General features: G+C 50.6%; 4 protein-coding genes, 1 long non-coding RNA gene and 1 other non-coding gene across 9 annotated transcripts in view; 1 reads left to right on the top strand and 5 right to left on the bottom strand.

Annotated features, from left to right (window-relative positions):
* LOC111519949 overlaps positions 1-4592 on the bottom strand; it is a 7197-nt gene extending 2605 nt beyond the window's left edge. Inside the window, exons 1-2 of the long non-coding RNA XR_002724530.2 lie at positions 4496-4592; positions 1439-1479 (exon numbers count right to left, since the gene is read on the bottom strand). This is a non-coding gene — a long non-coding RNA (uncharacterized LOC111519949). The remainder of the gene's footprint in view (positions 1-1438; positions 1480-4495) is intronic.
* LOC111520189 lies at positions 1550-1640 on the bottom strand. Its single transcript, XR_002724587.1, has one exon. It is a non-coding gene; the product is annotated as a small nucleolar RNA SNORD88 (small nucleolar RNA).
* A 3614-nt stretch (positions 4593-8206) lies between the features above and the next one.
* KLK1 (kallikrein 1) lies at positions 8207-12785 on the bottom strand. The gene is made up of 5 exons (XM_023182289.1): positions 12707-12785; positions 10735-10885; positions 9216-9502; positions 8961-9097; positions 8207-8410 (listed from the first exon to the last, which is right to left on the bottom strand). The coding sequence occupies exons 1-5, from the start codon at positions 12750-12752 to the stop codon at positions 8255-8257; spliced, it is 777 nt and encodes a 258-aa protein (XP_023038057.1). The 5' UTR covers positions 12753-12785; the 3' UTR covers positions 8207-8254.
* Positions 12786-14311: 1526 nt separating this feature from the next.
* On the bottom strand, positions 14312-20822 carry KLK15 (kallikrein related peptidase 15). Of its 3 annotated transcripts, none has more exons than XM_023182291.1 (5): positions 20755-20822; positions 16639-16792; positions 15902-16185; positions 15645-15781; positions 14312-14970 (listed from the first exon to the last, which is right to left on the bottom strand). In XM_023182291.1, exons 1-5 carry the CDS (start codon positions 20795-20797, stop codon positions 14818-14820), a joined length of 771 nt encoding a protein of 256 aa, XP_023038059.1. In that variant the 5' UTR covers positions 20798-20822; the 3' UTR covers positions 14312-14817. The 3 variants fall into 3 exon arrangements, with proteins under 3 accessions (XP_023038059.1, XP_023038060.1, XP_023038061.1); XM_023182292.1 differs by having other exon boundaries at positions 16639-16789; XM_023182293.1 differs by lacking the exon at positions 15645-15781 and having other exon boundaries at positions 16639-16789.
* An 18830-nt stretch (positions 20823-39652) lies between these two features.
* KLK3 (kallikrein related peptidase 3) lies at positions 39653-45573 on the top strand. Of its 2 annotated transcripts, XM_023182290.1 has the most exons (5): positions 39653-39729; positions 40980-41139; positions 42769-43055; positions 43201-43337; positions 44715-45573. In XM_023182290.1, the coding sequence occupies exons 1-5, from the start codon at positions 39684-39686 to the stop codon at positions 44868-44870; spliced, it is 786 nt and encodes a 261-aa protein (XP_023038058.1). In that variant the 5' UTR covers positions 39653-39683; the 3' UTR covers positions 44871-45573. The 2 variants fall into 2 exon arrangements, with proteins under 2 accessions (XP_023038058.1, XP_031790605.1); XM_031934745.1 differs by lacking the exon at positions 40980-41139 and having other exon boundaries at positions 39690-39729; positions 44271-44749.
* An 18532-nt stretch (positions 45574-64105) lies between these two features.
* Positions 64106-68014, bottom strand: part of KLK4 (kallikrein related peptidase 4) — a 4156-nt gene continuing 247 nt past the window's right edge. Inside the window, exons 2-5 of the mRNA XM_023182630.1 lie at positions 66810-66972; positions 66128-66378; positions 65909-66045; positions 64106-64343 (exon numbers count right to left, since the gene is read on the bottom strand). Of these exons, the coding sequence (XP_023038398.1) occupies positions 64191-64343; positions 65909-66045; positions 66128-66378; positions 66810-66972 (704 nt within the window). The 3' untranslated portion in view covers positions 64106-64190. The remainder of the gene's footprint in view (positions 64344-65908; positions 66046-66127; positions 66379-66809; positions 66973-68014) is intronic.

Genomic DNA, 68014 nt, shown 5'->3' with positions numbered 1-68014 from the left:
TCCCGAGCCAGCCATGACGAACGCTCAGCTCCATTCACTCCCCACAGAGGCTCTTGGATTAAGAGCACAGGACCCTTGGCCGGGCGCGGTGGCTCAAGCCTGTAATCCCAGCACTTTGGGAGGCCGAGGCGGGCGGATCACGTGGTCAGGAGATCGAGACCATTCTGGCTAACCCGGTGAAACTCCGTCTCTACTAAAAAAATACAAAAAACTAGCTGGGCGAGGTGGCGGGCGCCTGTAGTCCCAGCTACTCGGGAGGCTGAGGCAGGAGAATGGCGTAAACCCGGGAGGCGGAGCCAGCAGTGAGCTGAGATCCGGCCACTGCACTCCAGCCTGGGCGACAGAGCAAGACTCCGTCTCAAAAAAATAAAAATAAAAAATAAAAAGAGCACAGGACCCTCAAAAGATACTCAGGGGAGCTGCAGTCCCAGCCAGCCCTCCCCAGAAGCCAGCTTCCTTGCCAGCAACAGCTGAAACCTCCAAGAACCTAGAGAACACACTGTCAGTTCTATTTCACTGCAGCCACCGTTCCAGCCCCTGACATCTAAGGAACAAATGAAAACCCTCCCAGAACTGAGAACACCTGTCTCTTTTCTGATAACACTCACGCTTGTCTCATGATTTTGCTCTTTGAAAGAATTCTCCTGATAAAGCCTGTTATTTTTATTGTGAAAATAGGGATTCCTTGAATTGTATCAGTTTATATATAAATGGTTCACTGGAGGCTAAGCTGTGCTTAAAGACACATTGCATTCGGCCTACAAAACCCATGAAGTAACGTGACAGGATCACTTGGGAGTCACTGTTTCTTTTCCACTGCTGAGTTTTGACATGTTTGATTAGTTCTTTCCCCTGAAACACAAATGCTTGTTCTCTCCAGGCCACACATTCCTCTTATTCAAGCCCTACCTTTGGACAGCAGGAAGCGCTACTGTCCTAGGCCATCTGCTCGGTGCCTGCTCCACAGACACAGCAGTGAGATGCATAAGAGCGACGGCCTGGTGAATGTCTCAAAGGCTGTAAACAGCAGAGCTGGGATTTGGACCCAGGCCTGCTGCGGAGTTTCACTCTTCTTGCCCAGGCTGCTTCCCGGGTTCAAGTGATTCTCCTGCCTCAGCTTCCTGAGTAGCTGGGATTACAGGCATGTCCCATCACACGTGGCTAATTTTTTGTATTTTTAGTAGAGACGGGGTTTCACCATGTTGGCCGGGTTGGTCTCAAACTCCAGACCTCCGGTAACCCACCACCCTCAGCCTCCCGAAGTGCTGGGATTACAGGCGTGAGCCACCACGCCTGGCCTGAGATGGTTGTTGTATGTCAACACTGAGTACAATGGTTGACACATAAATTAGTTGCCAGAGATACGGTATGAAGTCAACTTAGACAGTGAGATATTTTAAACCCAGGTGAGTCAAGGAGCAGGAGCAAGGGTTCTTACCTGGATGGGCATGGTGGGTGGTCCTAAGCTTGAAGCTGCACCTGTAACACAGAAAGACACAGTGAGGGTGGGGGAAGAAATAGTCTGCAAGTCCATGAGCCATTAACACTGGGGCCCCTCAGACTCCCAGGTGTCAAAGGTCCTGGGGTGCACTGTGTCCTCAGGGGTGATCGGAGCCCAGTGCTAGACATCATGGGAGCCCCAGCTCCTCTGCAACCAGGTCCTGAGGCCACTTACCTTTAGGAACAAAGGCCAAGCTAACAGATCTTAAAGAGTAGGAAACGTGGCCGGGCACAGTGCCTCATGCCTGTAACCCTAGCACTTTGGGAAGCCGAGGTGGGCGGATCACGAGGTTAGGAGTTCGAGACCAGCCTGACCAATATGATGATACCCCATCTGTACTAAATTAGCCAGGCTTAGTGGCGCATGCCTGTAATCTCAGCTACGCGGGAGGCTGAGGCAGAATTGCTTGAACCCAGGAGGTGGAGGTTGCAGTGAGCCGAGTCGTGCCACTGCACTCCAACCTGGGCGACAGAGCAAGACTCTGTCTCAAAAAAAAAAAAAAGGGGGGGGTGGGTAGGAAACTCAAAACCCATCCAGAAGGTAGGAATGACCAGTTTTGCTCATGGAAACACCAAAATGCCCCAACCTCCCCAGTGCCACAGGTCCTCGGCGGACTGTCCCCACGGGATGAGCAGGATACCAAATGCACTACATGAAGATGTCCCCGGTGTTCATCCCCAACCCTTTGCAGGTTTCTTTAGCACTGTCTACACCTGCTCATAAGCCATAAACAGAAAGCTGCCAAGACATAAATCCCCTGGAAGAACTTATTGAGAGAAGGGAGGAGGAAGAGGGCTATTCGAGGAAAAAACCAAGCCAACTTCTAAATAATAAGAAGTAATGAGCAGAGACCCTCGACTGAGTCAGGTTTGAACATATCAGCTGTAAAAGACATTTCGAAGGGCCAGACGCGGTGGCTCACGCCTGTAATCCCAGCACTTTGGGAGGCCGAGGCGGGTGGATCACGAGGTCAGGAGATCAAGACCATAGTGTCTAATACGGTGACACCCCGTCTCTACTAAAAATACAAAAAACTTAGCCGGGCGTGGTGGCGGGCGCCTGTAGTCCCAGCTACTTGGGAGGCTGAGGCAGGAGAATGGCGTGAACCCGGAAGGTGGAGCCTGCAGTGAGCCAAGATCCACTGCACTCCAGTCTGGGCGACAGAGTGAGACTCCGTCTCAAAAAAAAAAAAAACAAAACAAAAAAACCCCATTTCGAAGATGACTGAGGATCAGGCACAAAGTAGATTGTTAATTGCAGTATTAATGAATTAACGTCATTAAGGGTGACAATGTTAATAATATTAAGTAGAAAAATGTTACTTTAGATATACAAATACACTACTTCTTTCAGGGCAAAGAGTCTGTTCTGTTGCCCAGGCTGGAGTGCAGTGGCATGATCTTGGCTAAAGACAATCTCCGCCTCCTAGGCTTGGGCGATCCTCCCACTTCCTCCGTAAGTAGCTGGAACTACAAGCCCGCACTACCACGCCTGACTCACTTTCTATTTTTTGTAGAGATGGGGTTTTGCCATGTTGCTCAGGCGGGTCTCGAACTCCTAGGGTTAAGCTACCCACCCACCTCCCAAAGTGCTGGGATAACAGGCGTGAGCCACGGCGCCTGGCCATGAAACTTACTTTCAAAACACTAAGCCCAAAGTTCTTGAATATGGCAAGATGGTGCAAATGTTACTTTCCCATTTGTTAGTAGATTTTAATATTGCCAAAGGGGGCCGGGCGCGGCGGCTCAAGCCTGTAATCCCAGCACTTTGGGAGGCTGAGACGGGCGGATCACGAGGTCAGGAGATCGAGACCATCCTGGCTAACACGGTGAAACCCCGTCTCTACTAAAAAATACAAAAAACTAGCCGGGCGAGGTGGCGGGCGCCTGTAGTCCCAGCTACTCGGGAGGCTGAGGCAGGAGAATGGCGTAAACCTGGGAGACGGAGCTTGTAGTGAGCTGAGATCCGGCTACTGCACTCCAGCCTGGGCCACAGAGACTCCGTCTCAAAATAAAATAAAATAAAATAAAATAAAATAAAATAAAATAATATTGCCGAATGGAGGACGTGCCAATGATGAATGCATGAGAAAAATACTTTCACTTGTGACATGAACAAACTCAATGATTTTCTAGGTGGTTGCCTGAAGGAGCAAAGTCAAGTAGGTCGAGATCCTCGCAGGGTCGTGTTGGGGGAGATAGGAAATCGGCTAGCTGCTTCCAGGGTGAGCCTCCTCGGCAGGGACATGGGCCCCGCTCAAGTCAGGAAACCCATGTTCAAGACCTTAAAGGACCTAAGCCAAAAACTAACGTTAACAAAATCCTCTCACGTGGCATGTACGGTCAGAATGACTCCTGCAGGTAAGCAAAGGCCTCGTTTGCTTTCTTCTACATCCATTCCTACATGGTTCTCAAAAAACCCCAGCAATTCACCTAGAAACCTCACTCCCACTTCTTGGTAACTCGATACCCTGTCTCTGCCCCTATGGAACCCCCCGCAAAGTCCCCTCCTCTTCCGTCCCTGTCTTTGTTCTAGGTTGCACAAAAACGCCAGCCGTCCAGAATTGTGAAAACAAGAGCGAAATCCTAAGGAAGCATCTGAAACCCTCGGAAAGAACTCAATGTCGCCTCCCAACCCGCCCACCCCTCTCCAATAACCAAACGGACGAGATGGCGGAGGCCCGCGGCTTGCGGACAGCACAAGCGGCGAGCTCCGCCGCGGGGCAGACGGAGGAGGGTCCGCCCCGGCATTCCTGCTCGTGCCAGCTGTAGAAATCGCCACCTCTCAAGTGCTCCAAACAGCCACCACCATCCCCGCAGAAAACTCCCAGACTCGCCCCAGAGCGCGCCCTCTGGGTCCCTGCAAACGCCCTGACCCTGTCCACGCGACTACATGGCCGCTCCCGTTGCAACCTAGAGACCTTCAAGACACGTGCGTCCATCATCTCAAAGCCCCGCCACACAGCCAGGAAAAAGCCACAATTAAGAACCTTACCCCAGCATTTCTCTCCACAAGGCGGACGCGGGTTGCAGCACGTGCCGCTTTATAGTGCGCTCCGCTCGCAAGGCCGGGCCTCGGCGACAGCCTGCTCTCCGCCAGAGGCGTCCAATACACACGCCTGTTTGGGAAACCCCATTTCATGCTTAGGCAAAGGAATACTGCCTGTTTCCGCTAGAATCTTCCTGAACAAGAGAGGAGACGTTGTCTCTGGGGCTGACAAAAAAGGGCAAGGACATGATGGAAACGATTGTCTTGTCACCTGCGTCCGGCAACTCTGAAGACAGCACCAAAGATGGGCCGTGAAGTGAAAGGCCCCCAAGGGCGGCCCGACTCTTTCTTGTTGGGTGTTAGAGATGTGCAGTTTGCCAGAAACACATCAGACAAGGTCTTAGCCTATTTGGCTAAAACAATTTTGCACTGTTGAAAAGTAGAAAAGGGGCCAAAAGGAGGAGATGTAGCAGCTCAGAAACAGGTGAAACTCTCTTCTGCTGGAAATCTAAGTTGGATTAATGTCCACTGTAAACTGGAACTAAGCTTTTGGGCACATTGGTTTTAGACTATTTGACTTGAAAGTTTTTCTTGTGTGCAAATCTATGTGTGTTTTGTGGGGCCTCTGAGGTGTCAACAAGAGATGACATTAGGATGTCTGAGGAGGTTCTCGGCATGTGAATGGGGCCACTAGGGGACCTTGCGGGGAGACAAGCAGAGACTAGAGCAGAAGTAGGGTGACTCTGGAGATGACTGGGGTGACTGAGGTGTCTTGGATAACTTTGAGGGTGCTGTTGAGGGTGTCTGGGGAGTGATACTAAGGATTCTAACATGAGTTTTTTTGTTTTGTTTTGTTTTTGTTTTTGTTTTTGTTTTTTTTTTTTTGAGACGAAGTCTCCCTCTGTCGCCCAGACTGTAATGCAGTGGTGTGATCTCAGCTCACTGCAAGCTCCGCCTCCCGGGTTCACGCCATTCTCCTGCCTCAGCCTCCCAAGTAGCTGGGACTACAGGCGCCTGCCACCCTGCCCGGCTAATTTTTTTCTTTTTGTATTTTTAGCAGAGATGGGGTTTCACCATGTTAGCCAGGATGGTCTCCATCTCCTGACCTCTTGATCTGCCCGCCTCAGCCTCCCAAAGTGCTGGAATTACAGGCCTGAGCCACCATGCCCAGCCCTAACATGAGTTGTTATGAGACACCTTTTAGGAGTTCAAGTAGGGTGACCAGGGGTGTCTGTGGGGGTGACTCTAGAAATGATTGAGGCCAGGTGCAGTGGCTCACGCCTGTAATCCCAGCACTTTGGGAAGCCAGTCACCTGAGGTCAGGAGTTTGAGACCAGCCTGGCCAACACGGTGAAACCATGTCTCTACTAAAAATACAAAAATTAGCTGGGCGTGGCAGCAGGTACCTGTAGTATCAGCTAATCGGGAGGCTGGCACAGGAGCATTGCTTGAGCCCAGAGGCAGAGGTTAGAGTGAGCCGAGATCGTGCCACTGCACCCCAGCCTGGGCCACAGAGCGAGACTCTATCTCAAAAAAAAAAAAAGAAAGAAAGAAAGAAAGAAATGATTGAGATGATTCTGGGGGGCAACCTTGAGGGTGTGAGTGGGGTGACCTTTGGGGGGGTCATCTGTGGGGTGACCTTGGGGGGTGTGTGGGATGGTTAATGAGAGTGTCTGAGAATTGGGTTTGAGGTTAAGTAGGAGTGATTTGGGACAACTCTAAGGGTGTGACAGGGGGTTACTTTAGGGGTCCCTGGGGGTGACCTTGTGAGAGTGGAGTTACTTTGGGGTTTCTAGGGGGTGACTTTGGGGAGGTTAGTAGGGGTGATTTTGAGGATGTGCCAGACTTTGGAGGTGTCTGTTGGGCTGCTTGTGGGTATCAGCAGGGATGACTTTGGAGGGTGACCAAGAAGAGTGTCCGAGGATGACTCTGGGGACCCTGTCCCCCTCTCCCCAGTTCTCATCCATATGAGCGAGGGCTTCATGTTATGGTCTGTGGCCCTGTGCTGAGTCCTCCTCCCGGTCTGTGGTCAGCCACCTGAACATGGCTGACTTTGTCTTCAGTTTCCTCTGTGTCAGTATTGGTAGGTGTTGGCTCTGGGACGGGGGCCCTCCCTAACCCCAGCACTGCTCTCTGGCTTTCTGAGGTGTATTTAGACTTCTGTACTGCTGCCCTCGGGACCTCTGTCTTAGCATGTCTCTGGGGAGCTCTGACTCAGTTCTACTCCATCTGTGGGATGTCTCTCTCCCGCACCGTTTCCCTTTCTTTTTTTCCCCTCTCCAGGTATCTTTCTGTCTGTTGTGAGGGCGTGTGTGTGTGTGTGTGTGTGTGTGTGTGTGTGTGTGTGTCTGCTTGTCACGGAGGGTGGGAGAGGATGTCTCAGTCCTTCTTTTCTTACTGGGGGTCACAGGGCTCACTGTCCAGCCTTCTGTCTGTCTCTGGTCACACCCCATTGCAGGGCTCCTGATTTGTCTTCAGCCTGACGCTCTTTTCAGTTAACTGCAAGGCGGTGCACCCAAGCCGGGTGGTGTCCTCCCTGGTGACCTCCTACCTGTGCTGGGAAGCCAGTGACTTGATGCTGCGCCCCGGTGAGGGCGAGGCCTCGGGAGGAGGGCGGGGCCTCAGGAAGCGGGTGGGGCCTAGAGTGGGACTCGGAGTCCAGAGGCCCACCTGGCCATCTCCCAGGAGCTGTGTCCTACCTAAGCCCAGTGGGCATGTGGAGCAGAGGGCAGCCCGTGAATGTGCGGCGGCTGAGCTATCGCGGGTTGGCCTTGCAGCAGGGCACAGCAAGGCGGACATCCAAACAGCGGAACTCAGACAGAGACTCCGAGCACACCCTGGGCCCTCAAGGAGGAGACCCAAGCACCTCCCAGGAATAGCACCCGAGCTCTTCAGGACACTGACCGGTAGCAATGGCCATGCCAACCCCTTCAGCGTGGCCACGCCCCGGATATTAGACCTCCCCTCAGGCCCCACCCCCTTAGATCAGGCCACGCCCTCCGAGAGGACCGGTGGCAAACTCCAAACCTGGCTCTAGGGCCTGCCCTTTGCGGCTTTGTCCCTGCCCACTGGGTCCTCACAGTACCACCACCCCCGAAGTCCAACATCCCTTCCCGTTCTGCAGACATTTGTCCAGCGTCCCACTAAGCTCTCAGTGTGGCTAGTTTGTGTGGCCCTGCCCCTGGTGCCCAGCCTTCGCAGGCCACACCCTGAAGCCACTCTCCACCCCCTCAGCCAGGGTGGCCTGCATGCAACTTCTTTCCTGGAGTTCCAGCCTCAGCTCCGATGTCCACCCTTGTCCCCAGGTGGACACAGCACCGCTCAGCATTTGGTGCAAACTCCGCCCTTCTGCGGAACGGGCCCCTCCCTGGGAAGGCACAGCTTGCAATAACATCCCTTTGTACCTTTCCTGGCTTCCCCGCCACAATAAAACATGAGCACTTACTAACCTCTCAGCCTCGGACCCTCCACTGCCCCCCACCTCCCCACCAGGGCAGTGTCCATCCTAGCGTGAGTGAACTGGTCTGGCGTCCCTGACTTACCCTTTGGGATCTGAGCCTTTCCCTGACTGTCTGTCTGCACCTGTCACAGCCCCTTCCTTTCCCCACCTGCTGGTGACCTCAGACCTCCAGGCATAAGATTAACACAGCTGGGGTGGCCGCAGCCTCAGCCGAGTGGGTCCAGGTGCACCAAACCTGGAAAGACAGGTGACACGCATTTGATGCACATTCGATTTTACTGGGGGTAGGGGACAGGGCTGGGCGTTCAGGAGTTCTCCGCTATGGTGTCCTCAATCCACTTCACATATGACAGCACTCTGACGACGACAGCAGGCTTATTGGGGGTGCCACAAGGGATGTAGCCCCATGATGTGACACCTTGGAGCACACCATCACACGTCAGCGGGCCCCCTGAATCACCCTGGGAGCACAAGGTGGGAGGGGAGAGTGAGAAAGGTGGACGGGGCCCAAGTTCTGCCTGGGGAGCCCCAGCTCTCAGACAGGGCCTCCAGTGCCTACTCCCAGAGGAAGGCGGGCAGGGGTTCCCACAGAGGGGACTGGGCTGCAGTCCTGGCCAAGGGGGAAGGGACCTGAGGGTCCAGCTCCTGCACATGGACCAGGGTCCAGGAGGACAGCGCCTGCAGACAGGGCAGGGGGAGGAGGCGCACGACCATCTGCAGGATGCTGCCCCTGCGGGCGCATTGCAGAGGCCACCTCTCCAGGGAGCTTTCTCTGATAGTAACTACCCGTTGCCATTGCCGGGAGTAACGGTGAACTCTGGTGTGTGCGGTGAGATGCAGTTGTCCCCGGATGGGCGGGGAAAGGAGGGGGACCTGGGGCACTGACGGGGCAGCTGGCTACAACTAGCTGGGAAGCAGTGAAGCAGACGCCTGGTTAGCTCTCAGAAGCCAGTTCAGAGGCTGAGTCCCCTCCCCCAGCCCTTCCAGGCCCTGGGGGCAAGGCTGCCTCACCACACAAGTGTCTTTGCCACCTTCCAGGTGTCCGGCACACAGCATGAACTCTGTCACCTTCTGGGTGTGGGCTTTTGCGCACTCATCATTAGGCAGGATTTCGAGGTCCACACACTGGAGATCATCTGGAAATGAGACTACAAACGCGGGAGAAAAAGGGCTGCAGCCCGACCTCACCTGCTTCCCTGGCCCTTTCTCCCTCGGACGCAGGAGTCCCCATCCCCGCCTTGGGCTGCACAGCCTGCCCCCACGTACAATTCTCTGGTTCGATGCTGCCCCAGCCGGAGGCCAAACAGGTGCTCCCCACTTCGGGTTCCTCGGTGGGCAACTCCACCACCTGCACAGCGTCTGTGATCTGGGCAGGCTGCGTCAGGCGGAGCAGCATGAGGTCGTGGCTGTAGTCCTCGTCTGCTTGGCGGGTGTGGTTCTTCAGGAGGCTCATGTTGAAGCCAGGGTGTGGGAAGCTCTCACTGACAGGAACAAACTGGGCTGTGTCTTCGTCCTCAAACAAGTTGTGGCGACCCAGCCAGAGCTGGTAATTGCTGAGGAAAGATGGGAATGGAGGGATGAGAAGACGGGAAGGGGAAAGGAGGATGAGGCAGGGGAGCATGGGGGAGGGTCCCCAAAGAGGGAAAGGGAAAGAGAAAAACGTGGGTGGGTGGAGACAGAGGAAGAGAGATATAGTTATGGAGAAATGCAGACAGCGAATGGGAAGATGAAAGAGTTTGAAAGTGCAAAAGGTAAATGAAGAGACAGAGCAAAAAAGAGCTCAAAAGGACAGGGGTGAGAAAGGCGGAAGGGAGGGTAATGAGAAAAAGGATGAGGAAAAAAGAGGCCGGTGAGAAGGAGAAAAGACAGGGACAGCGAGAAACGGGCCCAGGGAAGAAGGAGGAAGAGGGAAGAGAACCCAGAAGGGAGCGAGAAGCAGATAAACGAAAAAGGACGGGAAGTCAGAGCGAGAACTAGAAACAGAGGCAGAGAGGAAGAAGGAGTGACCGAGTGTGGGAGAGAAAAGGGAGGGAGGCCCTGGGGAGGGTGGGGGCAGGTAGGGAGGAGGGGAGGCCTGAGAGCGGCTCAGCTGCAGCTGGGGCTGTGGTGCGGGCTCCCCAGGGGCAGGTGGCCTGGCCTGAAGTCCAAGGTCGAGGCCCCCTTCCCTCCCCAGCACCCTCCTCCGCATTTCTCGCCCCGCCTCCTTCCTCCTCCCTCAGTTGCCCCACCCATCTCCCGCTGAAACCAGCCCTTCCCTGTGTCTCTCCAGAGTGGAGGGATATCCTGTGGGGGGCTGGGCAGAGGGAGAGGCGCCCCCTCCCAAGCACACACATTGGGGATAAAGCCCTTCCTTTACTCTGGGGCCTCCCTTAGGCCCACCTGGGTGTGTTTTTAGTAGGGATGGGGGACGGTGAAGTAGAGACTCAGAGAGACAGATGGGTAGAGAGATGGAGGGTGAGACACACTGACAGAGACGCCACAGAGAGACCCAGAGACAGACAGAGATGGGGAGATGCAGATACAAGGAGACAGGGAAGAGATAGAAAGATAGAGACCCAAACACTGTCACACAGAGGCACAAGCAGAACCAGATCCCAAGAGACCCGGGGAGCCTTGGGGAGGGGTGTCCAGCCCAGCTCTGCCCTGCCATGCGACCTGCGCCAGAGCCTTCCTCTCTGCCTCAGCCCCCCAGTTTTGCTTGAGGTTATCCAAGGGGAATGCCACTGGCCTCTCAATCCTGTGGCAGCAGAGATGCCCTCCTCCCAGGCCCCAGGCCCCTACTCACTCGCTGATGCAATGGGCAGCTGTGAGCACCCACTGGGGATTCACCAGGATGCCCCCACACTGGAAAGTGCTGAAATGGTACAGAGCCGCCTGCCAGGGCTGGGAACACTCCCAGCCTCCCACAATCCGGGACTGAATCGGGGGCGCAGCACCTGCAGAGGCAGTGCTGGGTCAGGGAGGGCAGGGTTGGCAGGAGAGGCCAGGGACAAGGCTAGCAGAGGGAGCTGGGCTGTGGGTCTGAAGGGACACTGCGGGTAGAGGACCAAGGCTGGAGGTCTGGGGACATGGGCAAGGGGTGTTGGGAAGGGCTGGGACTCCAGACTGTTCCCTGGGCTTTTGGAGTGCTGGCTGGACCTGGTGGGGAGATTTCATGCTCTGACAGTAGAGCAGCCTCCAGGGATCAGGGTAGGAGACATGAGACAGTGTCTGGAGCAGACACTGCATCTGGGTGTCAGGTCATTTGGGGTCTGGGGCTGGGGGATGGGAGGTGGTGGGTTAGGAGAGTGGAAAGGGATTCCGGAAACCAGGGATCAAGGCGCCAAGGGTGAGACAGGATCAGAGGCTCACTAAGGAAGAATCTGGAGGGCTAAGGGGCTCCCAGGCTAGGGAAACAGGATTTGGGTTGGGCTTTGGGGGTTCAGGAGAGGATGCAGCTTTAGTGAACCAGGTCTGAGAGGTCAAGAAGAGCATCTGGACTGAGGAGTTTGGGGGTGACTTGGGGTCCCTACATTGGGGTTGGAAGGGGCCAGCTTGGCTGGGACACTTAGATTTCAGGGCTTCCTGGTTAAAGGGTAAAATAAAGGGCTATGGTAAAGGGTAGGGGTGGGCTTCCGAGAGGTTTTGGGGTCCTTCCTGTGAACTGGGAACGGCAATCTGAGGGGAGGTTGGGGCCCTGAGAACAGAGTTGGGGTCAGGACAGGGACGGGGCTCAGGAGGAGGGAGGCGTTGAGTGGCTGTTCTTCTCGGACAGGGTGAAGGATGGATCTTAGTTTCTCAAGGGGATGGGGTTCATGGTCTGAGGGAACTGGAGGAATGTGGGGCCCTCAATCCCAGGAAGAGGATTGGAGAAGTGGTCAAAACAGGCGCCAAGCAGGTGTGGGAATGCAATGCAGGACCCGCTCGATGTGAGGTTGTAGAATCACATACTGGTGGACCTGGGGGAGGCCAGGGCGGAAGGGCTGGCTGAGAAGGCATTCAGGATCCTTGGGGTGGGGTTCCAGAAAACCAGAGCTGTGCAGGAACAATTCAGGTGGAGAAGGGCTGGGGACTGCGGCGGGATGGAAATTTCCCAAGGAAAGGAGCATGTGGTGGGCGACTGTGGGTGTTTTTCCTGGGAGAGCCGGGGGTGCTGGGTGGGAAGGGACAGTTGCAGACCCCCCATACCAGATGGGGGTTCCCACATGCCAGTTTGGGAAGCAGGGTTGTCTGGTGAAATTTGGGGGACCCTGGAAGGATTGGGGAGACCAGATGTCAGGGTCTGGAAGACACAGTTGAGAGCGGACAGCTGGATGGAAAAAGTCACTGGAGTGTGGTGGGATTTGTAGACTCAGGAGCCAAATAGGTGGCCGCAGGGAACCTAGGGGGCAGGAGGGGATGTTCAGGGTCCTGTGGGGTTGGGGAAGCCTATGGGAGAGTTGGGTCCTCCAGAGAGAGACAGAGATGGCCCAGAATCTGCCCCTTTGGTAAGCGGTGGGACAGGGCGTTGGCTAGGGAAGAGAAGAAAGTACTGAGGCTTCCTGGGAGGAGCAGGGATCTGGTGTGGGAGTGAGGACTGTGACAACATGGAGGAGCTGGGGTGGAAGTTTAGGGTGGGGCCATGCAAGATAGATAAGAGCTGGGGCACCCCGGACCAGGATAGACTGTGGGCCGGAGGGACGAGGCTGGGGTGTTGGAGGGGAAGGGCTTATCGGCGGGGTGAGGGCAGCAAGAGAATCAGGGCCCGTTCCCCCTCCCACATCTCCCCACTGTCTCACCAGTCCCCCCCAGGGACAGGGCGAGGCACAGAACCAGGAACCACATGGTGACAGAGGTGTCCAGGGGCCGGCAGGTGGAGGAGCTGGGGAACCTCCCTGGGGAGCCTTTTAAAAGCTCTTATCCCCTCAGAGCCCCACCCCTGCCCTGCTGGCTCTCAGATGTTGGCCAAGGCCCTTCCCCTGTTGCTTGGGGGCTGAACAATCGCCCCCCCCCGCCCCCCGCCCATCCCCAGAGCTGTGGACGCGGAGGGAGAGCCAGCACCTGCTCTGCAGGCCCTGGATCACGCTGGACGCATTCCTGGGGTTGAAGCCAAATGGGGCAGGGCCTGTGGCTCTGGGGCTTTGCTCTGGGGAATAGCCAGTGAGGCAAGGGGGGACTGAGGGGAAGCAGAAACAGGAGGGCGGAGGAATCAGTGACCCCCAGTACAAAGCCCCATATACCTAAGTCCCAATTAAGGCCCTGCACCCCAAGACCTGGTGCCCTCAAATATCAGCAGTTAGGGCTCTGATTCCCTGCACCACTCAGAGCCAAGATACTAGCATCTCAGCTGCCAGTTCCCCCTGAAATATAAGCCTTGGCCTTCAGAATGCCCTGGTTCTTGCACTCCCAGACCCGGGACCTAGGTCCCCAAAGCTACTGTTCCTTTTATAATAAAATTTTGGGGTACACATCACCACATTCCTAGTGCCTCCAGATCCAGGAATGTGAAGTTTCAGGGGTCTCCCAGGGTAAGTTCTTCAGCATTACAAAATACAATGTCCCTCCCAAACAATGTTGGGGTCCCAATGAGCCTCCCACTTCTTACTCCCAGTTATGGGTGCCCAACGTCCTATCCTCCAAAGTCCTAGAGATCTGGACAGCTTTCCCTCACAGGTCAAGATCAGGCTAACCACAGATTCCAATGACCCTCCCCCCCACCCCCCTTCCATCAGTACAATATTTAGGTCTCACGAGCCAGGTTCATGTACTTCCAACGTTCAGCTACCTTGATCATCACATTTTGTAGTCTCCGAAGATAATTAGGAACTAGATTCCTGCAGCCTCAATGGTAAACCCATAGGCTTCCAACATGTTGTCTTGGCTTTTTGGTAAAATCAAAGCAGCTCAGAGTTTCAGCCTCTGCTGTTTATCAGGGACCTGGCTAAGAAAAGGACAGTATTTGCCTTTTTGCCATGGCTACCAGGAAGCCCAGAACCTAAATCTTTTTCTTTTTTTTTTTTTTTTTTTCTGAGATGGAGTCTTGCTCTATCACCAGGCTGGAGTGCAGTGGCGCAAACTCGGCTCACTGAAAATCCTGCCTCCTAAGTTCAAGTGATCCTCCCACATCACCCTCCCAAGTAGCTAGGATTACAGTCGTGTGCCACCATGCCCGGCTAAATTTTTTTGTATTTTTAATAGAGATGGGGTTTCACCATGTTGGCCAGGCCAGTCTTGAACTCCTGACCTCAAGTGTTCAAGGCCCGCCTTGGCCTCCCAACGTGCTGGGATTACAGGTGTGAGCCACCGTGCCCAGCCCAGAACTAAATCTTAAAGAAAAAGCCATTGTTGGTAATCTAGTGTCTGCTAGGTCCTATAAGTGGGATCCAGAGATAGAGGGTATTTACTCAGTGCCAGACACTATTTTAATCAGTTCAGAGGAATCATCTCATTTAACCCTCAAAATAGCCCTTTAAAGTCAGCAATAAGATGGTCTCATTTTACAGATGGGGAAACTAAGGCCAAGTGAGATTGGGCCTCTTGTTCAAGATCACAAGGGTGGTCATGTGTGTTGAATGAATGGAGCCCTGCTTCAAGCCGCTTCTCCTCACCTAGGGATCGGGGTGGTGGGTGAAGAGGAACAGTGTACAGTGTCTCTGGGTTTCCCTTTGACCCCAGAAAAAAGTCACAGAAATTCCTACAGAGAAACTTGGATCAGTGCTTTGTTATCTTGGCGTTAAACAGGTGACCTTGAGCGCCAGCTCCGTCCTCAGGTGGGACAATCCTTGGCTAACATCTGGGCCTTGGACAGGGTCTTGGGGGACGGCTCCATTCTGTTCCATGTCAGGTGGGGCTGCTGGCCAGCTGTGGGGGCCTCTGCTCAGTCAGGGGCACAGGTAAGAGGCCAGAATCGTCAGTTCCTCTTTATGGTTTCCCTGATCCACTTCAAGTAGTGGCAGACTTTGGTATAGACACCAGGCTTGGTGGTGTTGTCACAAGGGACGTCACCCCAGGACACAATGCCCTGCAGGATGCCCCCACAGACCAGGGGTCCCCCGGAGTCACCCTGTGGGGAAAAGATGGGGTCTCAGGTTGAGTGAAACCTCCTGGATTCAGTGCATTCATCCTCATCCTAATCACCATTTGCAATCTCACCCCAAACCCAATCCATCTCCATCCCAGGGAATCCCAACCCAACTCATTGGGATTGTCCCGGTTTATCCCAAATGAAGCCAAACCAACCCCAACCCCAGTTCAACACAGCTCAATACAACTCACCCAACCTATGTCCAATCTCACCCTCATGCAACCCCAGTGCAACTGAACTAAGTTAAATCCAACTTAGCCCACATCCTCACCATTCAAAATCAAACCAAACCCATGCCCATCTCAAAATCCAACCTCAATCTTCGTGTCTTCCGCATTCCATATAAAATCTACCTCATCCCAATTCAATCCTAACATATTTCCCACCCAAAATCAAACCAAACCATTCCCATTCTCAGCCCCAACCCATGTCATCTCAAACCAACTATCACATTATCCACCTCAGACAACGCAATCCCCACCTATAACCCCAACTCGAACCTCACCCCTGTTCTAACTTCTCTTCCCACGCCATCTCCAAGCCTAACCCTAGCATCTTCTCTGGCCCAAAGCAAAGAAAATACAACCCCATCCGGACTCCCACACCTGTCTCCATCCCTCTTTTTCCGCCTGAGGGCCCCTCTGGGCTCTGACCTCACAGGATTCTGCGCCTCTGCCCTCCGCGCCTGCACACACCATGGTGTTCGTCAGGCGCCCTGGGTAGCTCTTGTCACAAGACGTGTCCGAGATAATGCTGATGTTGGCACAATGCAACGTATCTGGGAGACTCACTGGGGAGGACAGTGGACTTGGAGCAGATCCATCAGTTCTGGCCCTTGTCCCCCCCGCCCAAGAGCCCTGGAGCATAGGATTCCTTGAGGCCTCGCATCCAGCTCCATCCTTTCACGCACCTTGTGACTGGGGGCTCCGGGTGGTCCCAGGCTCGATGTGGGACACCAGGCCCCAGCCAGACACCACACAGGCCTCCCCCGGGTGGGGGCAACGCGTGGGTAGCACCACGGGGCGCACCTGGGGGGTCAGGTGTGCGGGCCGGACTAGACGCAGCAACATGATGTCGTGGCGGTGGCTGCGCGCTTCGTAGCGCGGGTGTGGGATGACCCGAGACGCGGTCCGTAGTTGCTCTGGGCCATCGCGCTTGCGCAGGTTGTGCTCCCCCAGGCGTACTCTCATGAAGCTGTGCGGGTGAGTGGTTTTCCCGCCAGTGGTTACCCGCAAGTAGAGGACAGAAGGATCAAAGAGTGGGCAGCCCGAGGTCCCCCGACCCTTTAGGAATCTCGACATCGCATTACCTTTTCCCAAGACCCTGAAGCCAAAATGCTCTGAAGTCAGACACACTCCTAGAACTCTGTCCCCTCCAACTACTCCCAGCCCCCTGCTGGTCTCTCCCTGATTCCAGGATCTCACATCCCTAGAACCTGGGCTCAAAAGCAGGAACTAGTCTTCTCCTTACTCCTTCAGAGATCTAAGGCTTTGAAACGCACACTCCCCCATCACCCAGGGGCTTGACATCCAGCCTCCTCGTCTTTCAGAACCTAGGAGTTCTGGCGTCTGCCTCCGTCTTCCCCCAAACCTAGGAGCTCTTACCCGCCACCAGGCTCCCTCAGGACCCTAAGCCCTGCCTTCATACCGGGTTTGGCAGTGGGCCGCAGACAGCACCCAGTGTGGGGAGATGAGGGAAGCGCCACAGTTAAAGCGTCCACGCTCGTAGAGGGCCACTTGCCATGGCTGGGAGTGGGGTGCACACTCGTCACCTTCCAGCGACTTGTCACCATCCTGGGCTGCTGGGAGAAGGGGTAGAGGATGCCTGAGGACAGGGACCTTTGCATTGCCTCCTACACCTTCCTTGCACCCTACCCTAACTGCTATATGCCTATGCCTTTTCCATAACTTCTCAAGATACCTTGCTCTGGTTTTTGTTTTGTTTTGTTTTTAACGGAGTCTCACTCTTTTGCCCAGGCTGAAGTGCAGTGGCATGATTTCGGCTCACTGCAACTTCCCGCCTCCTGGGTTCAAGTGATTCTCCCGCCTCAGCCTCCCAAGAGTAGCTGAGGTGCCTGCCACCACACCTGGCTAATTTTGTATTTTCAGTAGAGACGAGGTCTCACCATGTCAGCCAGGGTGGTCTCAAACTTCTGACCTCAAATGCTCTGCCCGCCTCAGCATCCCAAAGCGCTGGGATTACAGGTGTGAGCCACCACGTCCCGCCTGCCCTGTTATTTACAACCGCTGCCTGTTTTCTCCAAAACTCTAGGCCCCACCCCATTTGCTGTAAGACTCTGGGAGAGACAGGAAGGGGAACAGACCAGAGGGCAAGAAGTCCTCTGTGGTTGGGGGTGGAGACAGGGGCACTGGATGCAGGTTCAGACAGTGGGTCACTTGAAACCAATCCTTCAAGTTCACCAAATTGTCACTGACATCAAACGGATGTGGCCGCTCAGTATGTGTGACACAGCCTTGGCCCCAGAGTCTAGACGTGTCAGCCAAGTTCAGTGTGCAGTGTGAGTCCCAGATGTGGCCACACAAGGTCACGGACATGCATACATGCACATCCAGCTTCCAAACTTAGGTACAGCTATGGACAGGACTGGAAGCTGAAATTCACTTGCAGGCACATGGGTTGCAGCTTCAAGAATCACAGCACAGGCTGGGCACGGTGGCTCATGCCTGTAATCCCAACACTTTGGGAGACCGAGGCAGGTGGATCGCCTGAGGTCAGGAGTTCGAGACCAGCCTGGCCAATATGGTGAAACCCCGTCTCTAATAAAAATACAAAAAATTAGCTGGCATGGTGACGGGTGCCTGTAATCCCAGCTACGCTGGAGGCTGAGGCAGGAAAATCGCTTGAACCCGGGAGGCGGAGGTTGCAGTGAGCCGAGGTTGCTCCATTGCGCTCCAGCCTGGGTGACAAGAGTGAAACTTCATTTCAAAAAAAAAGAAAAGAATCACAGCACAGATGTTCATATGTGTATATGAATGTGGATGGTTAAGACATGAATACACACACACACGCATGCACGAATACACACACACACGCATGCACAAACACACACACAACCGGATATGGTTCAGACCTAAATTCAACATATCTAGTGTGAGTCTTGGCATCCAGTGTCACAGACACTTGCATATAGGGTCTGGACAAAGAAGGGGTCCTTAAGCCTGGGTTCGAATGTACTAGCTGTGAAACTCTGAGTAAGTTATTTGACCTCTCTGTGCCTCTGTTTCCTCATCTGTAAAATGAGGATTGCTGTAAGGCTGAGGTAGGAATGTGTATGTGTGTGTGTGCTTGTGTGAATGTATGGTGAGTGATACCTGGCCCATTGTAGCTACTTAATAAATATTAGTTGTTTTTATGCCAGGTGCGGTGGCTCACGCCTGTAATCCCAGCACTATGGGAGGCCAAGACGGGCGGATCATGAAGTCAGGAGATCGAGACCATCCTGGCTAACATGGTGAAACCCCGTCTCTACTAAAAATACAAAAAATTAGCCGGGTGCAGTGGCAGGCGCCTGTAGTTCCAGCTACATGGGAGGCTGAGGCAGGAGAATGGCGTGAACCCAGGAGGCGGAGCTTGCAGTGAGCCGAGATTGCGCCACTGCACTCCAGCCTGGGTGACAGAGCGAGACTCCATCTCAGAAAAAAAAAAATAAAAATTAAAAAAAAAAATAAATAAATATTAGTTGTTTTTTACAAATGACACCTGGATTTAGTCATAGGGACATACACGTGAAAGTTCAGGTCCATCCTGAAGATGGCCAAAGTAAGTTAGACATCTGCACAGACCTACATATAATAAATAGTTAAGGTTGGCCAGGTGCGGTGGCTCACGCCTGTAATCTCAACTCTTTGGGAGGCCAAGGCCGAGGTGGGTGGATCACCTGAGGTCAGAAGTTTGAGATCAGCTCGGCTAACATTGTGGAAATCCCTGTCTCTACTAAAAAAAAAAAAAAATACAAAAATACAAAAATTAGCCGGGCGTGGTGGTGCGTGCTTGTAATCCCAGCTACTCGGGAGGCGGAGACAGAATTGCCTGAATCTGGGAGGAGGAGGTTGCAGTGAGCCGAGATTGCAGCACTGAACTCCAGCCTGGGAGACAGAGCGAGACTCTGTCTCCAAAAAAAAAAAAAAAAAAAAAGTCAAAGGGAAAACCCCGAGTCACCCACAAGCCGTTTTCTAGAGTCAGAGCTGCAGACACTAATCCAGAAGGCCAGCTCTCAGATGTTGACTTGCTGGTGTCTGGGGCAGCACCCAGACCTGGGGCTGGGCGTTCAAGGTCAAAGACATGCAGCCGCAGCCAGAGGCAGCCAGGACAGGACGTATTTATCCATCTCTGGATCAGCCCCCAAGCCAGATCTGTGGCGTTCAAGGTCACTGATTGGGTTTCACATATGGGGATCTGGTTCATGCATGTGGAGAGAATGTGAATATACAGGGCCTTGTATACCCACTGCGCACATGCATGTACACACACACACACACACACACACACACACAGAATGGCATTATGCTTAAGGACATAATTAGAGACATTCAAGGTCACAGGACCAGGACCCTCTCCACTGGTCAATGGGGTTGTGTCCCCTCGAGGTTGAGGCCATGCACACCCCCACCCACACAGGGGCAGGATTTGCACAGCCAGACCAAATGCCCACACTCTGCCCATCACAGTCAGGAACTGGGCCAAAGGCCCCCGTGAGACCAGGGGAATGCGGATGTGGTAGACAAAGGGCTTAACAAAGGAAGGGTGAGGTTGCCCTCCGAAGGGCGGAGGGTATGGACTGAACAGCTGGGCACCGAGGCTGCACCTGACCAGTCCAAGCCAGAGGAAGGTGGAGGCCCCAGGTGGGCGCAGCAGGCAGGCAGGAGACAGGTAGGTGAGTGCACAGAGACAGCCAGAGGGGAGGCTGGAGGGTGGGGGTCTGAGGGGCCCTCAGGAGTGAGGGTCATTTGTGGCAGAACGTTAATGAAAGTCTACCCCCCTCAATTTCTCCAGAGGAGAGGCATCAGGTTACAATTAATTTCTTGGTGTGTGGCAGCTGAGTTCAGTCTGGAGTTTGCCTGCCACCCAGGGTGACCTTGATGTGGCCATCCCTCTCTGAGCCAGAGCCCCTTCCCTTGTCCAGTGAGGTCGGTGGACGTTGTGTGGAAGCTCTAAGCACCATGCCTGGCTTGCACACCAGAAGGGGCACTACCTGGGCCAGGCTTGGGCTCCTCTCTCACACACAATCACATTTAATCCCCTCGAAGACCCTGTGAGAGACAGGGAGTGGCAAGTGTGGGACTCAAGCTGGAGTCTGTCTGTGCTCTTGACCTTTCAGCGCTTGTGTATTGCTTACTGTGTATGTTACCTCTGTTATGCTATTGAGACCTCACCGTTATTTTCTCAAGCGGTGCTGTCTTATACAGAAGACACTCGAAGACCAGAGAGGTGAAGCAGTTCCCTCAAGGACACACAGCAAGGAAGTGGCTGCCCCAGGACTCAGCTCAGGTTTGTGTAACTCCTGGACCGTGTTCCTTGTCATGGGCAGCGAGAGGCCCCAGGCAGCATAGCGACTCCAGAACAGCAGCACCAGCGCCTGACGGTAAGGGCTTAGGGACATTGGTGCAGGTGGAGGTGGAGGGTGAAGGAAGGGTCTTTAGTGGTCTCTGGGTGACGTAGGGGCTGGCAGATCACGGGCCCAGACATGCATGGGAAGGGGGCACCTGCTCCCACAGACCTGGCCCCCTCCTGGGGCCACCTCACCTGAGGATGCCAGCAGGAAGGAGAGAGTGAGGAGAAGCCACATTGTGGAGGAGGGACCAGGGTTCGGCTGCAGTCTGGGGAGGGAGGGAGAGAATCCAGGTGAGGCAGGACCCTTCTGCCTCCACCAGGATCCCTCCAGACACAGACTTATCCCACCCACTGTTAATAAATCTCGTCTGACCACCGGTAACCTCTCCTGCCAACCCCACTCTGCACTTCTTTCTTGTTCCCCCATCTCTGGAAGGTTTACTCTTCCTCTAGTCACTGGGACAGACCCCATCCCCCCTCCTCCACCTGTCAGCCCCCAGCACCATGCTACCAGCCCCTGGATCTCTCTCCATCACCAAGGACACCTATTCCAACCTCTTTTTTTTTTTTTTGAGACGGAGTCTCATTCTGTCGCCCAGGCTGGAGTGCAGTGGCACGATGTCGGCTCACTGCAAGCTCCGCCTCCCAGGTTCATGCCATTCTCCTGCCTCGGCCTCCCGAGTAGCTGGGACTACAGGTGCCCAACACCACGCCCGGCTAATTTTTTGTATTTATTTATTTATTTATTTATTTATTTTTTAGTAGAAACGGGGTTTCACCATGTTAACCAGGATGGTATCAATCTCCTGACCTCATGATCCACCCACCTCGGCCTCCCAAAGTGCTGGGATTACAGGCTTGAGCCACCGCGCCCGGCCCCCAACCTCTTATCTGACCTTTTGGGTCCCCATCCAGTCCAGTCCCCTCCACCAGCCTGCCCTCCACCCATGACCCCAAAGGATCATTCCACACCTGGAGCTGACTGTGCCCCTCCCCTCCCCTGCTCACCACCCTCCGTGGATCCTCAGCACCACTGGGATAAAGTCCAGCCCTTCAGCCTCAATTTCTTTTTTTTTTTTCTCCTTTTTTTTCTTCTTCTTTTTTTTTTTTTTTTTTGTGATGGAGTCAGGCTCTGTCTCCCAGGTTGGAGTAGAGTGGCATGATCTCTGCTCACTGCAACCTCTGTTTCCTGGGTTCAAGCAGTTCTCCTGCCTCAGCCTCCCAAGTAGCTGGGATTATAGACATGTGCCACCACGCTCAGCTAATTTTTGTAATTTTAGTGGAGACGAAGTTTCATCATGTTGGCCAGGCTGGTCTTGAACTCCTGACCTCAAGTGATCCACCTGCCTTAGCCTCCCAAAGTGTTGGGATTACAGGCGTGAGTTGCCTGGCCCCAGCCTCACTCTCAAGGACGTAAGTGGCTTCTTCCCTTCCAGCCCCTCTGCCCAGCTCTCCCATGACCTTGTCCTAGACGCAGCCAGTGCTGCCATTTTTCCTCCTGCCATTTCATGCTCAGGCTGTTCCTCCCACCACATATCCAACGCCATTCCCTTCCAGCCCTGCTTCCTCCTTGAGGCCTTTTCTGACCTCTCCTGAACCTCAGTGGTGCCTCCCCCTGTACACTGGCAGCTCCCGAGGAGCTGGTCTGACTCCACTCTGGGTCTCCAGTACTGCAGGGCCCTGCCCACGAGAGGCCTCAGGAAGCTTTGGGAGTGAATTAAAGTCCTTCTTCCCCATCTCTTCCAAATTCATCTTTGTCCTCTGAGACTCTGCCCCCAGCTCTTCTGGGAGGCCCCAACACCTAACGGATGTCTCCCCTGAATCCCACAGCACCCGTTCTGCCTGCATTACAGCACAGATGCCCCATACTTGCTGAGGTCTGGCCTGTTCTTCTCCCCATCTGGGGGCCTTGAAGATGGGGCTCAGGTCAGGTTCTTTCTGTGTCCTCAGCACTGCCCCGCCTGGGGCCTGGTACACAGGAGGCCTCCGGGAGGTTGTGCTGAACTGACTTGAACCCGTGATCACTCCTGACCACGTTCTTGGCTCTGGTACAAGCGCTTCAGGGACGTCCTCCTGATCCACTCCATCCCCCTCCCTCCCCACCACTGCAGCTCCTTCTGGCCACTCCAGGACATTTTCTTGGTTCAGGTTCAATTTGGGGCGTTGGTAAAGGACACACGGATCTACCCATGCCCTTGACACTCAGTTCTCCCAGGGTGGCTGACGTTTCCCCTTGAGACCAGGGCACAGTGAATCTCCCCTTTGCCCCTCCCTCCAGTCTTGTCTTAAAGCTCTCACCTCCTCCAGGTCCTCCAGCAGCATCTAGGGTAGCTTGGGTGCCAGAAGAAAGGGAGCAGGCACCAGGATGCCTGAATTTATAAGCTCTCAGTCCCAGCTGGGTCTGGGGGTGTGGTGGTGTAGGGTGGGGTGGGAGGTGGCTGAGAGTCAGGTTTACAGGCAGAGACGCCTTGGTGGCTGGTGGGGTGGGAGACTTGGCCTAATGAGCATTTATTAGGTTGAAGTTGTTGTCTGAGTCCACAAGGAGGAATTCTCCACCAGGGGCAGTTCCTCCAGGGGGAGGGGACAGGAGGACAAAAACAGAAATTAGGAGGAGATCAAAAGACAGAGTCTGGAATTTGGGGTCTGGAGTGTGGAAACTGGATCCTAGAGTCACTGTTCTTGGGCTTGGAGCAGAGTTCTGGATCCCGGGTTCTGGATCCAGATCTTTGGTTCTGGATCTGGGTGTTGGATTCCAGATTTGGGGATCTTGAGTTGGAGATTAATGACCTGCAGTCTGGAATGTGGCTTTCAAAGTCTGAGTTCTTGGGCTGGGGTCTGGAATCTGGATCCTGGAGTCAGGTCTTTGAGTGACAGATCTTGAACCTGGATTCTGGATCCTGGGGCATTCGAATCTAGAGCCCAGAGTAGGAGCCTGGAATCTGGTGTTTGGAATCTGGCACTCGAGGCTGGAAACCTTTGCACCTGCTATGAGAAGCCTGGGGCCTAGACTACAAATGGTAGATTTGGGATTTTGAATTGTGGGGTCTGGATTTTTTTGTTTGTTTGTTTTTGAGATGGAGTTTCACTCTTGTCACCCAGGCTGGAGTGCAGTAGCATGATCTCAGATCACTGCAACGTCCGCTTCCTGGGTTCAATCGATTCTTTTGCCTCAGCCTCCTGAGTAGCTGGGATGACAGGCGCCCGCCATCACACCCAGCTAATTTTTGTATTTTTAGTAGAGAGAGGGTTTCACCATGTTGGCCAGGCTGGTGTTGAACTCCTCATCTCAAGTGATATGCCATCCTTGGCCTCCCAAAGTGCTGGGATTACAGGCATGAGCCACCGTGCCCGCCTTGGGGTCTGGATTCTACAGGGTGGATCTAGGCTCTGAGCTTTCAGGGGTAGACTTTGGAGCAGAAAGTCTGGAGTTTCAAATCTGTGTTTTGCATTTAAAAGCTGGACTGTGGCTGCCCAGTGACTCATGTCTTTGAGAGGCCAAGGTGGGAGGATTACTGGAACTGAAGGGTTTGAGACCAGCCTGAGCAACATAGCAAGACCTCATCTCTACTAAAAATCAAAATACATACATACATACATACACACATAAAATTTAAAAAGGCTGGATTGAGAGACAGGGACCTGGTTTTCACAATTCTGAGACTGTTAGAATCTTGACTCTAGAGTCTGAATTTAGAGTCTGGGAACTAGGGTCTCTATTCTGGTCCTGTAGTCTTATTTCTGGGTTCTAGAGCTGGAACTCTGGATTCTGCATTCCAGAGGTTGGAGATCGTCACTGAGATGACCCAAGGCTTTGGGTATTTGAGGCTGGCTTCCAATGTCTCAGAACCCCAGAGGGCCCCAAGCAGTTGTCTAGAGTCTATTTTGGCTTAATTAATGAGGAGGTCCTGAGACAGGAGGGACTGACCTCAGGTCACCAGTGAAGGATGGCACCTGTTGTAAGCGTGGTCTTTCCCCATGTGTGGAGCCATCATCTTTATGGGAAGGAGTCATCACATGGGATTCAGCCATTCTAGAATTATAGGCCCCTGGAATTTCTAGAATATCAGACGTTCAGATTCTCAAATCACAGGCCCTAAGACATTCTGGCAGTCTAGGACACTCTGGGACGTAAGATTTTAGAATAGCCTAAAACCACAGAGCTCTAAACACTCTTGAACCTTAGAACACTGGGCGCTCTGGAGTCCCCAGAAACCTCATGCATTCTAGAACGTCGGGTCTCCAGACATTCTACAAGCCCAGACAGGCAGACATAATAGATTCCCAGGTTGGAAGCTATTCTAGAACTCCTATGTCCCTTTGCCTCCCTCCCCACAAATTCATGCTCAAAGTCTGCGGCCTCACCCTGGGCCACCGCTTCAGCTGAGCAGCCCTGTTTATGAAAAGCGGCTGCAGGCCACTCCCCCGTGCCAAATGCTCTCTTTGTAGGATCTCACTCAGGCTCCGGGCAGCCCCGTGAGGTGGTTGTATTAGTAACCTTATGGCTTCCTGCTGAATATGGAGGAAACTGAGGCCCAGACAGGGGGCAGCACAAGCAAGCCTCCTGCAGAAGCGAGAGGCCACGCGGGAGAGGAATCAGTGTTCCGACTGCGGAACGCCGGGTGGGCCAGTTCGCCGCCCCCCCTGCAGCCGCCTCCCTCTGTTGGGGCGCAGTGGTGACAACTGGAAGGAGCAGAGCCCCTGGGGCTTCCTCGGTGCCAGGTCTGTGTTAAGCGCTTTCCGTCACGATCTCACGTGCTTCTCCTCCTAACCAGCCTAGGCAGGTACTGATGAAGTACCCCTGATACAGACGGGGACACTGAGGGCGCTCCCGCTGCGCGGAACCCAGGCGCGCACCCAGTCTGCGCATGGCTCCCTGGAGGGCGTGCAGCCAGCGGCTCCCGCAGCCCCGCCCCCACGCAGTGACGTCAGCGCCCCGCCCCCGCCCACGGTGGCCGGCTCAGGCCCGCGCGATCGATGTCCTCCTGGACGTGTCCCCGGACGTCCTTCACCTCCACCGCGGCCTGGGTCCCGCCCACCACGGCCTGAGTCCCGCCTTTGCCCCACTCCTCCTCCTCCTGAGAACATTCTCTAGGAGTCTTTCATCAACTCCCGTGGTTCATCCACCAACCACGCAGGTCTCCTCCATCTGACCCTGAACTCCTGCTTGGGCAGCCACCTGCTCCTGTGCGCCCCCCTGCACCAATGTCACTAGGCCCCTCTCACTCACCGAATCCCAACTCATTGCTCTATTTCCCCAAACCCTCCTTCCCTGTTCTTCCATGTTCTCCATCTCAGGGGCAGCGTCACCGACCACCCAGTTATTCGGCCAGACGCCCTTGGCACTGACCTTGCCCCATCTCTCCCCTTATCCCCTACAGCCCATCAGTCCCCAGCCTTGTCTCTTCGGCCCTTGCCTCTCTCTGCCCCGTCCCCTCCTCTCTGTCCCCTTGGCCTGGCTCCAGCCCAGACGTCCTCCTCTCTCTCTGGACCCTCGCCCCTCCTGTCCGGGAGGACAGCCTCCTGTCGGTCACCACGTGGCCCCAGAGGGTCTTTCTGCACTTGGAGCTCGCCCCGCCCCTCCCCTGCTCACAGCCTTCCCTTGCAGCTCCCCGTCACCGCTGTGCAAGGTCCCGGCTTCTCAGCCTGCAGTTTGAAGCCCTTTGAGATTCCCCCGCTGGAACAAGCCTCCCCTCAGACCCCCTTCTCAGGGGGAATGCAGACTGCCCACCTCGGGAGCGGGACTGGACTCGTGGTGCCTGAAGGGGCTCCCCATGAGGTGCTAGCCCTCCTCTAACTTAGTCTCACGGACAAGCTGATGTTTCAGGGCGCTGGGTCTGGATCCAGACAGCATGGGCGCAGATCTCTGTTCTACTACTTACTATTTTGGGAGACCCTGGTAAGTGTCTTTTCTTCTCTGTGTCTCAGTTTCTTATCCTTAAAATCAGAGGATCCTCTCGTAGAGTTTTTCGAGGAGTAACGACTTAGTTTGTGTTAGGAGCTCAGAGCATATAGTAAATTAGGACGATTCATTTATTCTACACATGAACAGATGGGAGTGCGGGGGCCATTGGTGAAGGTCACCCAGGCTGCAGAAGTGGAATCAAGAGAATGGCTCTCGGGGTCCTGGTGCCCCTTGTGGGAAGCGTCAGCTCTATGGGTGTCAGGTGCTCATCTGTGAAATCTTCGGTTGGGTTGGGGTGGAAATGGGAGGGACCTCACAGGGGTTGGATGAGGTCATATCCATGGAACAGGTGTGCAAATCATAAAGTCAGGCTGACGCTTGCAAGACCGGTTAACATGGCATGTGATTCGGATGTGGCCGCTGGAGCCAGGTGGCTCGGGTTTGAGTTCTGCCTCTGTCCCATAATACTGTGCACCCTCAGGCAAGTCACTTAGTCTCTCTGTGCCTCAGCTGCCTCACTATAAAGTGGGGGTAATAATTGCTCCTCCTTCTTCTGTAGGAGCGTTTTGTGGTATTCATGCTTGAAATCTGTGCCTGGCACTGAGTGAGTGCTGGGCCATTATCAGTCTGTTCTATGGCCCTTGGGAACTGAACGCTGGGGAGGAGTGGTTGTGTGGGGTGTTTCTCAGATGACACAGTTGGGCAGCAGCAGTTCGGGACTGGAAGAAACCACTGTGGTTTTATTTTTTATTATTTTTATTTTTAGACAGAGTCTCCCTCTTTTTGCCCAGGCTGGAGTGCAGTGGTGCAATCTCGGCTCACTGCAACCTCCACCTCCCGGGTTCAAGTGATTCTCCTGCCTCAGCCTCCTGAGTGCTGGGATTACAGGCACCCACCACCACACCCAGCTAATTTTTTATTTTTAGTAGAGATGGGGTTTCACAGTGTTGGCCAGGCTAGTCTTGAACTCCTGACCTCAAGTGATCCACCCGCCTAGGCCTCCCAAAGTGTTAGGATTACAGGTATGAGACACCACGCCTGGCCAGAAGCCACTGTTTTGATCTCCCAGATGTGGTATCTTTTTCTGAATCCCTGTGACCCCTTTATCAAGACCCCTGTTTTAAAGATGGGGGAGCTGAGGCCCAGAGAGAGGAAATGGATGTGTGAGACGCTGGTATGAGAGTGTGACATCAAGCAAAGAGAATGCCACACGCAGACGAGTTCTCTGAGACTTTGTTTCCTGGGCTGTGCTGGGAGATGCTGGAGGGGAGGAGGCTGAAAAACCTGCATCTTCTCTTCTTTCGTCCTACCAATAGGTGGCACCAACTGTGCATTTGTTCATAGGAGGTTTGCTTCTGGGTCTGAGGGAGGAGGGGCCGGGGGCCTGGACTCCTGGGTCTGAGGGAGGAGGGGCCGGGGGCCTGGACTCCTGGTTCTGTGGGAGGAGGGGCTGGGGGCCTGGACTCCTGGGTCTGTGGGAGGAGGGGCTGGGGGATCTTCGGGAGGGGGGGCTGGGGCCCGGACTCCTGGATCCCGCACTCTGGGGCTGGGAGAGAAAGGCCTGCCCTGCCTGCTTCGTCCTCTGTGTGTTCCACCCCCACCCATAGACCTCTTCTCCAGAGTCCTGAGCCCCCAGCCCACTTTTCAGCTCTGTCCTCCTCCCTTTCTGGAAGCTTCCCTTCTGCGTTTGTTCATAGGAGATTTGCTCCTGGATCTGGGTCTAAAGGAGGAGGGGCTGGGGAGTCTGAGGGAGGAGGGGGCTGGGGGCCCAGACTCCTGGGTCTGAGGGAGGAGAGGCTGGTGCCTGAATTCCTGGGTCTGAGAGAGGAGAGTCTGGGAGCTGGGATTCCTGGTCTGAGGGAGGCGGGGCTGGGGTCCTGGACTCCTGGGTCTGAAGGAGGAGGGGCTGGGGGGTCTGAGGGAGGAGAGAGCTGGGGAGATATGTCTCTTCTCCCTGCCGTGACTGCTGCTCACTTTCCCCACGTCTGTGTTTCTGCTCCCCTCTCCCCGTGATCCTGTCAGCTTCTTTTAGTTTTTATTTTTTAGAATTGGGGTCTTGCTGTGTTGCCCAGGCTGGAGTGTCATGGTGCAATCACAGCTCACTGCTACCTCAAACTCCTGGGCTTAAGTGATCCTCTGGTATCAGCCTCCCGAGTAGTTGGGACTACAGGTGTGTGCCACCATGCCTGGCTAATTTTTAATTTTTTTTTTTTTTTTGTAGAGATAGGGTCTTGATATGTTGCCCAGGCTGAGATTGTTTGTAAAATGTCGTGGAACACCCCACCTCCCAGTGCGGGAATGCTGGCTGTTGTATTGCCAAGAATGATGTTTATTGCAGCACTATTCCCAATAGCTAAGATCTGGAAACAACCTAAGTGTCCATCAACAGATGAATGGATACAGAAAATGTGGTGCATATACACAACGGAATGCTATTCAGCCATCAACAAGAATGACAGCCTGTCATCTGCAACATCGATGGAACTGGAGGTTATGATGTTAAGTGCAGTAAGACAGGCACAGATGATAAACTTCACAGGTTCTCATTTATTTGTGGGAGCTAAAAGTTAGAACAATTGAGTTGCCGGGTGTGGTGGCTCACGCTGGTAATCCCAGCACTTTGGAAGGCTGAGGCGAGTGGATCACCTGAGGTCGGGAGTTCAAGACCAGCCTGGCAATGGAGTGAGACTGTCTCTAAAATGAATGAAAAAAAAGCACATGGATTGGGCGTGGTGGCTCATGCCTGTAATCCCAGCACTTTGGGAGGCTGAGGCAGGTGAATCACTTGAGGTCAGGAGTTTGAGACCAGCCTGGCCAACATGGTCTCTACTAAAAATACAAAACTTAGCCAGGTGTGGTGGTGTGTGCCTGTAATCCCAGCTACTCAAGAGGCTGAGGCAGGAGAATCGCTTAACCTGCGGCGGGCTGGAAGTTACAGTGAGCCAAGATCACACCACTGTACTCCAGCCTGGGTGACAAGAGTGAGACTCTGTCTCCAAAAAAAAAAAAAAAAAAAAAAAAAACTGGGGCTGGGTTTTGTATCCCAGACCAAATGCCTGCACTTTGAATGCCTGGTTGGGAAGCCTGAGATTATCCCGTGGGGAAGCATCGAGAGTGTGAACTGAATGCTGTTAGGAGACAATTATCCATGGCTATCTTACCTTTCTGCCTGTCTCCTGAAAAAGGTATTAGCCACTTTTTAGTTCCGGACTGTCTTTTTACGGATGTTTCTCTAGAGCATCAGAACATGTTTGTTTACTGTCTTAGACAATAAAGATAATGTCCTTCTATAATGATTTATTTATTGGCTAGGATAGTAAATACAGTATGTCCTTCCAGGGCAGGTGGATCAGCAGTCCAGGATGACAAAGATAATATCTCCCTGAGGTCCAAAGTCAGGCAGATTTCCTTGCATCTCCCTTATAAGATTGAAGATCTGTAAACACATGTAAACAGAGGTTCCCCAGCATTGACACGAACCACCGTGAGCACAGCATATGCCTGAGCCACTCCGATCATCCCTGTAGGACCTGGGGTGCAAGGTGAGCCCATTTGAACATGAACCTCAAGCTACCTGCTGTGCCATGAGTCATAAAGTCCTTTGTCTCTGACCCGGAGTCTTTGTGTGCTCTGCCAATAGTTTCACTGGATACAAAATTCTTGGCTGATAATTGTTGCGTATGAGGAGGCTAAAGGCAGGACCCCAATCCTTTCTAGGTGGTAGGGTTTTTGCTGAGAAATCTGCTGTCAATCTAATAGGTTTCCTTTGTAGGTTACCTGATGCTCCTTCATCTTGACTTTGGATAACCTGATGGCTATGTGCCTAGGTGGCCATCTTTTTGTTTTGTTTTGAGATGGAATCTCACTCTGTCGCCCAGGCTGGAGTGCACTGGCACGATCTCGGCTCACTGCAACCTCCACCTTCCGGGTTCAAGCGACTCTTCCGCCTCAGCCTCCTGAATAGCTGGGATTACAGGCACGCACTGCCACACCCGGCTAATGTTTTGTATTTTTAGTAGAGATGGGATTTTACTGTGTTAGCCAGGATGGCCTCAATCTCCTGACCTCGTGATCCCCCTGCCTCAGCCTCCCGAAGTGCTGGGATTATAGGCGTGAGCCATCACGCCTGACCAGTGGTCATCTTTTTGTAATGAATTTCACAGGCGTTCTTTGAGCTTCTTGTATTTGGATATCTAGATCTCTAGCAAGGCCAAAGAAGTTTTTCCTCGATTATTCCCCTCAAATATGTTTTCCGAATTTTTAGATTTCTGTTCTTCCTTGGGAACATGAATTATTCTTAGGTTGGTCGTTTAACATAATCCTAAACTTCTTGGAGGTCTTGTTCATTTTTTTAAAATTCTTTTTTCTTTGTCTTTGTTGAATTGGGTTTATCCAAAAGTCTTTTCTTTAGGCTCTGAAGTTCTTTCTTCTACTAGTTTGATTCTATTGCTGAGATTTTCCAGTGTATTTTGCATTTCTCTCAGTGTGTCTTTCATTTCCAGAAGTTGTTATTGTTTTTGATTTGTGCTATTTCTCTGGAGATTTTTCTGTCTGTATCCTGTAACACTTTTTAAATTTCTTTAAGTTGGTATTCGCCTTTCTCTGGTGCCTCCTTGAGTAGCTTAATAATCGATCTTCTGAATTTTTTTTCTGGCAATTTCAAAGATTTCTTTTTGGTTTGGATCCATTGTTGGTGAGCTAGTCCTTGGTTGCATTATTTTTTAGTGTTCAGGTTTTGTGTTGGTTAGCCTCCAGCCAGGAGGTGACACTTTCAAGACAGCATCAGCTGCAGTAGTACAGGGAGGAAAATGGCTTGCCCTAGGGTCACCTGGATAAGCATTCGGGTTTCTCAGATGGTGGATGGGGCCAGAGAACTTCCACGAGATTATGTCCTTTGTCTTTGGCTACCAGGGCAGGTAGAGAAAGACCATCAGGTGGGGGCAGGGTTAGGTGTGTCTAAGCTCAGACTCTCCTTGGGTGGGGGTCGCTGTGGCTGCTGTGGGGGTCTACTGTGGAATATATCAATAGATATAGTTAATTGTTGGGAGCAGGCCCCCCAAAATCTGGCCATAAACTGGCCATAAACAAAATCTATGCAGCACTGTAACGTGTTCATAATGGCCCTAAGGCCCAAGCTGGAAGGTTGTGGGTTTACAGGAATGAGGGCAAGGAACACCTGGCCCGCCCAGGGCAGAAAACCACTTAAAGGCATTCTTAAGCCACAAACAATAGCATGAGCGATCTGTGCCTTAAGGACATGCTCCTGCTGCAGTTAACTAGCCCAACCTATTCCTTTAATTCAGCCCATCTCTTTGTTTCCCATAAGGAATACTTTTAGTTAATTCAGTATCTATAGAAACAATGCTAATGACTAGTTTGCTGTTAATAAATACGTGAGTAAATTTCTGTTTGGGGCTCTCAGGTCTGAAGGCTGTGAGACCCCTGATTTCCCACTTCACACCTCTATATTTCTGTGTGTGTGTCTTTAATTCCTCTAGCACTGCTGGGTTAGGGTCTCCCCGACTGAGCTGGTCTTGGCAGTTAATATAAACAAAAATCCAAGGAAGGCCCTCAGTAATTTTTTTTTTTTTTCTGATGGAGTTTTGTTCTTGTTACCCAGGCTAGAGTGCAGTGGCACAATGGTGGCTCACTGCAACCTTTGCCTTCTGGGTTAAGGTGATTCTCCTTCCTCAGCCTCCTGAGTAGCTGAGATTACAGGTGCCTGCCACCATGCCCAACTAATTTTTGTATTTTTAGTAGAGATGGGGTTTCACTGTGTTGGCCAGGCTGGTCTCACACTCCTGACCTCAGGTGATCCACCTGCTTTGGCCTCCCAAAGTGCTGGGATTGCAGGCATGAGCCACCGTGCCTGGCCCAATAATTCTTTTCTTTTCTTTTTTTTTTTTTTTTTGAGACAGAGTCTTGCTCTGTCACCAGGCAGGAGTGCAGTGGCACAATTTCGGTTCACTGCAATCTCCGCCTCCCATGTTCAAGTGCTTCTCCTGCCTCATCCTCCTGAGTAGCTGGGATTACTGGTGTGTGCCACCACACCCAGCTATTTTTTTTTTTTTTTTTTTGTATTTTTAGTAGAGAGGATTTCACCATGTTGGCCAGAATGGTCTTGATCTCCTGACCTCATGATCTGCCCGCATCAGCCTCCCAAAGTACTAGGATTACAGGTGTGAGCCACAGTGCCTGGCCCCAGTTCAATAATTCTTAAGAGTGTAAACATGTCCTGAGATGGAAAATGTTTGAGAACCACCATTCTAGACATTTGCCTGAATTCTAGAGTGTAGGAGTACAGAACCTGGAGCTGGGTTTCTGGAGCCTAGATTCTAGGATTTGGAGTTGAAATCTGAGGCTTGGCTGTAGCAGTGTGGGGCTGGCTTCTGGAACACAGATTGGACATGCTCATCTGCTGCTTGGAGTTTACTATTTGCCCTGAATCCTAAAGTCCGCCCTTGAGGGGTCTGGAATCTATTATCTTTAGTTGAACACCTCCAGGCTGGGTTCTGCTTTGCAGAGCTGGATTTTCTTTACCAGTGACCTGTTCTGACATTTCAGCTTCACATAGAGTAGGCCACCTCATGGTACTGTTTTCAACCAATGAACCAAATGAATCATTAGAGCCCTTTCTTTTTTTTTTTTTGAGACGGAGTCTCGCTTTGTCGCCCAGGCTGGAGTGCAGTGGCCGGACCTCAGCTCACTGCAAGCTCCGCCTCCCGGGTTCACACCATTCTCCTGCCTCAGCCTCCGGAGCAGCTGGGACTACAGGCGCGCACCACCGCGCCCGGCGGTTTTTTGTATTTTTTAGTAGAGACGGGGTTTCATCGAGTTAGCCAGGATGATCTCTATCTCCTGACCTTGTGATCCGCCCGTCTCAGCCTCCCAAAGTGCTGGGATTACAGGCTTGAGCCACCACGCCCGGCTAGAGCCCTTTCTAATTCCCCTAACTGCAGTGTTAAACCCAATATTTCTGTTTAGTGGGTCCATATTAATAAATTCAGCCTGATCTAACTTTATATTCCTTCTACCATTATTCTACACCCACCCTAAACATGCATTCCCACATATATTTCTTGGATTTCTCTATATATAGTGGGTAATCCTGGCTTTGCCAATTTCTGGTGACCTAACATCTCTGCGACTCATGTTATTCTACTTTAAAGTGGAAATAATAACAGTTCCTATACAGAGTTTAGGGCTTCCCAAGATGACCCTCCATTGTGACGTCAGTTGAGATTCCAGGAGAGTCTGAAAGATCATCCTCAAGGTTCAGTGGTTTGCTAGGATGCTTGTGGTTGTGGTTGCTTATAGCAAAAGGATACAGATGAAAATCTGGCCAGGGAAGAGGTGAATGAGGCAAAGACAAGGAGAACGCAAAGTGCAAAGCTTCCAGTTTTCTTTTCCTAATGACATCATGGAAAGCACTAACATCTCTGAGCAATGATCTGTGACAATATTCACAGTGTATTATCATCCAGGGAACTCAACTGAGCCTTGATGTCCAGAGATTTTTTGGGGGGCTCCCTCACACAGACATGTTGACCATCTTCATGGTTGACTTTTAGTATCCAGCCCCTCTAGAAATCTAGCTGATATGGTGTGGCTCAAAACCTTCAGCATAAATCACAACGTTAGACTATCTGGTGTGGCCCAAACCTTCAGATGAACAAAGGCACTCTAATATGGTAGGATATTCCAAAGCGTTATAGATGACCTCTTGCAAAGAAAAAGAAATGGAAAAGAAAAAGAAAGAAAGAAGAGGGGAAAAAAAAAAAAAGAGATGATGTCTCAGGCTCTGAGGGTAAAGGCCTGAGGTCTTTGGGCGAGGTCAGTCCTCTGTTGCACAGTCTCCCTCATAGGGTCATTGTGAGGATCAAATGTGGTCACGTGCATGAGGCACCAGCACATGCCTGGTTTTAAGGAGTCCGTGTAAGTGTATGCTTGCACTGCTGAATGGTTGGGATGTGTCAGGCGTTATCTTCAGCACTTACAGATGCTCATCTAATCCTCACAGCATCACTATGGGGTGGGTATTACTGGCCTCATTTGACAGAGAAAGCAGCTGTGGCTCAGAAAGGGGGGACCACTAGACCAGGGACACTCTGGATGCTGGAGACTCCAGAGACCACGACCACTCACCAACTGCAGAGAAATTAACTGTGACCTGATGTCCTTGTCCTGGAGAGGGTGGAGGTGGACCTTCACTAACCTCCTACCTTGATCCTCTCTTTTAGGGCTCTTTCTGACCTCCACCATGATACTAGGATCCCACTGTATTCTGTACCCTTTTGCCTCTATGAACCCCACTGCCCACTGCATCCAGCTGGGTCCCCTCCTATCTCCATTCCCAGCTGGCCAGTGCAGTCTCAGTGCCCAACTGTTTGTCAGTAACTCTGAAGGGGTTGACATTTTACCCACATGCAAACAAATAAGCTAACCTGCCAGAGTTTTGTGAATGCTGGCAAAGTCCATGAGACTCCTGAGTCAGAGACAAAGGATTTTACTGCTCACAGCTCAGCAGACAGCATGAGGTTCATGTTCACATCAGTTCTCCTTGCCCCCCCAAACCTTGTAGGGTGACCAGAGCAGTCCAGGTGGATGCTGTGCACACAGGGTTCACTGGTGAGAAACCTGAGATGAGGAATCCTCAATCTTTTACTGGGACAACTTGCAAACCTGCTCAGCCTTTGTCCCTGATGAAGATATTATCTTTATGATCTTGGATTGAAAACAGACCTACTCTGGAGGAACATATTGTATTTATTGCTCCTGACAGTAAACAAATCTGTTGTAAGAGACATTATCTTTATTATCTAGGACAGTACGCAATCCTGGATCTGAGAGAGATATCATCTTGCAAGGATGCCTGCTATACAAACATTCTTGAAAAGACAATCCAGAAAAAAAAGGCACCTTTTTTTTCCGTCTTTGCTCAGAAGACACACAGATACATGACAGAACCATGGAGAATTGCCTCCTAACACTGTTCAGCCACAGCCTTCCACCCTTGTCTGCAGGACAATCTCAACGTTCCACCATTAAATACTTTTTCTATCACATCCCGCTTCTTTATGCCTAACCAAGGTTCTGAGTCCCGATCCTGATTGCGTCTGGCAGCACTCCACTGCCAAATCCAGAATAAGGCAGTGCTCAGGATCCTGAAGGGGCATGGCTGGGGATCAGAACTTCTGGGTTTGAGTGAGGAGTGGGTCCAGCCTCTTGAATTTCAAAGGAGGAAGAGGCTGGAGGTGAAGGTCCTGGGGGAGGGATACTGTCAGTTCTGAACTCTTAGGTCAATGAGGGAGGAGACTGGTAAGATCCCAGCTCCCGAGGTACTGATGTGAGAATGGCCTAAGAATCTCATATCCTCAGGAAGAAGGTGCTGGAATCCTGAGGGGTAGAGTTCTGGTGTATATTTGTGGCTTGAGTCCCTCCTTGGCCCCTGAAGGGCAGAGGCTGGAACCATTGGCTCAAGGGTTTGGGGTGATAGTAATGGGATCTCTTGATTCCCCAAGAGTCCGAGGATCGAGGGTTGCCCATTCTTCCATCTTGCCACCTAATCCTTGCTCCACTTGAGGGTATCACCAGCCCTTCTAGCTCCATGAAGGTGCCCCGGGTCAAGCACAATCTGCGTATGAGCGATGTCCCAGAGTCCTTGGGTGTCATCCACTCATCATCCAGCATCCACACTACGAGGGTGTGGCCAGCGCCATGACATCATGTTACTGCGACTATCTCTGCAGCTCGCCTCTCCAGCCACCTGCCAACCGTACAGCTGCCGACATCCTCCTCTGGTGGGAGTGGCCTGCATGGTGCCAGGCTAGGGCCTGGTGTCAGACAGGGAGCCTGGAACCATAGGGATCTAGGACTTGATCCAGGACTCAAAAGTGCTAGAGAAGGGCTGTATGTCACCATCCATGAAATCCCAAGGGCTTCTGGGTGGAGGGCACAGGGACCTGAACTTATGGGTCTTCCCCAAGTCCACTGCTCTTCCAAGTGAGTCTCCCAAATACGAGGCACTGTGCCAGCATCAGCCTTATCTCCACCACATTGTGTAAAAGGGACTACCAAGGACCCTGATGAACACCATGGTGTGTGCAGGAGTAGGGGGTGAAGGCACAGACTCCTGTGAGGTCACAGCCAAGGGAGCATCATCACGGGTGGAGAGGAGGCTCTGGACAGGCTTGAGAACTGGGATGTGGTTGTATTTGGTTTTCTTTGGTTAGATGTGCTGGGTATAGGAGTGGAGCATGAAGACCAGTTAGAATGGAGGGTCGGATTGGAGTTGGGTTGGAGATGGGGTAAAATTGTGCTTGGGATGAGTTTGGGGTTGGCACTGTGGAGGTGGTTTAGGATGCCATGGCTTTGGGATGGAAATAGATTTGTTTTGGCATTGGCTCAGAAAACCGTGGGGATTGAATTGGGGATGAGGCTGGGTTTGATTTTGGAGGTAGAAGACATGGAAGTAGCTATCAGATTTGACAGTGGCCATGAGTTTTGTTTGATGGGGAATCAAACAACAAGGGAAGACACAAGGGTTGGCTTGTTAGGTTAAGTTGTGTTGGGTTGATGGGGTCGGGGCTGTGTATGATGCAGTTGCATTGGTTTGTATTAAATTGGGTTGGGTCAGGTTTTGATTGAGGATGAGTTGAGGATATGCTTAGGGACACTCGATCCGTGAGGTTCTCACTGGAGTGGAGACAAACTTCCTTTCCAGGATGAATCCAGGGAAGCCTTAATTCACGTGCGAGGAGGTCAGGCCACTGGCTGAGTATATCCTTCCACTCTAGCCTGTAAGATGGTCTTAAATTGTGATTATCTATATTCACTTCTGTCTCCCTCACAGTATTTGGAGTTTATCTGATCACTCAGCTAGAAACAGGGGAAGATTTTGTCAAATTCTTCTTCTTTTTTTTTTGAGACAGAGTCTCACTCTATTGATTGCCCAGGCTGGAGTGCAATGGTGGCCAATCTTGACTCACTGCAAACTCACTGCAAACTCCCTGCAACCTGGGAGAGGCTCACTGCAACCTCTGCCTCCTGGGTTCAAGTGATTCTCCTGCGTCAGCCTCCCGAGTAGCTGGGATTACAGGTGTGCACCACCGCGCCTGGCTAATTTTTGTATTTTTAGTAGAGACGGGGTTTCACCAATGTTTGCCAGGCTGGTCTCGAGCTCCTGACCTTGTGATCCACTGCCTCAGCCTCCCAAAGTGTTGGGATTACAGGCATGAGCCACCGCGCCCAGCCACTTTTGTCAAATTCTTGAGTCACAGTTCGGGCTGGATCAGGTGAGCTACTCTGGTTTTATTGAACAGCTGAAATAACTAACTTTTTGGAAATTAACGAAATCTTATGGAGTTAACAGCGGAGGTACCAGGGCTCTTAAGAGTTCCCGATTCTCGGCCGGGCGCGGTGGCTCAAGCCTGTAATCCCAGCACTTTGGGAGGCTGAGACGGGCAGATCACGAGGTCAGGAGATCGAGACCATCCTGGCTAACACGGTGAAACCCCGTCTCTACTAAAAAAATACAAAAAACTAGCCGGGCGAGGTGGCAGGCGCCTGTAGTCCCAGCTACTCGGGAGGCTGAGGCAGGAGAATGGCGTAAACCCGGGAGGCAGAGCTTGCAGTGAGCTGAGGTCCGGCCACTGCACTCCAGCCTGGGCCACAGAGCGAGACTCCATCTCAAAAAAAAAAAAAAAAAGAGTTCCCGATTCTCTTCTGAGACTATAAATTGTGGTTTTGCATGCCACCTTTATTATTTTTTTTTAATCAAGGTTTCGTTCTCCCTCTATTTCAATGGCGTGATCACAGCTCACTGTAGCCTTGAACTCCTGGCCTTAAGAGATTCTCCTGCTTCAGTCTCCCAATAGCTAAGACTACAGTGGTCCATCACCGTATCTAGGTAATTTTTAAAGTTTTTTTGGGCCGGGCGTGGTGGCTCATGCCTCTAATCTCAACACTGTGGTAGGCCGAGGTGGGTGGATCATGAGGTCAGGGGTTCCAGACCAGCCTGACCAACATGGTGAAACTCTGTCTCTACTGAAAAAAAAAATACAAAAGTTAGCCAGGCATGTTGGCACACACCTGTAATCCCAGCTACTCAGGAGGCTGAGGCAAGAGAATCACTTGAACCTGGGAGGCAGAGGTTGCAGTGAGCCAAGATCGTGCCACTGTACTCCAGCCTGGGCAACAGAGTGAGACTCTGTCTCAAAAAGAAAAAAAATTTTTTTTTTTTTTTTTTTTTTTTTAGAAATGGATCTTGCCTTGTTCCTCTGGTTGGCCTTCAACCCCTGGCTTCAAGCGATCCTTCTACCTTGGCCTTGGAATGTGTTGGGATTACCGGTGTGAGCCACTATGCCTGACCTGTCATTTAATCTTGAGGTGCATAAACTGGCTCCTGAAGGCTAAGTATCTTATTGGAGAAGGGGCATTGGATTTTGCATGAGGGTGATTCTGACCTGGGAGGGCAGGTCAGCAGACATCTTTCTGTTGCACAGATAGAGTGCACAGGCCTGGAGAACAAGGAGTTGGGGGTTATTGGAATTTCACGTTGTTTGACGGACATTGGATCTTGAAATGCTAGGGAACTTTGGGAGACTCATATTTCTGAGTTAGAGTATCTGTGGACCACAAGATCTTTTTATGATGACAGTAGCAATGTATGTGTGGAACTGGATTCTAGGTTGGAAGTGCAAAGAAAAGAGAGTACTGAATGCCAAGACATCTATTTCAAGAGCATGAGAAATAAAAGTTCTAGTTTCTGGGCTCAGAGTGGTACAGGGATCAGGGAGTCTCACAGTCCCCTGGGTGCTGGTATTTTAGGGCACATTGGGTCTTGGAGTGCAAAGGATCTAGGCATGTGAGGCTTTGTATAAAGAATCGGGGACTGTACCCATCCCCTGTTTCTATTTCATCCCGGGCCTGTCTCCTCTGCCTTTGTCCCCTAGATCAAGTCTCCATGAGCTACAGGGCCTGGTGCATCCAGGGTGATCTAGTAACTGCAGAACAGCCAGTGCTGGTTCTCCCTCCCCTTCCACAGCTCTGGGTGTGGGAGGGGGTTGTCCAGCTTCCAGCAGCATGGGGAGGGCCTTGGTCAGCATCTGGGTGCTGGGAGGGCAGGGGCGGAGTCCTGGGGAATGAAGGTTTTATAGGGCTCCTCGGGGAGGCTCCCCAGCCCCAAGCTCACCGCCTGCACCTGGAGAGCTGTGTCACCATGTGGGTCCTGGTTGTCTTCCTCACCCTGTCCGTGACGTGGATTGGTGAGAGGGGCCGGGGTTGGGGGGATGCAGGAAGGGGAGCCAGCCCTGACTCTCAAGCTGAGGCTCTTTCCCTCCCACCCAGCACCCCAGCCCAGACAGGGTGCTAGGCTCTTTTCTGTCTCTCCCCGTCCCACTCCAAACCTATACCCCCAGCCCCTCCATATTGCAACAGTCCTCACTCCCACACCAGGTCCCCACTCCCTCCCACTTACCCCAGAACTTTCTCCCCATTGCCCAGCCAACTCCCTGCTCCCAGCTGTTTTACTAAAGGGGAAGTTCCTGGCCATCTCCGTGTTTCTGTTTGTGGGGCTCAGAACCTCCAAGGACCTCTCTCGATGCCATTGGTTCCTTGGACCCTATCACTGGTCTGCCTCCTGAGCCCCTCAGTCCTACCACAGTCTGCTGACTTTTCCCATTCGGCTGTGAGTGTTCAACCCTATCCCAAAGACTTTGATGCTTGGGCTCCCCATCTTGCCCTAGGACACCCAGATGCCAACCAGACACGTCCTCCTTCCTAGCCAGGCTATCTGGCCGGAGACAACAAACGGGTCCCTCAGTCCGGCAGTGGGACTCTGAGAAGTCCCCATTCCCTGACTCTTAGCTCCAGCCTCTTCATTCAGTGGCCCACCTTTTCCATAGGAAAAACACGAGGATCCCCAGCCACAACGGCCAGCTCTCTGATTCCCTAAATCTGCATCCTTTTCAAAACCTAAAAATAAAAACAGAAACGGAAAAAACAAACAAACAAACAAAAACTCACTCAGGCCAGAACTGTTTTCTCAACCTGGGACTTCCTAAACTTTCCAAAACCTTCCTCTTCCAGCAACTGAACCTTGCCATTAGGCACTTATCCCCGGTTCCTAGCATCCCTTATCCCCTCAGAATCCACAAATTGTACCAAGTTTCCCTTCTCCCAGTCCAAGACCCCAAATCACCACCAAGGACCTGATCCCCAGACTCAAGATATCGTCTGGACGCTGTCCTGTGTCTCCTACCCTGATCCCTGGGGTCACCTCTGCTCTCAGAGCATGGAGCCTCCCCACCAGCCCCAGCCACCAACCTGCACACCCGGGGAAGAGTGACAGAATTCCCAGCCTTTCCCAGCTCCCCCTGCCCATGTCCCAGGACTCCCAGCCCTGGTTCTCTGCCCCCATGTCTTTTCAAACCCACATCCTAGATCCCTCTCCTATCCGAGTCCCCCAGTTCCTCCTGTGAACCCTGATCCCCCTGATCTAGCACCCCCTCTGCAGGCGCTGCACCCCTCATCCTGTCTCGGATTGTGGGAGGCTGGGAGTGCGAGAAGCATTCCCAACCCTGGCAGGTGCTTGTGGCCTCTCATGGCAGGGCAGTCTGCGGGGGTGTTCTGGTGCACCCCCAGTGGGTCCTCACAGCTGCCCACTGCATCAGGAGGTGAGTAGGGCCCTGTAGTCTGGGGAGGGGGTGTCTGTGTCCCAGAAGAATAACAGCTGCACATTTCCCCCAGGGTAACCTCTAAGGCCAGCCTTGGGACTGGGGGAGAGAGGGAAGGTTCTGGTTCAGGTCACATGGGGAGGCAGGATTGGGGCTGGACCACCCTCCCCATGGCTGCCTGGGTCTCTGTCTGTGTCCCTCTATGTCTCTCTGTGTCGCTTTCATTATGTCCCTTGGTATCTGGCTTGGGTTGTGTCTCTCTGTGTGACTATTTTGTTCCCTGTCTCCCTCTCTTCTCTGTCTTCAGTCTCCATCCCTCCCCCTCTCTCTGTCCGTCTCTAGTCCCTCTCCAGCCAGTGTGTCTCACCCTCTATCTCTCTGCCAGGCTCTCTCTCTGGGTCTCTGTCTCCCCTATGCCTTCTCCCTAGTGAACACACACACAGAATGGGCGTGGGGGGACCCTGAGAAAAGGAAGGGCTTTGGCCGGGCGCGGTGGTTCCCACCTGTAATCCCAGCACTTTGGGAGGCCGAGGCGGGTAGATCCCCTGAGGCCAGGAGTTCGAGACCAGCCTGGCCAACATAGTGAAACCCCATCTCTACTAAAAATCCAAAAATGTAGCCAGGCGTGGTGGCACGAGCCTGTAGTCCCAGCTACTCAGGAGGCTGAGGGAGGAGAATTGCTTGAACCTGGGTGGTGGAGGCTGCAGTGAGCTGAGATCGCGCCACTGCACTCTAGCCTGGGTGACAGAGGGAGACTCCACCTCAAAAAAGAAAAAAAAAGAAAAGAAAGAAAAGAAAAGAAAAAGAAAAGAAAAGAAAAGAAAAGGAAGGGTTTTGTCCTTTGTGTGTGTGTGGGTATGAGGAGGCCTCTCTCCATTCCTTCTCCAGGACATCCCTCCACTCTTGGGAGACACGGAGAAGGGCTAGTTCCAGCTGGAGCTTGGATGGGCAATTGAGGGAGGAGGAAGGAGAAGGGGGAAGGAGAACAGGGTTTGGGGGAAAGGACCCTGGGGAGGGAAGCGGCGGGGAATACAGCGTCGGGCCTGCAGGCGATGCTACCTACCCACTTGGAAACCGATGCCAAAGCCGCATCTACAGCAGAGCCACTCTGAGGCCTCCCCTCCCTGGCGGTGCCCACTCAGCTCCAGTCTCTCTCCTTTTCTCTCCCACACTCTATCACCCCTGGCTTCCTCTCTACTTATTTCTCACTCTTCCTTGACTTCCTGGTTCCCTTTCTCATTTGTCTGTTTCTCACTTTCTGCCTGGTTTTGTTCTCTCTCTTTCTCTGGCCCCTGTCTGTTTCTCTATGTTTCTGTCTTTTCTTTCTCATCCTGTATGTTTTTGGCTCAGCTAGTTTCTCACTGTTTTCCCCTCTGCCCTTTCATTCCCTCTGTCCTTTTACACTCTGTCTCTTTTGCTTGGTTTCTCTGTTTCTGTATCTGCCTTTCATCCTATCATACTGCTCATTCCCAACCCATTGTCTGTATTTTTGGCCCTCACTGTGTCTTCCCCAACCCCGTGCTTTTCTTGCAGTTTCTTTCTCTTTTGGAGCCTCCCCCTTGCTCCTCTGTCCCGTCTCTCTTGCCCCATCATCCTCGCTCCTCATTCCTGCATTTGCTTCCTCCCCAGCAACGGCGTGATCTTGCTGGGTCGGCACAACCTGTTTCATCCTGAAGACACAGGCCAGGTATTTCAGGTCAGCCACAGCTTCCCACACCCGCTCTACAACATGAGCCTCCTGAAGAATCAGTTCCTCAGGCCAGGTGACGACTCCAGCCACGACCTCATGCTGCTCCGCCTGTCAGAGCCTGCCGAGATCACAGATGCTGTGAAGGTCCTGGACCTGCCCACCTGGGAGCCAGCACTGGGGACCACATGCTACGCCTCGGGCTGGGGCAGCATCGAACCTGAGGAGTGTACGCCAGGGCCAGATGGTGCAGCTGGGAGTCCAGACACCTGGGTCTGAGGGCGGAGGGGACAGGACTTCTGAGTCTGAGGGGGGAGGGGGCCAAGGAGCCAGGTGGGGTACGGCCCACAACAGTGTTTTTTCCTGGCCCGTAGACTTGACTCCAAAGAAACTTCAGTGTGTGGACCTCCATATTATATCCAATGATGTGTGTGCGCAAGTTCACTTTCAGAAGGTGACCGAGTTCATGCTGTGTGCTGGAAGCTGGACGGGCGGCAAAAGCACCTGCTCGGTGAGTCATCCCTACTCCCCAGATCTTGAGGGGAAATGTGAGTGGGGACCTTAATTCTGGGCTGGGGTCCAGGAGCCAACCAGGCATCAGCTTTCCCTGTTCCCCAGCTGTAGCCACGCCCCCTCCCTGTGCATCTCCTTTCCTCCTTCCCCCTTCCTTGACTCCCTCAAGGCAAGAGGTGATTCTTACGGCACAGCTCATGTGTCCCTGCATTCAGCACACGGTTACTAGGCACCTGCTATGCGCCCAGCACTGCCCTAGAGCCTGGGAAGCAGCAAAGAGCAGCCTCTCCCCTCTGCGGCCCCTGTGCCGGTGAGGGGCATAGACAGGAACAGGGACCACAACACACAAATGCTGGAGGGTGTCAGGAGGTGAAAGGGTCCTGGGGCAGGGAGAAGGGGTAGGGAGTGTGACTGCGAGGGGACGTCCTGCAGAAGATGGGAGTGAGCAAACACCTGCCGCAGGGGACGGGGGAGCCATGCGGCACCTGCGGCAGCAGAGGGAGCAGCACCTGCCCAGGTCTGGGAGGAGGGTCCTGGAGGGCGTGAGGAGCAGCGAGGGGGCTGCGTGGCTGGAGTGAGGGATCAGGGACAGGGGGCGAGATGGCCTCGCACAGGGAAGAAAGGACCCCTCCTGCAAGGCCTCACCTGGGCCGCAGAAGGACACTGCTTTTCCTCTGAGGAGTCAGGAGCTGGGGATGGTGCTGGACAGAAGCGGGAAAGGGCCTGGCTCAGGTGTCCAGAGGCTGCTACTGGCCTCCCTATGGGATCAGACTGCAGGGAGGAAGGGTGGCAGGGCTGTGGGTGGAGTGATGATGGGGCTGACCTGAGGGTGGTTCCAGGCCTTGTCCCCACCTGGGCCCTCACGCAGCCTCCCTCACAGGCTCCTGGCCCTTAGTCTCTCCCCTCTGCTCCGTTCTCCACCTGGCCCCAGTGGGTCATTCCGATCACTGAACTGACCATGCCAGCCCTGCTCACTGCCCTCCACGGCTCCCCAGTGCCCTGGAGAGGAGGTGTCTGGTCAGAGAGTAGTCCTGGAGAGGTGGCCTCTGTGATGAGCCACGGGGGCAGCATCCTGCAGACGGTCCTGGCCCTCATCCCGCTGACCTGTCTGCAAGGACTGTCCTCCTGGACCCTCCCCCCTGCACAGGAGCTGGACCCTGAAATTCCTTCCCCATCGGCCAGGATTGGAGCCCCTGTCCTCTCTATTGGAATCCCTGCCCACCTTCTTCTGGGAGTCGGCTCTGGAGACCTTTCTGTCTTTTCCCAAAGCTGGGAACTGCTCTCTGTGATGTGCCTGTCCAGGTTTGAAAGACAGGATTGCCCAGGCAGAAACTGGGGCTGACCTATCTCACTCTCTCCCCACTTTTACCCTTAGGGTGATTCTGGGGGCCCACTGGTCTGTAACGGTGTGCTTCAAGGTATCACGTCATGGGGCAGTCAACCATGTGCCCTGCCCCAAAAGCCTTCCCTGTACACCAAGGTGGTGCATTACCGGAAGTGGATCAAGGACACCATCATGGCAAACCCCTGAGCACCCCGTCAACTCCCTACTTGTAGCAAAAAAAAAAAAAAAAAAAAAATCCACCTCAAGTTCTGGCATCACTCGGCCGTTCTAGACACCAGGCACTTGGAACCTTGGAAATGACCGGGCCAGGGCTCAAGCCTCCCCAGTTCTATTAACCTTTGTCCTCAGGTGTGGGGTCCAGGGTTGCTAGGAAAAGAAATCAGCAGACACAGGTGTAGACCAGAGTGTTTCTTAAATGGGTGTAATTTTGTCCTCTCCGTGTCCTGGGGGACACTGGCCATGCCTGGAGACATCTCACTCAGTTTCTTTGAGGACCCAGATGGGATGGGGTGTCTGTGTTGTTTGTGGGGTACAGAAATGAAGGAGGGGTGGGGTCCACACTGAGAGAGTAGACAATGACACGTGCTGGAGGCTGTGCATGAAGCACTGAGCAGAAGCTGGAGGCAGAACGCACCAGACACTCACAGCAAGGATGGAGCTGAAAACATAATCCACTCTGTCTTGGAGGCACTGGGAAGCCTAGAGAAGGCTGTGAACAGAGGAGGGAGGGTCTTCCTGTGGCATGGGATGGGGATGAAGTAAGGAGAGGGACTGGACCCCCTGGAAGCTGATTCACCATGGGGAGAGGTGTGTCGAGGTCCCCCAGACAACCCTCAGATTTGATGATTTCCTAGTAGAACTCACAGAAATAAAGAACTGTTATACTGTGGTTTATTCTGGTTTGTTACACTGACAGGAGACACACTGAAATCAGCAAAGGAAACAGGCATCTAGGTGGGAGTGTGGAGAAAACAGGGAAAAAGTTTCAGTTGTTTTCTCCCAGTGGGGTGTTGTGGACAGCACCTAAATCACACAGAAGTGATGTGTGACCGTGTGTATGAAGTATTTCCAACTAAGGAAGCTCACCTGAGCCTTAGTGTCCAGAGTTTTTATTGGGGGTCTGTAGGATAGGCACGGAGTACTGGAATAGCTGACCTTAACTTCTCAGACCTGAGGTTCCCCAGAGTTCAAACAGATACAGCATGGCCCAGAGCCTCAGATGTACAAGAACAGGCATTCATCATGAATCACACGGTTAGCATGAATCATCTGGCGTGGCCTGAGGCCCCAGGTATACCAAGGTACCTGGGCCGAATATTCCAAGCGATTAAATGTCATCTCCCAGGAGTTATCCAAGGGTGAGCCCTGTACTTGGAAGGTTCAGGCTTTGAGCAGTGCAGGGCTTCTGAGTCAACCTTTTACTGTACAGGGAGTGAGGGAAAGGGAGAAGATGAGGAAACCACCTGGGGATCTGGTTCTGTCTTGTTGTCAAGTGGACCATGGGGCTATCCCAAGAAGGAGGAATTCAGAAATAGGGGAAGGTCGAGGAAGGACACTGAACTCAAAGGGGATACAGTGATTGGTTTGTTTGTCTTCTCTTCACGTCATTGGTGCTGAGGAATTTCCACCCTGAGGTTATGAAGGTGTCTGAACACCTAACACATAGCACTGAAGATATGAGATCGACAAGAGTTTCTTAGCCACAGAGCTTCACAGCCTAGGGCAGGAGGACACCGTACACCAGGCAGGATGACATGGGAATTGCACTCAGGATTGGCTTGAAGCAGCAAGGACTGTGGGAGGTGGGCTTTGTTGTAACAAGAGGGCAGGGTGAACTCTGGTTCCTGTGGGGGAATGTGATGGTCTTGTTACAAATTTTTCAAGCTGGCGTGAGGACTTTGTGGAGGGCGGCTGCCCCAACTGATAAAGGAAGTAGCCTGGTGGGGGCCTTTCCCATTGTGGGGGTGCGGGATATATCTGGCAATAGAAACCTTTAAGACCCTTTCAGTTACAAGTACTGAGGCAGCAAATAAGATGGAATCTTATTTTCTGACTTTATACTGCATGAGTGTGAAGATATATTTGATTCTGCACAGGAGTTGAGGGAAAGGAGGGGAGGAGGAAAGTTTCTTCAGGTCTGGTTTGGTCTTGTGATCCAGGGGGCCTTGGAGCTCTTCCTGCAACATGGGACTGTTTTTTATTTTATTTTATTTTATTTTACGTTTTATTTTATTTTATCTTAAGTTCTGGGCTACAGGATGTGCAGCTTTGTTACATAGGTAAACGTGTGCCATGGTGATTTGCTGCACCTATCAACCCATCACCTAGGTATTAAGCCCAGCATGCATTAGCTATTTTTCCTGACTCTCTGACTCTCCCTCTCCCTGACTCCCACAACAGGCCTCAGTGTGTGATGTTCCCCTCCCTGTGCCCATGTGTTCTCATTGTTCAGCTCCCACTTGTAAGTGAGAACATGCAGTGTTTGGTTTTCTGTTCCTGTGTTAGTTTGCTGAGGATAATGGCTTCCAGCTTCATCCATGTTCCTGCAAAGGACCTGATCTCATTCTTTTTTATGGTTGCATAGGAATTGTTTTTACAAATCCAGTTGCTATTGTATTTAACTACAAGTTAATCTAATTAGCATACTAAAAGAGATTAGAGAAGACATTAGGTACATTGAATGAGATAATATATAAAATAGGACCAAGGTGAAATATTAGGTAGGAAAAGTATAATAGTTGAAAAAAGTAAAAAAAAAAAAACACAAGCATGAGTAGCAGAATGGAAAAGAGGTGAAGAACATAATAGGGACTTTTTAGACCAGACTGAAGGACAGAGACAGAACAATTTTAAGGAACTGCTAAACCATGTGAGTGTTAGAAGTACAGTCAATGACATTAAAGTCTCAGGAGGAGAAAACAACAGGAAAGGAGGAAATATGTGAGTAAATTAGTATAGACGTGTCTGATGGATTTTAAAGTATTTGAAAGACCTCAGATCAAAGGATACATACCGTGCCATTGAAGAGGAAGATGGAAAAGCCAAGAAACCAGAAGACAGTTAGAAATTTCATTGGCAAAGCTTAAATGTTAAAAGTCCTAGAGAGAAAGGATGGCAGAAATATTGGAAGGAAAGAAGGTGGAACCTAGAATATAAATTCATCCCAACAGTTTGGTAGTGTGCACCTGTAGCCTTTTCTAGATAATACCCTATTGTCATACATTGCCTAAGGGAGTGTAAAATGGTCTCCTTATTTATTTATTATTATTATTTTTTTAATTTTTGGGATGGAGCCTCCCTTTGTCTCCCAGGCTGGTGTGCATTGGTGTGATATCACTCACTGCAACCTCTGCCTACCTGGTTCAAGCAATTCTCTTACCTCAGCCTCCCAAGTAGCTGGGATTACAGGTGTGCGCCACCACACCCGGCTCATTTTTGTGTTTTTTTGTAGAGACAGGGTTTCACCATGTTGGCCAGGCTGGGCTCGAACTCCTGACCTCAGGTAATCCGCCTGCCTCGACCTCCCAAAGTGCTGGGATTACAGGCGTGAGCCACCACCTCCAACCACTTTATTTATTATTATTATTTTTTTAAAATGTCAGCTTCTATTTGAATTACAAGGGGCATGTATATACGATTGTTACATGGGTATATTGAACTCAGGTAGTGATCATACTACCCAACAGGTAAGTTTTCAACCCACTCGCCCTCTTTTCCTCCCCATTCGAGTAGTGTGCAATGTCTGTTGTTCTCACGTTTATGTCTATATGTGCTCAAGGTTTAGCTCCCACCTGTAAGTGAGAACATGTGGTATTTGGTTTTCTGTTCCTGTGTTAATTCACTTAGGATTACGGCTTCCAGCTCCATTAATATTGCTGTAAAGGATACGATTCATTTTTCATGGCTGTGCAGTATTCCGTATTGCATATATACCACATTTTTTTTCTTTTTTTTTTGAGACAGAGTCTTGCTTTGCTGCCCAGGTTGGAGTGCAGTGGCATGATCTCGGCTCACTGCAAGCTTCACCTCCTGGCTTTACACCATTCTCCTGCCTCAACCTCCCAAGTAGCTGGGACTACAGGCGCCTGCCACCACATCTGGCTATGTTTTTTTTGTATTTTTAGTAGAGACGGGGTTTCACTGTGTTAGCTAGGATGGTTTCCATCTCCTGACCTCATGATCCACCCGCCTCGGCCTCCCAGAGTGCTGGGATTACAGGCGTGAGCCACCACGCCTGGCCCATATATACCACATTTTCTTTGTCCAGTCCACCACTGATGGGCAACTAGGTGGATTCCATGGTTTTGCTATTGTGTGTAGTGTGGCAGTAAACATATGAATGAATGTATCTTTTCGGTATAATGATTTGTATTCCTTTGAGTATACAGTCATTAATAGGATTGCTGGGTTGAACGGTGGCTCTGTTTAAAATCCTTTGAGAGTTTTCCAAACTGCTTGCCATGGAGACCAAACTAATTTACCTTTCCACCAACCGTATATAAGCATTCCCTTTTCTCCACAGCTTTGTCATCATGTTTTCTTTTTCTTTAAAAAAGAACATTTTATTGTTTTCCCAGGGTACATGTGAAGGATGTGCAGGTTTGTTACACAGGTAAACGTGTGCCATGGTGGTTTGCTGCACCTATCACCCCATTACCTGGGTATTAAGCCCAGCATGCATTAGCTCTTTTCCCTAATTGCTGTCACCACTGCCCACCTTCACCGTGACAGGGCAAACAGACAACCTACAGAATGGGAGAAAAGTTTTGCAATCTATCCATCTGACAAAGGTCTAATATCCAGAAACTACAAGGAACTTAAGCAAATTTTTACTTTTTTTTTTTTTTTTTTTTGAGACAGAGTCTCACTCTGTCACCCAGGCTGGAGTGCAGTGGCCGGATCTCAGCTCACTGCAAGCTCCGCCTCCTGAGTTCACGCCATTCTCCTCCCTCAGCCTCCCGAGTAGCTGGGACTACAGGCGCCCCCCACCACGCCCAGCTAATTTTTTTGTATTTTTATAGAGACAGGGTTTCACTGTGTTAGCCAGGATGTTCTCGATCTCCTGACCGTGTGATCCGCCCGCCTTGGCCTCCCGAAGTGCTGGGATTACAGGCATGAGCCATCGCGCCTGGCCGGAAATTTGTACTTTTTAATAATACTCACTCTGACTGGCGTGAAATGGTATCATTGTGGTTTTTGATTTGAATTTCTCTGATGATTAGTGATGATGAGCATTTTTTCACGTTTGTTGGCTGCTTGTATGTCTTTTGAGAAGCGTCTCTTCATGCCTTTTGGCCACTTTAATGGGGTTATTTTTTGCTTGTTAGTTTAAGTTCCTTATAGATTCTGGACGTTAGACCTCTTATTGGATGCATAGTTTGTGATTTCTGTCTTCCCTTCTGTAAGCTGTCTGTTTATTGATGGTTTCTTTTGCTGTGCAGAAGCTCCTTAGCTTAATTAGGAACCGCTTGTCAATTTTTGTTTTTGTTGCAATTGCTTTTGGGGACTTAGTCATAAATTCTTTGCCAAGGCCTGGATCAAGAAGAGTATTTCCTAGGTTTTCTTCTAGAATTTTGAGAGTCTGAATGTAAACATTTACATTTTTAATGCACCTTTAGTTAATTTTTGTATATGTGAAAGGCAAAAGTCTGCTTTCATTTTCTGTTCTCTCTCTCTCTCTTTTTCTTTCTTTCTTTCTTTTTTTTATTTTTTGACGGAGTCTTGCTCTGTTGCCCAGCTTGGAGTGCAGTGGCATGATCTTGGCTCACTGCAACCTCCGCCTCCCGGGTTCAAATGATTCTCCTGCCTCAGCCTTCTGAGCAGCTGGGATTACAAGCACCCGCCACCACGCCTGGCTAATTTTTGTATTTTTAGTAGAGATGGGTTTTCACCATGTTGGCCACACTGGTCTCGAACTCCTGACCTCAAGTGATCCACCCTCCTGGGCCTCCCGAAGTGCTGAGATTACAGGTGTGAGGCACTGTGCCTAGCTAAGAATGTCATTTTCTAAGACGTCCAAGAACCTCAAGATACTTTGGGACCTTGAGAAGGGAGGAATTCATACAGGTATTACAAGCACAGCCTAATGGCAAATCTTTGGCATAGTTTGGCTTCTAGCCTTTAGGCTTTTAAAAGTCGAATCCAAAATTTTTTATAAAAGTTCCAACTGGCCGGGTGCGGTGGCTCAAGCCTGTAATCCCAGCACTTTGGGAGGCCAAGACGGGGGGATCACGAGGTCAGGAGATCGAAACCATTCTGGCCTACACGGTGAAACCCCGTCTCTAATAAAAAACACAAAAAACTAGCGGGGCGAGGTGGCGGGCGCCTGTAGTCCCAGCTACTCAGGAGTCTGAGGCAGGAGAATGGCGTGAACCCGGGAGGTGGAGCTTGCAATGAGCTGAGATCCGGCCACTGCACTCCAGCCCGGGCAACAGAGCGAGACTCCATCTCAAAACAAAACAAAACAAAACAAAAAAAGCAAACAAAACAAACCCCCCAAAACCAGAGATTTCTGGAGAAATTGTGGGAAAAGCATATGTGAATGGTTTTCCCGTGTGTAGGTACTGCAGGGCACTGGGAAGGGTGGCCACATAGGAAAAAGTCTCTATTCTCAGGGATCCTCTATTCCCTCCTGCAGAGGTTCAGGATGGCAATGGGCAGGTGTGGGAAGGGGTGAGATAGAGACTCAAGAAAGAGAGAGAGAGATGGGCAGAGAGATGGGGGCTGGGACACACAGTGACAGAGATGGCCAAGAGAGATGCAGAGAGAAACAGAGACGGGGAGACACAGAGGCAAGGAGACAGAGAAGAGAGAGGGAGATCAAGGACCAAAACACAGCCACAGAGAGACACAGCAGAGCTATATACCAAGAGACACAGAGAGACCAGATGGACCGAGATATGGTGAGAGACCGAGGCAGCCTCCAGGGGAAGGTGGTCCCCAGTGCCTGTTCATGCAACCTGAAACAGAACCTTCCCTGTCTCCCTCTGTCCCCAGCCTCATCTGAGGGGAAATGCCCAGCTGTTATCCCTGTGGGGCACAGACACCCCTGCCCAGACCCCAGGTTCCCACTCACCTGGTGATGCAGTGAGCAGTAGTGAGCACCCACTGACATCCCTGCACCGGAAGTTGCTGAAATGGTGCGACCCTGCCAGGGTTGGGAATGCTTCTCACATTCCCACCCTCCCACAGTCTGGGACTGGATGGCAATCACAGCATCTGCAGAGAGAGTGCTGGGTCAGGGAGGGCAGGCTTGGCAGGAGGGGCCAGAAACTGGGCTAAGAGAGGGAGCTGGGCTGTGGGTTTGAAGGGACCTGGGGGCAGAGGACCAGGGCTGGGGATCCAGGGACACAGAAGGGCCTGAGATTCTGGACCATTCCATGGGGTCATGGGTTGGGGGCTGTTCCTTGTGGGGAGACTCTGCTCTGAGAGCAGGGCAAACCCCAGGAATTAGGGTAGGAGACATGAGACATTGTCTGGAGTAGGTGTTGGGTTGGGAGCAAAGTATGTGCGGTGATTTGGGGTCTTGAACTGGAGGGTAGGAGGCTGTGGTGGGGAGGTAAAGGATAGAGTGCTTGTGGGTTTATGAGATTCTTGAGTCTGGGATGTCTTGCTCCTATGGACGGGGGACATTTTCCCAAGTTAGCAGTTTTTTCAGCCAAACCAGCTAATCTGATGCTATGCCCATATCAGGGTGGCAGGAAAAGAGTCAGGAATGGGGACCTAGGGACAGACCCCTGATCCAGTCCTGGAGGCTCCTCCCCTTCCTGGTCAGCACTCTCTAAAGACAGTGTGTCTCTTCTCTACTGGTTCCATGTCTCTGCCATTAGCTTAGATTCCATCTTCTTGTCCTTGTCCTTCTGTCTCCATTTTCGCCTATCTCTTTGCATGTGTGTATTTGTGTGTGTACATCTTATTTTTTCTGTTTCTCTAAAAATCCTGTCTGAGACAACTTTTACTAGTTCTTCTAGAGGAAGGAAGTCTCAAAGATGAGCTTTCTGAATTAGTTCTGGCATTTCTAGTTTTTGGAATTGGTTCTGTAATGCGAATAAATTTAAAGGCACCAGTAACTCTATTTTCAGTAATACAAAGAGAAACAAAAGTCCATGGTGTGATGTGGCAATAGAGGTATGCAAAATATCACCACTGGATAGTCCTAATCAAATAAAGGGGCAATGTCCAGGGTGATCATGTATATGATACTTTAGAATATTTTTTAAAGTAACAAGCATAATGAAATTGGATGATTGCTTCTAGTTGTGTTGGCAAAAGTGGAAAAAGAAAAGAATGAGCACAGAACTTTAAATTTCCAGATCTCAGACTGAAGAAATAATCCAAAGTTGCTATGTCTGTGACCATGTTGAAAGAAACCTTTATTTCCTGTAGCCACAGAGCTGAGATTTCTGAAAATTAAACCTAGAATCTTACTGTGTGAGTGGCTGAATTACAGTGCTATCTAAATCCTCAGCATACATGCTGTCTGCCACTAAAGTGAAGGCATAATTGGAAAGGGCAGGGATCCCAAAAGTTGGAATGAAGACATATGGGAAGACTCTGATTATGGTCAAGAGACTGGGGGAAGGGTCTAGTTAGAGGACGTGGCCTGAGGCTTTAAAAATGAAGATCCAGGATAGAAAAGATTCTATCCATTTAAAAATGAAGATAGAATGTGGCCAGTGTCTGGCAGGATGTGGGGCACTTGGCATCTATCCTGGTGCCTGAGGAAGCAGTGAACTCTCCCAAGAGGGAGAATCCAAGAGGAAGAGCATGTTAGGGAGGAGGAGAGACAAATGGCAAAAGGACATTTATGATGCCACAGGTGGGATGAATTTGTGTCTGGAAGGATGCAAGTAGGGCCAAGAAGGTTCAGCTTCAGCTTGACTTACATTGCCGCCAGAAAAGTTCAACTCAGCCTTGTTCCCTCTTCTGTCATTTGGCTGCACCCAACTGGGGCCCCTCCTAACTCCAAGGGCCAAGAAGGTTCAACTTCAGCTTGGCTTACACTGCCCTCAGAAAAGTTCAACCTAGCCTTGGTCCCTGTTCTGTCATGTGGCTGTGCCCAGCTGGGGTCCCTCCTACCTGCCACCCTTCTATCTCTAGCTGGATAGGTGCAGCCTTAGTGCCCAACTGTTTGTCAAAAACTCAGAAGGGGCTGATATTTTGCCAACTTGCAAACAAATAAATTAGCCTGCACAGTTTTATGGATACTGGCAGAACACACTGGATTCTGGATCAAAGGCAAAGGACTTTATTACTCACAGCACAGAAGGCAGCATAAGCTTTGTGTTCACATCAGTTCACCTTGACCCTAAGTCCCACAGGAATGATCAGAGAAGTTTAGGAGGATTCTGTGCACACGGTGCTTTGACGCACGGCTGAGACACCTGAGCTTAGGAATCCTGAATCTTATAAGGGGACTATTAATGTTTGTCCAAGAGGAAGACACATTCTTCGTTATCCCGACCACAAACAGACCTGCTCTGGAGGAACATATTATATTTATTGTACTGAACACTAAACAAATCTGCTTGAAGGGACACATTATCTTTATTACACTGGTCGGTAATCAAAGCTGTTTTGTTGAAAATACCGTTTGCAAGATTGCTTGCTAGCCAAACATCCTTGACAGTCCAGAACGATTTTTTTTTTTTTTTTTGCTTTGAAGACATGTAGAAACATGAAAGGCCCATGGAGAATTTTCTCTCAGAATCATAATGTAAATGCTCTAACCTTCCCTGCAAAACAAGCTTATACTTTCTTCCTTATACCCCTCGTCTGCCACATCTGTTACCCTAGCCTCACCAGTGTTCTAGGCCCAGTTCCCCATGATGGCAGGAAAAATACGGGGATCTGATCTGGATATCCCCTATTGTTGCTGCCCCATTGTTGCCGTCTGTTTACGTGTGGATTTGATGTTGAGGGGACATATCCACGTTTCCTAGTGTAGAGGCTCATGGTCTTCTGACTGTGAACAGTCCATGTTTGGTACTTGTGAGTAGTGCAGTTCTGCGTGTGTGTGTGTGTGTGTGTGTATGTGCATGCACATGTGTATGTGGTGGGTGTGCAAGGCCCTACTGTCCACTACCTGCCCACACATGTGAGCCATGTCCCCATATGGGAAAACTGAAGAGTAGCCTTCAACACCAAGTGTCTGACTTGGGGGACAATCTAGAGACAGATAAATCTTTTCTTGTCCCAACTGCCGGTGTCTCCAGAATATGTCTTTCCCCATAAATGCCCACCTCTGTGTCTGGGAGTTGTCTGGAATCTAATCTATGAGCCTGTATTTGAATATCTGGCCCTTGGTGTCTGTAACTTTGAATTACCACTAAGTGGCTTTATGGATGAATCACAGTATTAGCCTTGACTAACTTTATCTGGGTCTGTACATATGTCAGATTTTGGCCGTGTTTGTTTTCACAGTCTAAACAGCCACATGTACGTACTATAACTAAGTCATGTGTCCTTGGTTAAAATAACTGATATTTATTACTATGCATTACAGTTACTGTGTGCCAGCCATTATCATGCACACCCATACATATGCTTATACACAGAGACACATTTTTCTATTTAAGTCTTAAGAAAACCCCCATGAACAAATGAGGAAATGGAAAGACACTGAGGTCAAATAATTTTCTCAAAGATTCAGAACCAATATGTTTGATCCCAGGTGGTCATACTTTTGCATACAACCACCATACTATAGACCCATGTCTGTGAATTGGTTTTGGGGGACTACTCAGGATATGTCCCCTCAAAGTCAAACCTGACACTGCATATCAGTGTCTCTCTCCTGTGTACCTTTACTAAGGCCCCCACCTTATATGTTCAGACCTTGTGTGCAAGTGTGTGCATCTGGAACATTGGGTCCAAAAGCTCACGTGTGTGTGTATGTGTGTGCGCGCGCGCATGTGTATGCACACGTACACCCATGTCTATTTTTTTTTTTTTTTTTTTTTGAGGCAGAGTTTTGCTCTTGTTGCCCAGGCTGGAGTGCAATGGCACGATCTTGGCTCACGTCAACCCCTGACTCCTGAGTTTAAGCGATTCTCCTGAGTCAGCCTCCCAAGTAGCTGGGATTACGGGCATGTGCCACCATGCCCTGCTAATTTTGTATTTTTAGTAGAGACGGGGTTTCTCCATGTTGGTCAGGCTGGTCTTGAACTCCCAACCTCAGGTGATCCACCCGCGTTGGCCTCTTAAGGTACTGGGATTACGGGCATGAGCCTGTAGATAGGAACAGAGACACAGAGACACTGATACAGAGACACCAAGACGAGGGCTGGGGGAGACAGAGTCAGAAAGCTAGGATGGGGAAGATGGAAACGCAGGCACAAAGAGTTCTCAGGGTCAGAGACTCTGAAAGGTACGGAGGTGGAAAGGTGTTGACAGCAAACACAGCGTACAGCCTATGTGCCCAGGCATTGTTCTAAGCACTTGACATGCAGTAATTCACTTTCATAGGAACTTTGCCTGGAAGATTGGTTATTAGCCCCATTTCACAGAGTTAAGTAGCAGAGAGGTTAAGTAACTTGCCGAAGGTCACACAGCTATCAGTGGTTTATTCCATTTTCACTGCTGAATAGGATTCCATTGTATGGATACACCGCAGTTTATTTGTCTACTCACCAGTTTATGGAACATCTGTCACTGCTTTAACACTGCAAACGTCCCTCTCCCCAATCTGCCTTATCATTTAACTCATTGTATATGATTTGTACGAATTTACAATATTATATTAACACATATAAATGTATATCTAATTTGTGATTTATTTTACTGGGTCTATTTTCTATTGTTTGTATCTCTCAGCTACAACAAGGGCAAGGATCTTTGCCAGTTTTGTTCACTGGTTTATCCAAAGCCCCTGAAACAGTGCCTGGCACATAGTAGGTACGTGATAAGTACTTACTGAATAAATGAGAATGAGCGGATGGCCACAAACTATTTCTGTCACTGTATTTCTCAGTTGAGCTTCTCGATCAGGGTACTGCCTGTCTGACTGTTTCCGTCTGCCATTGAGACAGACAACTAACACACACACACAGTCACTCTCTCTATCTGTCTCCCTGTGGTTGACACTCTCTCCATCACTCTTTTCTGTCTCTTTCAGTAGATCTCTCACTGGAGAGATCTCTGGGTCTCTGGAGGGTGGTTGGGGTCTTGTCAGGGTTCTGGAGTTGGGAATCTAGAGCAGAGGAATGGAGTTTGGAGCCTGGGTCTGAGGTCTGGAGTCAACCTTCAGCATCTCCGGTTTGTGCTGTGGAATCTAGAGCTTGGAATCTGAATTCTGGGATTTTGGGGTTTGGAGTGAAGCATCTGGAATTTAGACCAGACATCAGTAAACTATTTCTGTAAAAGTTCGGAAAGTAATTATTGTTAGGCTTTGTGGGCCAGACAGTCTGTGCCGTAATTGCTCGTTTCTGCTGTCCCAGCATAAGAGCAGTCATAGACAACCCATGAAGGAATTAATCTATGTTCCAACCAAATGTTATTTACAGAAAGACACAGCAGCTGGATTTGGCCTGCAGGTGTAATTTATTTACTTTTGATTAAACTGAAACCTGGAAAATGGAATCCAGAAATGGAAGTCTTGGTTCTAGAGTCCAAACACTGGTCTGATGTCTAGAGTTTGGACCACCAGTCTGATTTCCAGGAAGATGAAGCTCAAAGTCTAGGATCTGAATTTGGTGACTGAGATCTTCATTTTGGAGTTAAGATTCTTTGTATGTAGATCACAAAAGACTGTCACTTCATTGCAGGACAGTTTAGCCCTGAAATTGGGGTTTAGCCCGGGAGGGTTCTTGGCTTCACCCAGGAAAGGATTCAAGGGATCATGCAACTGCACTCCAGCCTGGGCAACAAGAGCGAAACTCCGTCTCAAAAAAAAATAAGCATATATATATATATATATATATGTATATATGTATATGCATATATTTACCATTTCTACTTGAAGTCATGAAAATGTCCTCCTAAATTATGTCCTAAGAGTTTCATTGTCTTGCCTTAATTAGGTCTAATTTACATGGAACTGATTTCTGTGTGTGGTATAAGGTAGGATTTCAATGCCATTTTTTTCTATACGGATACCCAATTTTCCCAGCAATACTTACTGAAAAGACATTTTCTCCACTGCTTTGCAGTGTGATTTCTGTTTCATATAAAGTGCTTATAAATGCATAGATCTGCTTCTGGCTCTGGGTTCTATTCTATTGGTATGTATGCCTATGCCTGTGCTAATATCACAATTTTCATAGTAAGTTACAAGTAGAAAAGGCTTCCTACCTTGCTTTTCTTCGAAAGTGTGCTGGCTGACATTTGCCCTTGCCCTTTGCTCTTCTTTATAAATTTTAGAAACAGTCTGTCAGGCTCGAGAAAAAACCTACTGAGATTTTGGTTTGGATTGCATTGAGTTTTAAAATAAATTTGGAGATAATTCTCATCTTTAAAACATTGAGTTTTCTCCTCCGTGCACATGGAACAATGTATCTCTCCATTTATTTTGGTCTTTCTTTTCTTTCTCCCCTCCCCTCCCCTCCCCTCTCCTCCCCTTCCCTTCTCTTCTTTCGAGATGGAGTCTTGCTCTGTTGCCCAGGCTGGAGTGCAGTGGCGTGATCTCAGCTTACTAGTGTTGCCTCCCCAGTTCAAGGGATTTTCCTGTCTCAGCCTCCCGAGTAGCTGGGATTACAGGCATGAGCCACTGCGCCCGGCCTTTGGTCTTCTTTAATATCTCCCTATAGTATTGGATATCTTTGAAGGCTTATTTTTAGGGTCTTCATGGATTTTACATTTTTAGAGTTTTTAAAAAATCTGTGGCAATTACATAGAAATGCAGTTGATTTTTTATTGATTTGCTTCCAACAATCTTGCTAAATTATATGATTATTTCTTTTTTCTTTTCTCTCTTTTCTTTTCTTTTCTTTTTTTTTTGAGACAGAGTTTTGCTCTTGTTGCCCAGGCTGGAGTGCAATGGCATGATCTCGGCTCACTGCAACCTGCGCCTCCCAGGTTCAAGCAATTATCCTGCCTCAGCTTCCCGAGTAGCTGGGATTACAGGCATGACCCCCACACTCGGCTAATTTTGTATTTTTAGTAGAGACGGGGTTTCTCCATGCTTAGGCTGGTCTCGAACTCCTGACCTCAGGTGATTTGCCCGCCTCGGCCTCCCAAAGTGCTTGGATTATAGGCGTGAACCACCGTGCCCAGTCAATTATATGTTTATTTCTATAATTGTGTGTTGATTATTTGGGGCTTTCTGCATTCACAATCATATCAGTTAAATACAATAATGGTTTTATTGCTCTTCTTTAACCATTATATAGTTTATTTCATGTTCTTGCCTTATTTTGCTGGCTAAGATATGCTGTAGCTTGCTGAACATAAGTAGTCACAACTGATTCATATGTCTTTGTTTGCAGGGTCAAAGGGAAAACTTTAAACATCTTTTTCATTAAGTATACAGTTTATGCTAGGTCTTTTGAGATATTATTTACCATATTAAGGAAGTTCCCTCCTATTCTTAGTTTGCTAGGTTTTTTAAAAAAATAAACGAGTATTCAATTGTATTTTATTTATTTAATTTTTGAAACGGAGTCTCACTCTTTTGCCCAGGCTGGAGTGCAGTGGTATGATCTCAGCTCACTACAAACTCTGCCTTCCGGTTTCAAGCAATTCTCCTGCCTCAGCCTCTCGAGTAGCTGGGATTACAGGCGCCTGCCACCATGCCTGGCTAATTTTTGTATTTTTCGTAGAGATGTAGTTTCACCATGTTGGCCAGGCTGGTCTTGAACTCCTAACCTAGTGATCCACCTGCCTCGGCCTCCCAAAGTGCTGGGATTACAGGCTTGAGCCACCACACCCAGCCTCAGTTTTATTAAATGTGTTTTTGGCAAAATCATATTATTTTTCCCTTTAATTTTTTAGTGTAGTAAGTTGCATTAGTTGATATTCTGATGTTAAAAAATCCTGCATGCCTCATGTAAACTCAACTCCATTCTAATATACTGTTGTTTCATATATTGCCAGCTGCAGATTTTATTTAGAATACTCGCATTTACATTCAGGAGTCATAATGGTTTGTAATTTTTCTTTCCCAGCTGTTCTTGTTGGGTTTTGGTATCCAGGTTATTTTGTCCTTATGAATAGAGTTGGGAAGTGTTTCCTCTTTTTTAATTTTTGGAAGATTTTGTGGAATTTTATAATTGTTTTATTCTTGAATGATTGAACATTCCAGAGAAAATTTGGAACTACAGCTTTGTTTGTGAGAAGACTTTTTTTTTTTTTTTTGAGACAGAGTCTCACTCTGTCACCCAGACTGGATTGCAGTGGCGTGATCTTGGCTCACTGCAACCTCTGCCTCCTGGGTTCAAGTGATTCCCTTGCTTCGGCCTCCCAAGTAGCTGTGACTATAGGCGCCCGCCACCATGCCCAACTAATTTTTGTATTTTTAGTAGAGATGTGGTTTCACCATGTTGGCCAGGCTGGTTTTCAACTCCTGGCCTCAAGCCATCTGCCCACCTCAGTCTCCCAATGTGCTGAGATTACAGGCGTGAGCCACCATGCCTGGCTAGTGAGATTTTTGAATTACTGCTTCAATGTCTTTAATGGTCAAACATAGCTATTTAGATTTTCTTCTTCTTCTTGAGTCAGTTTTGGTAAGTTACACTTTTAAATAAATTGCCCATTTCTTATAAATCTTGAAAGATACTGGCATAAAGTTGTTAATATCTTTTTCATGCTCACAGGAGCTAAAGTATATCTCCTTTTTCATTTTTAATCCTGGTTGTGTCTTTACTTTGTTCTTCATAATTCTCATTGGGGCTTACCAGTTTGTTAATCTATTAGAAAACTTGTCAACCTTCTCCAGTGCATATCTGTTTATTCTGCCACTAAGCTTTGCTCTTATATTTAGTATTTCCTTCCTTCTACTTCTCTGGAGTTTATTTTGCTGTTTTCCTTCCCACTTCTGGTGATGATTAAATCACGAATTAATTCTCTGCTCTTTTTCTTTCTTTTCTTTTCTTTTTTTTTTTTTTTTTTTTTTTTGAGATAGAGTCTTGCTGTGTTGCCCAGGCTGGAGTTCAATGGCGTGATCTCGGCTCACTGCAATCTCTGCCTCCCAGGTTCATTCAATTCTCCTGCCTCAGCCTCCAGAGTAGCTGGGATTATAGGCATGCACCACCACACCCAGCTAATTTTTGTATTTTTAGTAGAGACGGGGTTTCACGGTGTTGGTCAGGCTGGTCTCAAACTCCTGACCTCAGGTGATCTGCCCGCCTTGGCCTCCCAAAGTGCACCCGCACCCTGCCAGCTCTTTTTCTTTTATAATTATGTGTTTATGGCTATATGTTTCTCTCCGAGCACTGTAGTAGGCACATACAATACATATGCATACATCTTGTATTTTCCTTAGCATTTAACTCAAAATATTTTCTAATTTCCATCATATTTCTTGTTTGAATTGTGGGTTCTTTAGGGATGTTCCTTTAAAATCAAAACACACAGTCCTAGATGAGATAACTCAGAAACAGCCAGTCAAATACCACATGTTCTGTCTTATCAATGGGAGCTAAACAGTGGGTACAAACAGGCATAGGGTGAAATAATAGACACTGGAGACTCCAGAAGGTGGAAGCATGAGAGGGGGGTGAGGTGAAGGAGGAAAAATGACCTATTGGGTACAGTGCACACTACTTGGGTGATGGATACAGTAAAAAGCCCAGAGTTTGTCACCACACAACATACTCCTGTAAGAAACCTGCACTTGCACTCCCTAAGACCATTTTGAAAACACATGAAGATTTTCTGGCTCTTATGATTTCTAGCTTAATTACATTGTGGTCAGACAACATACTCTATATATTCCAACTCGGAAATGTGTTGAGACTTGCTTCGTACCTCAATAACGGGTTCATGTTTGTAAATGCTGTGTGTGGTTTTTAAATTGAGGTAAAGTTTTTATTGAGGTATGCACAGTGTGACATTACAATTCAATGAGTTTTGGCAAATGCGTACACTCATGTAATCCTCACTCCTGTAAAGTTATGGAAAATTTCCATCCCCCGAGAAAGTTCTTTTATGCTTCTTCCCAATCTGTTTTGTTTTTGTTTTTGTTTTTGAGACGGAGTCTCATTCTTTTGCCCGGACTGCAGTGCAGTGGTGTGATCTCGGCTCACTGCAACCTCTGCCTCCTGGGTTCAAGCAAGTCTCCTGCCTCAGCCTCCAGAGCAGCTGGAATTATAGGCACTCACCAACACATCCATCTAATTTTTTTTTTTTTTTTTTGAGATAGAGTCTTGCTCTGTCACCCAGGCTGGAGTGCAGTGGTGTGATCTTGGCTCACTGCAATCTCCACTTCCTAGGTTCAAGTGATTCTCCTGCCTCAGCCTCCTGAGTAGCTGGGATTACAGGCACCTGCATCCACGCCTGGCTAATTTTTGTATTTTTAGTAGAGACAGGGTTTCACCATGTTGACCAGGCTGGTCTTGAACTCCTGATCTCAAGTGATCTGCCCACCTTGTCCTCCCAAAGTGCTGGGATTACAGGTGAGCCACTGCACCTGACCCCAATCTGTTTCTATACCTACTCCCCTCTCCCATCCTAGCAGCCAGGCAACATTGATTAATTTTGCCGTTCTAGAATTTCATATAAATGTAATCATATAGTGTATCATATTTTGTGTCTAGCTTCTTTCACTCAGAATAATGATATTTTTTTTTGAGATGGAGTCTCACTCTGTCACCCAGGCTGGAGTGCAGTGGCGTGATCTCGGCTCACTGCAAGCTCCACCTCTGGGTTTACACCATTCTCCTGCCTCAGCCTCCTGAGTAGCTGGGACTACAGGTGCCCGCCACCTCGCCTGGCTAGTTTTTTTTTGTATTTTTTAGTAGAGACGGGGTTTCACCATGTTAGCCAGGATGGTCTCGATCTCCTGACCTCGTGATCCGCCCATCTCAGCCTCCTGAAGTGCTGGGATTACAGGCTTGAGCCACCGTGCTCGGCCAGAATAATGATTTTGAGATGCGTGTATGGTGTTGCTTATATCAATAGTTTATTTCTTTCTGGTGCAGAGTAGCAATCCATGGTATGGATATATCACAGTTTGCTTATCCACTCACTTACTGATAGACATTTGCTTCATTTCCAATTTCATTATTACGAATAAAACTACTATAAACATTCTTAGGGAAGTCTTTTTATGGCTCTTACGTAAATACTATGAGTAGAATTGCTAGCCATCATGTGGATGTATGCCTACCTTTCTAAGAATTTACCAAGCTGTTTTCCAAAGTGGTTGTACCATTTTACCCCCTACCCCCAGCATTGTAGGAGAGTTACAGCTGCCGTAGATATAACCGAGACTTGATGCTGTTATTCTTTTCAATTTTAGCCATTCTGGCAGCTGTATGTCTTTTGAAATGATTCTCTATTTTTCAGGTACTGGGTGCAACTTTCCATATCTGACCATTAAATAGAATGTGTTAATTGTATTGTTCAAATTATCTATATACTTATTCAGTCTCCCATCTCCTTGCCCCTCAGTTGCCCCATTCTGGCCCTCAACCTCCCCTCTTTCTGCTCCTTGGTCTCTGTAGCTGTCACTCACAGTAGCCCTCTCCACAATTCTTCCCACCAGACTCCAGCTGCAGCAGCCAAGTCCTGAGACAGATGCAAATTAAAAATTCTTGAAATACAGTTAAGAAGACAAAAACAAATATAGATCAACTAAAGCTGAATAGTTAAACTAAGCAAGAAAATCTCTACAGTTACCATTTGCTGACTTGACTTTTCAGAAACTGGACAACAGCCATGGCACTGGTTTCTCTTAACCACCCAGGGAATGGCCCCTCCCTCTGAAACCCTGTGGCCCTCCTGGTCAAAGCTCCCATTTCCCAGATAGGGAAACTGAGACCCATGGAGGAAAAGCCATTCGCTGGAATCTCTCGAATGGAAGGGGAAGCAAGGAGGACACTACAAACAGAACCTGCGCTTCTCTTAGACTTTATTTCTGGATCTGGGGAAAGGGACAAAAAATGAAAAACCAACTCTAACACTGCTAAGGTTGAGTCAACATCTTGCCACAAGGGGGCACTGTGTACAGGGAGAGTCTAGGTGGCTTTGGAAGGCTGGGTCTGAGGGAGGAGGGCCTGGAGCCTGGACCTCTGGGTCTGGGGAAGGAGGGATTGGGTGCCTGGACCTCTGAGTCTGAGGGAGGAGGGGTTGGGGGTCTGGAGCCCTGGGTCTGAGGGAGAAGGAGCTGGACTCCTGGGTCTGAAGGAGGAGGGGCTGGGCGCCTGGACTTCTGGCTCTGAGGGAGGAGGGGCTGGACTCCTGGGTCTGAGGGAGGAGGGGCTGGTGGCCTGGATCCCTGGGTCTGAGGGAGGAGGGACTGGAGGCCTGGACTCTTGGGCCTGAGAGAGGAGGGGCTGGGAACAGAGATTCCTGAATTTCTTCCGCAGGATGTATTTGGGGGTCAATTTCATGGGTTCCCATTACCCACAGTTAACTGGCCTGGACGGTTTTCTCTATCCACTCAGTGAATTTGCAGAGGTTGGTGTAGACGCTTGGCACGCCAACTTGGCCACACTGGCCTTGTCCGAAAGACACAAGGCCCTGCAAGTACCCGTTGCAGATCAGGGGCCCCCCAGAGTCACCCTGTTGTGAAGAGAGGGAGAGTCAGAATCCGAAACACAGAGAGGTGGAAATGGATGTGGGATCAGAGAGGAACTAAATGAGACTGAGAAACAAAGACAAAACCATCATCAACAACAACATAGCCCAGCAACATATCTGTTGGAAGTCCCGTTGCAGATCCCTGACCTCACCTACTCCTGCTTCCCGATGTCCTATGTCCTGAATGCTGGCTGCTTCTCTTGGGCTTGTTGTCTGTCTGTTTCTGTCTTTCCTTCTTTGTCTCCTTCGTGGCTTGTTTGTCTGTCTCAGTGTCTCTGCATCTCTTTGTAAAGTCTTTTTCTTTTTTTTGAGATAGTCTCACTCTGTTACCCAGGCTGGAGTGTAGTGGTGCGATCTTGACTCACTGCAACCTCTACCTCCCATATTCAAGCGATTCTCCTGTCTCAGCCTCCCAAGTAGCTGGAATTACAGGCGCCTGCCACCACACCCAGCTAACTTTTGCATTTTTAGTAGAGACAGGATATCACCATTTTGGCCAGGCTGGTCTTGAACTCCTTACCTCAAGTGATCTGCCTGCCTCGCCTCTCAAAGTGCTGGGATTATAGGCATGAGCCACCATACCCAGCCTCTTTGTACAGTCTTGATTTTTCCTATTTCTCTTCGTGTTTCATCTCTATGAGTCTGTGTCACTGTTTGCCTCTGGGTACACAGTTGGCCCTTGAACAACTCTGGTTTGAACTGCACAAGTCCACTTGGATATTTTTCAATAAATATATTAGAAAAATTTTAGGAGAGTTGCAACAATTAAAAAAAATTCACAGATGAACTGTGCAGCTTGGAAATATAAAAAAATTCCAACAAAGGTATATCATGAATGCATAAAACATATGCATAAATTGACTATGTTATTGGTAAGGCTCCCCGTAAACAGTAGGCTTTTTTTTTTTTTTTTTTTGGGAGGCGGGGTCTCGCTCTGTCCCCCAGGCTGGAGTGCAGTGGTAGGATCTTGGCTCACAGCAAGCTCTGCCTCCCGGGTTCACGCCATTCTCCTGCCTCAGCCTCCCTAGTAGCTGGGACTACAGGCACCCGCCGCCACGCCCAGCTAATTTTTTGCATTTTTAGTAGAGACGGGGTTTCACTGTGTTGGCCAGGATGGTCTTGATCTCCTGACCTTGTGATCTGCCCATCTCAGCCTCCCAAAGTGCTGGGATTACAGGCGTGAGCCACCGCGCCCGGCCCTCAGTAGGCTATTTCTAGTCACGTTTTTGGGGAGTCAAAAGTTATACAAGGATTTTCTGTTGGGTGGCGGTCAGCGCCCCCAGGCCCCATGCTTTTGGGAGGTCAACCGCATTTCTATGTGTGTGTGTTTCTGCCTCCCCGAGTGTCTATTTCTGTTTTTCCCTTCCTTTGCTTCTCTTTATTCCTACGTTTATTTCTCTGTTTCTCCCAGTTTCTCTCTCCAGTTGTCACTGTCTCCCTGTGTGTCTCTTCATCTCTGCATCTCTCCATGCAGCCCTGTGTATCTCTGTCTCCCCCTTCTGCACCCTTCCCTGAGTCGCCTGCCCTCCCCTTTCCCCGTCTCTCACGTAGCAGGAGTCCTTCCGGTCTTGCCCTCCACCGGCGCAGAACATGCTGGGGTGGTACAGCGGGTCATAGAGCTCACCGCAGACCTCCTCAGACACCACCGACAAGTTCACGCACTGCAGCACGGTGGGCATTCTCCCTGGGACGCAGAGCTCTGGGTCAGCCCCCGCGACTGGGCAGAGGACCCCTTGAAGAAGGCAGACATACACCCGTGAGCTCACCGTTCGCCAGCAGACCCCAGCCAGAAACGAGGCAAGAGTCCCCCGCGGTAGGGCACCGCGAAGCAAGGCTGATGTTCCGGATGGTGGCAGACTCGGACACAGGTTCGTCCAACTTGATGAGCATGAGGTCGTTGGCGAGCAAGGGTCTGTTGTACTCTGGGTGCTGCACCGAGTAGCTGGCCTCCACCATCCGGCTGCCTGGCTCTTGGTCGGCCTCAAGACTGTGCAGGCCCAGCCCGATGGTGTAGGACCTGAGGGCCACGGAGGGCAGGTCAGTTTTGTGGCAACTGCCTCCTTATCTCCATTCTCATCTTCAACCCCATTCCGATCCCCATTCCCTAACCCCAACCCCACCCTCTTCGCTAAACACCCTAAGGGCTACTTACCATGGTCTCAAATCCTCATTCACAAAAATTCAGGGACAGGAACTTGCCTTAGTTCACTAGAGACTCAGCACCGGGCTGAGATTTCAACCCAGGGCTCTCTGAGTCCTTCCAAAACAAGGTTCCCGCCTCCCAGCCCTTCCCTCTGGGCTCCCCGGATCCAGGCTAATTCCGTCCTCCTCCCAGAGCCTTCACCGCTGATTCCCCCTGAGCACCCCAGGATGAACCTGATACTAGGCCCCTGCCTTCAGCCAAAGTAACACCCAGGCCCTGCCCACTCGCCCTACCTCTGCACTCACTTCTGGAAACAGTGTGCGGCTGACAGCACCCACTGCGGATGCACCAGGACGCCCGAGCAGAACAATTCGTTTTCCATGATCAGTGCCGCCTGCCAGGGCTGCGAGTGCGGGATGCAGTCCTCGCCGTTTATGATTCGACTGCTGCTACCAGAGACGAGCGATCCTGAGGGCGGAGTCAGGGCTGGGGACGGGCCTAGGAGGCGGGCCCAGGGCTCCTGAGGGTGGGTTTACCGAGCAGGGGCGTGGTCAGAGGTTCAGGAGCCGTCAGGGCTCCTTGGGGTGGAGTCAGGGCTGGGAGCGGGCTCAGGAGGTGGGCCTAGAGCTTTTGGGGGTGGGGTTACCGAGCAGGGGCGCGGTCAGGGCTTCAGGAGCAGTCAGGACTCTTGGGGGCCGAGTCAGGGCTGGGGCGAGTCCAGGGGGCGGACCCAGGGCTTCTGGGGGTGGGGTTATGGTGCAGGGGGCATGATCAGAGCTTCATGGGCTGGTCCAGGGTTTTGACCTAGGGCTCCCAGGGGCGGTGATCACGGTGCGGGAGCCTGGTCAGGGTTTCAGGGTAGTCAGGGCTTCTGGGAGGTAAGTCAGGGCATGGGGGTGGGCTGAGAAGTCGGGATTAGTGCTCCTAGGGTTGGGGTTACAGCACAGGGGCGCCGTCAAGGCTTCAAGAGCCGGGTTATGGATAGGGGCAGTCTCAGAAGGTGCGACCAGGGCTCCTGGGGCGCACTTAGGGCTCTGGGGTGGGCTCTGGAGGTGATACTGGTGCCATTGCGGTGCAAAGCCGGGTCAGGGGTTCAACAGGGGAGTCTAGGCTCATAGCGGTAGGATGGGGTCCTTTGGCGTGGATTAAAGCTCAGGGGGTGGAGTTATTGCTGGGAGCAAAGATCGGGTCACTTGTCTGCACAGACTGATGCTCAAAGAGTCCTGCACCGAGTCAGTCCTATCCTCTCCCAGCCTTACCCACAGTCACACCCAGCCACAAGCCCATTCACACCAAAACACCATTATATAGTCCTGTGAGGTGAGTTCCTTGGGGATGGGAGGGGGGATCTCAGGACTGAAGACCCAGGAAGTAGGCACAGATTCCCAGCAATGGATTAGTCCCCAGGAAGCACAATCTCCTGCACCCTCGGCTTCCCCTGTCCCTACATCATCATTACACTGTTGTCACTCCACCAGATATTCAGAGGCACAAACTGTCAGTGTCTCAC

The sequence above is a fragment of the Piliocolobus tephrosceles genome, chromosome 21 (genome assembly GCF_002776525.5).
Source record: "Piliocolobus tephrosceles isolate RC106 chromosome 21, ASM277652v3, whole genome shotgun sequence".
Lineage (NCBI taxonomy): Eukaryota > Metazoa > Chordata > Mammalia > Primates > Cercopithecidae > Piliocolobus > Piliocolobus tephrosceles.
The sequence above is the reverse complement of the archived record's forward strand: the minus strand, read 5'-3'. Positions and strand labels throughout refer to the sequence as shown.

What these genes read in the sequence shown, in the direction of transcription:
- KLK1 (XM_023182289.1), bottom strand. Translation starts at nt 12,752, where the DNA reads ATGTGGTTCCTGGTTCTGTGCCTCGCCCTGTCCCTGGGGGGGACTG. An exon ending in GCTGCCCATTGCATCAGCGA is followed by an intron (nt 9,503 to 10,734) that starts GTGAGTAGGGGC and finishes ATCTTTCCTCAG; the next exon opens with CAATTACCAGCTCTGGCTGG. An exon ending in CAGCATCGAACCAGAGAATT is followed by an intron (nt 9,098 to 9,215) that starts GTACGTGGGGGC and finishes CCGCGTTTGTAG; the next exon opens with TCTCATTTCCAGATGATCTC.
- KLK15 (XM_023182291.1), bottom strand. Translation starts at nt 20,797, where the DNA reads ATGTGGCTTCTCCTCACTCTCTCCTTCCTGCTGGCATCCTCAG. An exon ending in CTTCCTGCTGGCATCCTCAG is followed by an intron (nt 16,793 to 20,754) that starts GTGAGGTGGCCC and finishes CCCTTCTCCCAG; the next exon opens with CAGCCCAGGATGGTGACAAG. An exon ending in GAGGCGCAGAATCCTGTGAG is followed by an intron (nt 14,971 to 15,644) that starts GTCAGAGCCCAG and finishes TTTTCCCCACAG; the next exon opens with GGTGACTCCGGGGGACCCCT.
- KLK3 (XM_023182290.1), top strand. Translation starts at nt 39,684, where the DNA reads ATGTGGGTCCTGGTTGTCTTCCTCACCCTGTCCGTGACGTGGATTG. An exon ending in CAGCATCGAACCTGAGGAGT is followed by an intron (nt 43,056 to 43,200) that starts GTACGCCAGGGC and finishes CCTGGCCCGTAG; the next exon opens with ACTTGACTCCAAAGAAACTT. An exon ending in GCGGCAAAAGCACCTGCTCG is followed by an intron (nt 43,338 to 44,714) that starts GTGAGTCATCCC and finishes TTTTACCCTTAG; the next exon opens with GGTGATTCTGGGGGCCCACT.